At 39.6% G+C, this 60,948-nt stretch overlaps 1 protein-coding gene across 1 annotated transcript; it reads left to right on the top strand.

Moving 5' to 3' along the window:
• Nucleotides 1-4,528: 4,528 nt before the first annotated feature.
• Nucleotides 4,529-55,538, top strand: KCNK10 (potassium two pore domain channel subfamily K member 10). The gene is made up of 8 exons (XM_054275683.1): nucleotides 4,529-4,615; nucleotides 5,473-5,530; nucleotides 29,144-29,484; nucleotides 34,889-35,006; nucleotides 37,958-38,118; nucleotides 50,026-50,212; nucleotides 52,266-52,408; nucleotides 54,309-55,538. Exons 2-8 carry the CDS (start codon nucleotides 5,479-5,481, stop codon nucleotides 54,939-54,941), a joined length of 1,635 nt encoding a protein of 544 aa, XP_054131658.1. The 5' UTR covers nucleotides 4,529-4,615; nucleotides 5,473-5,478; the 3' UTR covers nucleotides 54,942-55,538.
• The last annotated feature ends 5,410 nt before the right edge of the window (nucleotides 55,539-60,948 follow it).

Here is a 60,948-nt window from a genome sequence, read left to right as displayed (position 1 = left end):
AGGTGACGGTGCCGCTGCCCTGGCGCTGCATTGCCGTGGCAGGCGGGACTCTCACAGAGGGGTGGGCGCTCATGCCCAGCGGGGCTCACAGCCCGTGTCCCCTCCCCGGCCAGCCCCGGGGCCCTGGGACCCGTGGGTACCACACGGCCGGGTGGCACAGGGTGTCCCTGTCCAGGGTCCTGAAAGCAGCCTCGGTGGCTCCTGCCACCGGCCTCCGCCCTTCCTTTCGTGGCTCTGCTGCTGGTGTTGATGGCAAATAGACGGAGGTATCTTCGAAAGCTAACTCCCAAATTTCCTGTTTAATATGGGGGAAAGTTATCATCTGGCTAAGATAGAGTTTCATGTATCTATCAAGTAAGAAATCTTTGAAAAGTGACATGAGGGAAGAGTACTGCTTAAAATGAACTTGGTGGCTTGTTTTTATTAATCAGGCTTGCTATTTTTGTCAGATATCAGCCTTTGATCTTACGAGAATTCTTCAGGGACATCATGGAAAAACTGAGAGCCAGATTGTAACTCTCTTATGAGTATGATGCAGGAGTAATTGAACTGGAGTCAAATTAAACTAATGTGAAACAGATGTAAGTGGGCTCAGAGAGACTCAGTATTCTGCAGCTTTAGTTAATATTTTCTTACAAGGCAAAAAAAAAAAAAATCCACACTATACTAATAAACTAATAATGTGCATGTAATTTTTCAAATAGAACAAAAAAGTGAGGGAACTACTACACTATAGTCCCTGCTGGCCACAGAAAGGGATTGATATAAAAGGTGTCTGAGAGCAGGAGTCTGGCTAATGAGGAATGGCTACCAGAAAAGAGCCAAGAATGGTGAAGATGATTACAAACTGTGAACCAGATACCCCCTGTCCTCTTCTGGCACTTAGGTGACTGATGTGTTAGGATGTGAGAAGCAGGATCATGGTGTATTCTGTTTAGTGTCACTGGCCAAAGGAACTGCAGACAGGCTGTGGTACCATCCCAGCATAGTTTAATGCTGATGTGAAGTTTCCTCAGGCAGAGCCACTATTTTAATTGAAACCATTTCTGCCGATCAGTACATTTTCTGTTCTGATCATTAATCCATGAAATAAGGAAAACATGACACTTCATGTTGTAACTTAAAAAGTGATAAGAAACTCCATGCAATAAAAGACAACGTTTCCTTCCCTTGCATAGTTCTGATTCTTAGTTAACTCTCTGATTCCTAAAGACACTAAACCTTCTGAAAACTACTTGAACAAGAAGTTTTCAGGTTATCCTAAAGAGGAGGCTTTAAATGTTCTCCTTGACAGAAAGCTTCCTGGAGAATAAAGAAATTATAAAAGGATTCTACATTGGATCACGTCCAAATTAATACTACTGCAGGATGGGTCCATAGAATATAAAGAACAGGATGCAATTCACTTGAGTTGCTCTCTTGGTCTCAGTGTAAATAACAGCACTCCTGTGCCAATAAACTGAAAGAAGAATAATCTTCACCGTATTTCAAACAACTATATAGATAACCATAAACCGAATAGTTATATACACAAATGAGTACAATGTTAAGTCTAGAAAAAGACTGTCTAGGCTTCCATCTAGCCCTGCCTCATTTCTTCAGAGCATTTAAGAAATGGAACGAACAAGTTATACATGATTTCTGTCTACTATCAAGGATCAAGTTATTTTCCCATTCCTGCTCACTAGATTTAAGTAGGTATAAGAGGTATTTATTCATCTGTTTTTCTGTGGCTTTCTTTGAATTACACCATTTTCACTTCTAAATCACTCACCACATTAATGAACAGTAAAAGGGCACTTAGCATTTTATTCTTTTTTCAATGAGATGGCTTGTAATAGAAGGCCTTTTATCTTTTGTGTTGTGATTGTCACAGGCCCTGTCCTGTAAGGTGCTGATTTTCAACTAACTTCAGCTCTGAGGATTTTGAGTCTGAACAATAAACCCTGAATAAGAAGTAAGAATTTAGGAAGACTAGTCAAATCCTGAAAATTCTTGTCCAGGTACTAAAATAGGTTTATTTTTCTTGGTGATCTTTCATTTAAACTTTAAATACTACTGAATCCACTTAGCTTATAAAAGTTGACAGAGTAACAGCTTGAAACACTATAGCTTCAAGGCACGAGTTCTCCCTGTCATAAGAATATGACATCACTGAGGGGTGAAAGGCCTTTTATTTCCATAAGATAATAGTTACATTTCTATGCAGCAGCTGTGCTGTCAGTGAAAGATGCCAAATTTATCTCTGGAGTAACCCCATTGATTTTAAATGAGTTACTTTGGGAATAAATTGGCCCACTCAATAAAATTGCAGGTTTGAGGCATTGAAATAATTGAGCAAGTTTTCCACAATCATAACATGATTAAAAAAAAGTGCAAAACAATTACATGATGTCATGCATTTAGGTACCCGATAGACCACAACTGATTTGCCACAAGGTTTCTCAATCATAAAGCTAGAGCAAGTATGTAGAGCTTACAGATATTTTTTGGAAGTATGGGATAAAGAAGATACAAGAAACATAAATATGGTATTGTGTCATTGTTGTGTCATTATTATCTATTTAGTTTTACAGTAACTCAAACAATTGTGAGATGTCTCCATCATGTCATTTTCATGACAATTCCTCTTCTTTAGCCAGTAACAATCAGGATGCGTTTCTGGTAATACACCTGAAGAATTCACCTCCAGACTATAGACTTCTTGCATGTCTTAGCAGGAATTTAATGCTGTCAGCTTATCAGTGGACTGTTTCAGTTTGGCTGTCTTAGGTGAGTTCTCAGTGTACAGGTGTCTGTCTGCAGAATACACTTCATCAGTTAACTGCTGATAGTTATGGTGGAGGGACAGGGTAGTGCTTGGGTTTACACAGCTGAGTGATATTTGTCTTTATGTTAGGTTTTCCCTGGTAATATACAAAGAAGATGCCAGTAAGCCGGAAACTTCTGCATGCTAAGGAAAAGTTATTTACACACATACATATATTATACATGAGTGTGTATAAATACATGCATTGTTCTTTATTGATACATATTTGATAACTTGTCTTGTTGGGGGTTCAGAAAGCTTCTGAAACCTTTTAGGTTACTGTAACCATAATTCAAGTGATTACACAGCACAATTAGCAAAGCCTACCCTCCCTTTTGCTCCCACCCAGTTTGCAGAAGTAACGTCAACAGAAATCCCGAAGTGTGTTCAGAATGCATTGTGGTTTGCTTGCAAAGGAAATACCTTCTGCTACTGATGTCATCATTGCAATCATCTCAAATTCAATCTGACTGAGCAGGCTCATTATCATTCTCACCATGTCCTCCCTTAGAGCAGCCTCTCCCTCCTCCTCCTGTACAGCACAAAACAAGAGCCACAGGGGTGCTCAGATTAGGGGAAGGAGAGACTCCTAGCACCTCCCCCAAGAAAACTTGCTGCATTACTTCCATCTAGTTTCTTCAAACTACGTGCTGCTTTACAGGACCTTGCACCCCAACCCTAAATGAAAGCATGGATTCCCCAGTACTGATTTCCTTTATCCTGTTTGGTGTTGAACAAAGACTAGGAGAAAGCATGGATTTAGTTTCACAATGTGGATGTGAAAAGAGTGTGCCAGTCTTCACAGTAAGAGTTTCCTAAGGAGAGTCACACATTTTGGACTGCTTTGGGTTTGGTTTTTATTTTTCTTTGTCAGGGCAGATTTCTCCTTTTTGGTCTTACAAGGTTAGCTCAGAGCTAACCTCGAGCAACAGATAGAAAAGAAAAACAGAAAAAGGGCAGTTGAGAAAAAAATTACAGGGAAAAAAGCAGAGCACAAATTGTCACAGGCATCAGGTTTAGATCCCAACCACATTTCTTGAAAATTCAGAAGGTCTATGGACCTCTGGACTGATTCTGGTAGGGGTCTCTGAGCATGATGTATCAGAATCTGTGGATCTGTCCACTAAACCATCTCCTGCAGGTGATCCCCTTCACACAAAGAGTTGATTTCCACTGTGAAAGAAAATAGGCAGGACAGGGTTAACTTCACACAGTTTTCCTTCAGGCCCCCAGAGGGGCTGGGGTTTTGTTTTCCTGGCTAAGGGAGGGGAGCTAGGGCATGTATTGTAACTGCAAGTGGAGACCTTTCTGGTGTTACTAGCCTGTTTTGGGTTTGAGGGAAAGCCTGGAGAATGAGGAAGAGGAGGGAGAATGCAGATCTGGAAAGAAGCAAGTGCCTGGTAATTGCACAAGGGTCCTCCGTTTCCCCGAAGGCCCCTGACAGCTTAGGGCAGCTTCGAGGAACATCCAGCCTCCTGCCCCCTCCTGCAGCCTGGCCACATCTCCAAGCCCCGCTGTGCCAGGCACTGCCTAGACGCCAAGTGTCTGTCCCTGTCCACAGTGCGGGTCGGGGACAGAAAGAGTGCAGGGGTCCCTTGGCTTTCGGGGTACCGTGTCCTGGTCCCCAGAGGCTTCGGGCGATCCCCTGCCCTTCCCCTCCCCCTGCGCTGCAGAGCCTCTGGATGCTGCCGTACTCCTGCCATGTGCTGCCGCCGCCGCTACTGCTGCTCGTAGCTTATCCGAGCGTGTCTCCGGCTGCAAACTCCGCCAAACAGGGCTGCATTCCCCTCCCGGGAAGGATTCCTCGTGAGTACCAGCCGGAGCCTGCCCCCTCCCTAGGCACCCGCACTGCCTCTTACAAAGGGACTCGCGGGCTCTCCCCACCCCCTTTTTATGCCAGCGCAGAGAGGGGCTCCGTGAATTCCCTCCAAAGCTGTAGGGTGGCTCCCTCCTCCTCCTTCTCTTCTTCCTGCTCCGGCTCTCCTGGGCGAGCCACGCTGCTGCTGCATTGAGCCGGGGTGGTCCCGGCCTCGCCCCTGCCTCGCCCCAGCCGCGCTGCTGCGGCTCCCGCCCTATGGCTGACTTTTGCTACCCCTCTAGAGCCCGGGGCTGAACCGAGGTGCGCTCATTTTTGGGGGATGGCGGGGGCCAGGGAGCTTGAGCACGTGTGGGAGGTGTCTCTGGGGGCGTGCGGGGCTGGACGATTCCCCCATCCTTGCAAGCCTGCGTTGTCTCCAGCCCGGGTCCCCCTCGGGTGGGCGCAGCAGAGGGGCCGCGCTGCAGCGGGGACCCCGCCACCCTGACATCTGCAGGTGGACGGGGCGAAACAGCTGCGGGAGCCTCCCTAGGAGCCAGCAGCGCCCTGGACCCGCTGCCTACCTCAGTCTGCTCCGTTCCTGCTCCTCGAGATTCTCTCCTGTCCTCAGTCCATCCCTTATACCCCTCTCTGTGCTGGGGCGCTTGCAAACCCCTCCACTCCACTCCCCTGCCCGCCCCTCCCCACCTTCTTCGATTTATTTGTGTATTTCTTTCCTTGGCAACCACCAGTTTCCCTCTGTCAAACAGCGCAGGCTCCCTATAATTTGAAATTAATTTGTTTGACTGCAGCATCAGACAGGAAGGTTGGGAATTTATTTAATTCTTTTTACTCCGTTTGCAAAAAGGAAGCGATGAAATTTCCAATTGAGACTCCAAGAAAACAGGTGAACTGGGATCCTCAAGGTTGGTGATTCTCTATTACTATCATTACTCCTGTAATAACAATTATTATTATTCCTTGTGTCTATTGACTCGTAGCAGACTATGTGATTCCAAATGGGAGGAGGCATTGGATGTTTGTCTGCTTTCCATGAGCTCTGCTCAGTCTTTCTTGCTCAGTTCTATAGCAGTGCATTAGAAAATGCTGCTGAGATGTCGGGTTGGGTGGCTGCGTGGCTAAAACCTCTTCTAGATATAAGTTTTACAGTTTTATATTTGATATCTCTCTTGCCTCCCTTTCTCCCTTTTTCTTGAGTATTTTCAAGGCAAACTTGGCTGGCATGGCAGTGATCTCTGGCTCACAGCATTGTTTGTTTTATCAGTGGCTCCTTTGTTGTTTCTAGTGATCATTGTCTCTGCTAAATGGGTGGTACAGGAGTGGACACAGATGTGAGTGCTTGTTCAGGGCTCCTCGATGGCATGTGTTAGTTGGCAGGAGCAGAATGCTGCAGCAATATCACCTTTAGTGTGGACAGAGCTTTAGTCTGAATGGTATAAAATGACACATTAATAAGGGAGCCCAAAGGGACCTTTATACTCTTTACTGTGTCCTATTAACAACTGATCAGCCCAAGTGGACAGTTTGATTAACTACATTGGTACATTTGGACTCAGTCTTAGGAAATGTGTTTGTGTGATGGTGGAAAGAGATTTACGCCAGTGCAGTGGTTTTCAATAAGATGATCCAAGTAGTATTTAAAAATAAACCATAGTCAAATACTCTCCTTGCCTGACATGGGGAGGAGGTTCATCTGCATCCCACAGAAGTGACTGAAAAGACTCTTTTGGTAATTTGTACACTGGTGTGTCATATTTCTGTGCATTGGTACAGGAGCATAACAACTTGAAGCCATTGCTCAGGTTTGCAGCAGAACTGCTGGCAGCCAGTTGCTGTACAGCAATGCTTGCAGGAATTATGAAGTGATAACATGGGCTTTGAGTACTACTCTTTATTCCAGAGGTTTGGTTTTAGTGGCCAATTTGCCTGTCATCCTCCATGCCATCACATTTACAAAATGAAACATTAGAAACAGTTTCTCATGTTATAGAATGAATACAGCAGAACAATCTGCTGTACACACAATTCAGGTTTACTTTAAGCCTTAGTATTTCTTTAATTAGGTGAAGGCTGAAATCTACACATCAGCCTCCTCCGCCCTCATCTTTCTAATGAACACATGGGTAGTAGTGCTAACAGAGATTTTATTATTTAAATAACAATATATTCCTTATGCTAGCGTCTAAATTCTTTGTGGTGAAAACTTGGTCTACCCAGGTGCTTTTCTAAATGTGTGTTTGCTGCAGCTTAATTTAAATCCATTTTATGAATTGCAAAATGTCTTTTAATGAAAATATCTTTTTTCTTCTTTTCTCTGACAAGGCACATAGGAGGATGTATGATGGCATTCTGTGTACAGCTCTTTGCTTGGCACTCAGCTTTAAAGCATATGGATCCAACAGGTGGTTGGCCACAATTTACTGATGTGATAAAATCAGAGTACTGTAGCAGTTGAAAGACCCAAAACCCAGCAGGTTTCCTCTCCACCTGCTAAAAACTTCAGAATCCTACCAGTTATTTCCCCTCAGTGTATTGACTTTGTTAGGTAGAAAGAAAGGATGCTGATGTATTGCTAAGAAGGAAGCAAAAACAGTTCTCCAAGAGACTCAGAAAATAGATAAGATTTGGTGTAATAGAAAAAAGGCAATTTGGCAAGGAAAAGCTGTCAAAGTCCCAATCCTTTAACCAACAGAGGAACAGTGCAGTGACATTGTACTCACATAGTCCCACTGAAGAATTACGAGTGTAGAAGACAAAGTAGATCAGAATTCTGTTATTTTTGAAACAAAAATATATTTACGTAGATATAAATGTTACCAATGATCTATGTGAAATAACTAAAAGCTCTAAAATGAATTTGATTTACAATCACACTTATAGTCTGTTCTCTTCACATACAAGAACGATGTTATGGTTTGCATCCTGTGTGGTATCTCTGGAATTAAGAGCTGAAGTAGCTTTCCTCAGACACAACAATCAATGTGTAGAAAGTTGGGGGTGAAGGGATGCAAAGAGCCCTAAGTATTAGAGCACAGCTCATGTACTAATATCAGGCTCATTTCAGAGCTTATTTTATAACTGTGCCCTGTTCTGTTTGTCAGCCAGAGAACATGCAGTTTCCATACTTTTGTCTGGTAGGAATTGTGATAACTTGTGCTAACAGTATTTGGAATAGATCAACTGATGCTGCTGGCAAGCAAGATAGCAAGGACATAAGTGAGGGCTATGGCATCTCAAAGACTGTTTAGACCTGATTATTGCAGGCAATATTTTCTAGAAACTATACACATTTCTAAAGGTTGGGACTCTTTTTTTGGAGATGTGGCTGGCTTGGAATTGATGATATTGCTGGTTTGAACCCAGGTCAGAATGATAGTAATTGAAATGAATTAATGCTCAATGCCATAATGCTGACTAAACTATAAATATTTACATAGATAAATAGATTAGGTTTTGCTGGTGAATCTCTTCTGGCATAGAACTAGTATTCTCAGTTTGCATCAGCAAAGATCAATATACCATAGAAAGACTTTGTTGGCCACAAAGTCAATAAAGACTTGGAGAGTGGAGAGAAGGTGTTTAAAAGAATATAATTGACATAAAGGATGGTCTGATAGACAGGTGATGGGACACTGATCTCAGCCATTAAACTGGTCCAAGCAGGGCTTGGAGATGAAACTGTGACTTTATCATATTGTGTATTATCTTCATGTGTCTTGGGCATAAAGTATATCTCTGTGTTGCATGTAAATGCTGAGTGTGTTTTATATATAAATCAAATATTTCATAAATCTGGAAGTGTTAAGTCTGGATTCCTACAGTGAAGTCCTCATACTAAATCAGACAATCAAACTATATGAACCCCTTAACAAACAGATCAAACTAAATCACAAAAATCATTGGGACTTGGCCTTAACAATCCAATGTGAGATCTGCCCTAGAATTTGATATATATTGATTAAAACCCATGTAATTCATATTCAGTGAACGAATAGGTTAAGAAATTACTAAAAAAAACCCCAAGCAGGTACTTCAAGAATGTTTTAGGGAGCACTGGACATGTTGAATAGGAATAAATGTTATCACAGTACCTGGTCTTACATTTTAAAAAACAACCTTGCTATTTTGTGTTACTGGTGGAATCAGCATGTATGTACTCAATCAGAAAACATTTGGTCTGCCAATATCTTATTGTCACTTCTCACATTTGGTGCAAATCTCATCTATACTTTCCAGAATATAAGATTGGATTTTTAGCAGCATATGAAGACTTCAATTCTCATAATTGTTGTTCATATCTCTCCTTTCTTGCAATCCTCCTGCTGTTTGTTGCACCCACCTGTTTTCTGTGCTTGAATTAGCTCACGTCTTTGCACATGTATTTTTATATAGTACCTAAAACAAAGTGTGTCCCTCATCCTGTCTGAGACAGCTGGATGTTACAGAAATATTAATTTTTTTCCCCTGAAAATTATCTGCTTAAATTTGGTGTTTCTTTGTAGGAAAAAATATAGATGAGACAGCTTCAAATATGCTTAGAAATTATCCCCAAGTGTGACTGTCTTTTAGGGTGAGGATGAGATGTCTTTTTCAAGGGAAGGATGTCTTGTGATGCTCATAGCAGGGAGCAAATGGAATTCAGTCTTGTTTGTTCCTTTGTGCCTGCGCTTTCTGATGTCATTGTAGTGATATGGATTGTCAGAGCTTTTTGGATATCCAGCTCAATGTTTACCTCAACACTAAAGTTTTGGAACTCTGAAGTTTGCATTCAAGTTCCTGCATCCTTTCACAAATGCACTGTTTGCAGTTTGAAACTCTACAATCATGTGTTTATTACCATCCTTACATTTAGCATGGGAGTTAATGGTCTGTGGGAAATACAAACTGTGGTTGAGAGTCTGGAGTTCCTCTTCAAATTTTGCTACTGACTTACTGTTTAACCTTCAGGAAGCCACTTACCCTTTCTTGTGGTCCCTTTTTCCTAGACTGGAAAACAGGAATATTAATACATCCCTAATGCACAAGGGTGTTGTGAAATATAATTAACTTGTTTAGAGCAATCTAAAATCTGCTATTGAAAGAAGAGCTTATGCATTGCAATTAAATGCTAAAACAATTAGGAGGGAGCAAAACAGCCTGTCATCATACACAGATCACATCAATTAAGAAATAAGGTTGTCTCTGAACTTTACAACTAGAGGAAACTAGCATAATTTATGCCCCATTAGAAGCACCAAAATACCTTTGATATTCCCCAGCTGCTGCTTCAGAGAAGCTCAAATCTTCCATAGGTCCTTTGTCACTGATCTTGGGATTTCTCAGATCTCAGACACCTCAAGTAGCAAAGGACACCTATGTGTGGGACAATGAGCTGAGTCTCAAATGCCTTCATGCAGGTATCAGGATTGGACCATCCCTTGATGACTGTTTGAAAAATCTTCAATATCCATACTCAGTACAAATTAAAATGATGCTGCTGGTGAAGTGTTACAAATTGCTGCAGTACCTGCTCTTTCTGTTCTTTTGTTTGAAGAGACCAATGAAGAAGGTAAACTTGATTAGAAAGGCAGAGATGAGTAGAATAAAGGTGCTTGTTTCTGTCCTCTGTTTTCAAGGAGAGATGTAAAAAGGAGTAGAATGCAACTGTGAGTTAGACAATATCTTTCTGCACTAGCAAGTTGGTTGTTACTAGCTCAGTAGATGAAGGCTGTTCTGGGAAGATGTAATGTATGAAGAATTAGGTCTGATCCCTGCCAATGACCCATGGTCAGAGGGTACTGACCCTGTGCTAATTGTGCCACAAAGTCATATTGCCTACTTACCCACCCATCTGATAGACTGGGACTGCTGTGCCTGGTAAGTATGGATTGTAGAACGCTGCAGGGAGTTTATTTAAATGAGATATCTGAAGGAGGATATAAACTGTACAAACAGGAGGACACCTGCAAGTGCAAGGTGTAGGCACAATAGTGCCAAATACAGTCAGGTGGAAAATTTGAAGAGTCTGGAAAACAAATAGAAGAGAATAAAAAACCGAGAGCTTTACTGAAGGCTATGTGGAACCTGCAGAGAAGACGGATGAGTAGTATGGATGCCAGTGTGGTAAAATATAGAAAGATGCAATTGAATTAGGAGGAGAGGAAGAAAGACAGCAGACAGCTATTAGTTTTCTCATTGTTGTCATTAGCATGCCCTGGTAATGGTAAAACAAAGGATTCAGAAAAGTAAAATTAGTAGTAAAAAAGTGGCAGGGCAAAAGACTTGACTGTAGCTTTCTCAGAGTAGTGAAGGAAGACTGAACTCTAGTCAAGGTAAGAAATATGGAGGGTAGGGTATCATTGAGATGTCATCTGTAGTGTGAGGAAAAGGGAATGAAAAAATCAAAGGCAATAGGAAGCTGTAAGTCTAAGATAGGAAGAGCAATAGAATTGTCATCACTGGGAAAGGTTAGAACAGGATTTTGATTTCAGTGAAGAATACCAATGCTCTTTTTTGCTGTGTATGTACAAGAGTAATCTGTTAATGGCTTTTGGACAGAAAAGTCCCTTGGGCAACTCTTGAAAAAACTGATGCTACCTGAAGTGATGGAGTTTGCTCTTGGGATGAAGATATATGATACCAGTTGTAATTGGGCAGGTTTTGGTTCAGCTTTTGGCATTTATGTGGGTTTATGTAGCCAGTGTGTGGACTATATAAGCTTCAGACAGAAGAGTGCATGTAGATGACGATACAGTTTAATTCTTACCCTCTTTATTTAATCAGAGCTGGGACTTTACCACTCACTTCAGTGTGAGCAAAATGCAATTTTTCATTTTTAAAGAACTGTGTTGTTGCTGCAGGCTACTAAGTTAAGAGTAAGGGAGTGCCTGGAATTACTGGGAAAACAGAGGCCCTAGATTTCGTGCTCTAAATAGGGTAAGCACCTGGAGTGCAGAAATGGGAAGGGAAAAATGAGGAGGTCGATATGAGAAAGCGATAAGCAATGCACTAGTATTCAAGGTAGATTATTAAAGACCTCAGTGTGATGCAAGGGCCTAACCTTTATTTTATAATAATCTCAGTGTAATAGCAAAGGCCAAAGCAGAGAATATGAATGCTGAACAGTTATCTGTTTTTTATGTAGAGGTTTTATGTAAAAGAAGTGACATTCAGCAAAAGACTAAATAATACCTTTTAAAATACCTTTTTCATAGGAATATCTCTGGTCTTTGTTTTCTGTAGGAGTTAAAAACATCCTGCGACCTGGCCTTTGTCAAACAGAGGCTGCTTATATCCCAGTTCCTGAGACATTGGTTATACTTCTGTAATTTGTCTATAATGTAATGGGAAACCTGCTCTAAGATGAACCATTTATGACTTTCATAAATGATGTGCCATGCAGTTCTCACTGGTTACCCCAATGAGATAAAATAACAGGTGAGAACAGCATATATCCTACACCCTTGTACTTCACTGTGGTAGTACCAATCCTTTTTAGTCCATGGACCACTATTATTCTCCAAGCATACTTTCTGGACTGCTTTTCCCACAATCAAACATCAACTCAGAGTATTCAAACAAAAATATACTTCAAAATTGAGCTATGTATCTGTTACCACGTTAATGAGTCACAGAATTTAGGGACTGTTTCCTTAGTTTGGGAATGCTGAAACCAAGAATTCAGATTTCATCTTTTTCTTTAATTGCTAATCAATCCATGTGCTATTACAAATCTTACTATTGGCAAAATGTCTCAAGTATATGTCTTAATATGTGTTATCCAGTTGTCCTAAAATATGATGAGCATAGGAGAACATTGGTGCAATTTTGAGGTTGGGGTAGAAATTTCAGTGTGGGTATATCATGGTGTTGGAAGTTGAAATAAAAGCTAGTAGGGTGATAAAATATGTTATCAAAATCTATGTGAGAGAATAAAAAGGTGGAAGAGAATGCACAAGCCTGGCTTAATTTTATTTTTATGCTTTTAAAATGGAAAGGAAACATCCTGCTGGAAACTGGGCAAGAAGTATGAGATGTAGCATATATGAAAGGGATTGAAATATGCTGCATTTAGGATCTGGAGTCCTGAAAAGGAGTAGTAATCTGTTACAAAATCTGGGTGTGGTTCAATTTCTTTTTTGAAATCTAGACGTACTTATTTCCAGCATTTTGTGTGAGTTTGCTATTTGAAATTTTAGAAGGTGTTTGAAAAGATACAAAGACCTAACAGAGAGAGACAAAATAAGTTGCTTCAGGAAATATGGATTAAAAAAGAGTGGGTACAAAGTGTGACAGGGTCAAATCTGCTGACAGAAGTGCAGAAAATGCTGAATGAACAGAGTGTACCTGTGGTAAGGCTGAAAATGCAGTGAAAAGAAAATAAATGTGTAGACATAAAGATGAGTTTGTCTGCCTTCAACTAGAATTCACTGTTTTCAAGCGCATGTTATTTCTGACTTTTAGAAGTAAGCATATATCATAGTTCATATTTTAAAAATCCCTGAAATATCTTTGTGTTCTCTATTGGTGTCACAGGCATGTATCAAGCTCTTATGTGACTCAAACTAAATCACATTACAAATAATCTCATGGACATATTACAAAATATTTTTAGCTCATGAATTAAGTATCTGTCTTAGATGATGATCTGTTTATTTCACTAGTCTTTCATTGGAGAAACATGCTTAATGTTTCTTCCTTTTGTTCCTCTATTTTGTCCCCAAATGGATGCATTTAATAGAACTTTAAATTGCCTCATTCTTTTTCTGGTAATCTGTGTATTATGCGAGACTGTGTGATACTTTTTTTGCTGAAGACAATAGACTGTTTTTCTAGCAGAGGATGACAAAAAACAACACCCTAAAAAATCTTTTTGGAAAGCAATACAAGTTATTATGGTATCACTGTCCTACAGGATCATCACAGTGCCTTAAGCACCAGGCTTTGAGTACCTAGGTTTGTTAGAGCCATATGTTCATATCTCAGCAGGACTGACTCATCTTTTCTTCCCTGGGAAGAAAAAACAACATGCCACTGACTTTACTGGATGAGGATTTTGGATTTTGGCAACTTCAACTTGTGCCACTGAGTTTTTGAAGATTCAGTGATATGTTGTTGAAGGGTGTTTGAATGATTTCCTACTTGATACTGCAATATAATAATATTAGTGTGATTTGAAACCAGAAAATACATACTGACAGCTTGTCCAGGGCTTTTAACCTCTCAAATTTCAGCTTTTCATCTTAGAGAAACAAAAGACAGTCACTAACTACTGTGTGTGAAAGACCTCATTGATTGAAAGAATTATGAAAGATGGTACTGCAGAAGCTCCCAGCTGAAATGCAGGAAGCAGCAGGAACATATCAAAGATGTTCTTCTAGGTTAACCCAGATCTATCACTGATTACTTAAACGTTAACATTGCTAAGTTTGGATTGCACAGGAAAGCATTGAGCAGAGAGGCCTTGAGTAGCAGCAATCATGACATCTGCAGAAACCACCTCAGAGTCACCTCTTCATGATCCTACAGCCTGATTTGTCTTCATAGGAAATAAGTCTGTTTATGGGGTTACAATGATGAGCTGACATGTAACTTTGTGACCTGAATTTTTCATTGCTACCAGACATTTTTTTGTTGATTCAGTTTTCTAGAAATAGGCATCTGCTCATATTTAAGGGGCTTTAAGGTAGCTGACATATTTGTATAGGCCTGGTATAGGTGATAATAGACATAAGGGTAGATAATAGACTTCTGCCCTTCTGGAGCACAGCTTAAGGCCAGTTAGGTTATCCCATAACCTTACACTTGCTTGTGGTATAGGCAACTGAATTACACCATTTGAGTGTGACTTAGTTGGAGACTAAAACAGCCATATATAAGTAGATATCTGAAATTCTAGGGTGTTCTAAGTTTCTAAGGACCTTCTATGGTTTAGGGAGCTATAGGCGAATATGGTTATTGGAGCCAGGAGAATTTTCAGTTAATGTCTGGTTTAGCGTCAGCAGATTCTCTCTGGGCTGCACTGATCGATTTGACCACATCTGTATTGACAGATTAATGGCATGTAATCCAAGTTACAGACAAGCAAAGAAATGAGACAGGGGTTGTTTCTGTTGACTAATACACTGAAAGTGTAAAAGAAAAATGTGTGTATTATAAAGAATTTAGAATAAAAGGATATAAAAATGCCTATAAAAGGATAGAAAAATGCCTATGCTGAATAAATATGTTTCAAACAGCAACTTTTTATTCCTTGTGAAAAATGTTTTCTGCACAGATTAATATTGTTCCACCTGTTTTGTATGTATTCTTCATCCTGTTCCAGAATAGGTTTTTAAAGTATTGGGAAGCTTTCATTCACTTTAACTAAGAGTATTAATGTATGTAAGAACTTAAGACCACAAAATAGATTGAATCCTCAGATTATGCAAATAGTATAGCTTCAGTGAACTAAGATTTCAGACCATTTCCACATGGAAAGATTCACTTTTATTGGTGTTGCACAGAAAATTTGAGAAATTATCACTTAATTGAAATGCTAATGAGGTTTGCTTGAATTGGAAGTATTTTTCTGTAGTTCCTATGCAGTAGTCAGACTGGGGGACATGTCACTAGCCTGATGTCCAGTCCTCTTCTCATGACTGAGATGATCAATAAATTCCTTCACTCCACTGTAAGGCTGTACCTCTGGCAGACAGCCAGTGTTAATCATATTTCAATGTATATAGCTTAGATAGCTTCCTTCTAGGAAGGCCAGCACGAATCTTTGCTTATTGTCTTTGCCACTTGATTGTTTTACCCCTAAGTTTCTTTTAATAAGAAAATCCCTCCCTTTGTACACAGGCCTTCTTATGCTAAATTCCAAGACTTAGGTTTCCTTGACTGTTTGGTCTGGCCATGAGACCATTGGCTGAATTTCTTTTCTGACTCTGTGAGACAGAATATTTGGAAGATTCCAGCAAAATCCCTGACCCTAGATCATCCTGTGAGTACTTTGAAGAGGAACACACTGAAAACCTGTGGTGGGAGATTCAGACTCTTCCTAAATGTTGCTGGAATCCTGGGACACTTGCTATTGAGGAAAACTAAACAACTTGTTTCATACAAAGCACATAATGGTGTAATGAGAAATTTTGGTTTAGTCTGTAAAAAGGAGATTATGGATAAATAGCAGCATCATATTCAATCTGTCTGTTGTTCACTGAAGAGTGAAATCTGCAGAGAGCCAGAGAGCAGCTGTTTATTCTTTGGTGCTTGTTCCATACTGACAAAAAAATCAGTTTTTCTATATGTTACCTAGTGAGGAAAAACAATGGTATATTAATTTCTTTTAACACGAACTCTTTTTCATAAAGTCATCTCTACACCTCAAGATCTTGAGCCAAAAGCACTTGCTTCCTGTTTGGCAGAGCAGAGACCTGCATGAACTAGAACTCTCAATTTTAGCAGGAGCAAGAATTACCAATCTATTGCTAGGGAAACAAGTTTTAGCATGATCTATTGGTTTTAGTCTTATTTCAAGAAGAGAAAGGTGAGAATTTTTCAGGGGTTTCTCTGTATTCAGTTTCTCTATAAATAGCCTCATAAAGCTGATAATAGCTCCGCTGCCAATGAGTGTGTTGGAACAAACACAGTCACCAATCTTGAAGCAGGATGGTTCCATGTTTGGGACTTGCCCTGTCAATCACTTCTAATCTCCCCTCAGCACTTCCTATTCCTCACTGTAATGCTCTTGTGCTCAATTTTTCATTCTCCTGAAGTTCATTGATGAGCCCTGTCACACATGGACATGGGCTCAGGTGTCAGGGGCTGTGGGAAGGGTAGTGCTGAGAAGAGGAACTGAACAGGGAGGTAGGGGTGTGCTACCTCCCACGCTGCCAGCACGGTCGGAAAGAAGTGAGGGACAAGAGCAGATGGATGGATTTGGAGGAGGGCAGGGTAGAAGAGAGGTCAGGAGAGAGAGAAGGCAAAAGCAAGGGAAACAAAATCCAAACAGCCCTCCAGCAGTGAGTGTACAATCCAGCACAAGACAAACCTCTATCAAGTATTCGTCTGGACTTGGCAGCTCTGTAAGTAGTGCTACAAATGGTGTCAGCAGCAGTGCATCTTCCTGCAAATGCCAGTGCTAGCTAGGAACCCCCCTGAGGACTGCTGTCCTGAAGCCAAATGAGAAAAAACTCTGATGCTTTCAGCTATTCCTGGAGTTCATGTCCTGCCTTAGCACATCCATTCTTTTGACCAGTGAGCTGTCACGTATGCATTAGAATAGCGCAGTGCCTGGGAGAGGGAGGAGGGAGGGGAAAGTATCCCATGACCATGACTTTTGCAGATTTTTTTTTAATGTCAGCGGATAAGTCCTGGCAGATACCTGCTCAAGCCAGCCTAGGGCTTCCTGTTGTTTCCCTGACATGTGCATAGCCTCAGTAGCAGGAGCTCTAAGGCTGTGTTTGCAGAGACTAACTCTTGGGCACTCTGTTTTCAGTTCACGAGCATGCTCAGACTGCAGTTCTGACAGAGGAGAGGCTGGTTCAGAATCTGGAAGTTCTTGTAAATAATCATCTAGAGCAGCTTACATGTGGTCATCATATAACCAACAAAAGAAAGAATCTGGTTTATGGCTGTCCATTAATTTTGTAACAGAGAGAACGGCATTCTGTAATGCATAGTGGAAAAGAGGACATCCCCTAAAAGAACTTAAAAATTTGCTAATACATTGATGCAAAATCATTGTACCTTCTTGATGCACATATGAAAAACAACTTGTTTAATCAGCTTTTGAAATAACTCTTGAATTTAATTAATTTGCTAAGTTCTCAGTGGCAGTGTTTACGTGAGGCACACAGTGTTGTTTCTTCTCAGTGTCACAGGGGTTTATCTATTATTTGTGAAATGCTATGAGATTTGGCACAACTGATACAAAAAGGAATGTTGAGGTGTGATTGACTATCTTACATTGAAGGAGAGGAAAAGGATTTCAAGAGCATTTTCCTGCTAGGAGTTGAGAGTAGATTGTCAAGATGAATGCTATTTATTTATTTATTTATTTATTTATTTTTAATATACCTTTAACATTTCAGTAGTTGGGGTTTTTTTTAACAGATGCTGGATGTTGAATACGAAAATATTAGCCTGTTTTTCTGTTACCCTTCATTGGTAGCTTTTCTTCTTGGATTCACAGGGATATGCAGGACATGAATAACACTGACAGTTTCTGGCAGGTGATTTTATGCCCTGTTCTTAGATACTTCCAATAAAGCTCATATCAATATATTGATGGCTGTTCCCATGCTTAGCTCTCCTTGTAGCTAGACTTTTCGTAATATATATTTCCCTACTTCCTTGGTACAGATTAATCAGTTATTTCCTGCGCTGTTCTTAAGAGATCTAGGAAAGAATTTATCACTCTCTTTAGTTACTCAGTGTCTTATTTTTCTTATTTTTGTGAGATTACACTTCACCTTTTTGCATATAATCTAAACAGCATTTTCATTTATGTTAAGCAAATACTTTGGAAGCTGCAATGGAAATTGATGTGGGATGTTGAAAAGATGACTGTGTTGACTATTAATAAGGACATATACAAAAACTAATTTAGGACCAAACTTATTGGCATAGTGAGATTTTCTGGTGTTTATATGATTAAGGGCACTTAGATCTTAGCCCTTCAGACTTCTTATTTTCGTAGACCACCACTGTGAGTTTTTCCTTTCCCTGTTTTGAAAGCCCCTGTGAGATGCTTGAACTGCCATTCTTCTGTGCTTTAAAACATTCTCAATTAGAAATGGCACTGTCTTTCAGAAATAGAATAACCATGAAAATGGTATTTAGACCCTCCTCTCTCACTACACTTTCTTGACTAAAATTAAACTTGCTGATACATACATTTTTCTATCTCTTTCGGGACAGTAGGTTCAGAATTGCTAAATTATAGAATAGCAGAGTTTTACAACAGCCTCACAAAGCAGAGGGACATGGCATAGCTCAGGGGAATGATAATTGCATAGGCTTTTTAATCTTTTGCATACTTGTTAAACTGATTACAACTAGATTAATAAGTAATCCAACCTGTCAGGTTTACCCAGCACTCAATTTCAAGCCATTTAACATCTACAAGAAGACTGAGGTTTTTTTACACTTTTTTAGGATTTTCAGAGGCATTGTATTGGTACCTCATTGGTTACTATGCATGGACTTCCTGCCAACATGAAAAATTTAATCAATTTGACATTTAGCTTTATGTGAAAATGTATGCTACTGGCATCCATTTTTCTTAAATGTGTGTAGAAAGTGAGTGAAATAAAATGCTTATGTTTGAGAAGGGAAAACTAGAACGAAAGGTAATAAAAAGTGAAAAAATCAAATCCACTCAACAAGACAAATGAATGTTTTTGTTCCAGATTGACCCAGCTCCAGTAGAGAAGGACAAAAATGCCTTATTGTTGTAAGGATGTTTGCTCTCTCTGTAGCTAACTCCTGTTCATCATTGTTCTTTAAATCCTGATCTATACATTGATGTTCTTAGTGCTTGGACTGATGACTTTTTCACAAAATCCATATGCAAGTAACTGGTGGGACTCAGAGGAAAAACATTGCTGAACAATACAGTCTGAGATGTGTCCTCATCCTCATTGCACTTGTGCAAACTCTCTGTGGTGGGTTGACCTTGGCTGGCTACCAGGTGCCCACCCAGCCCCTCTCACTCCTCCTCCTCAGAGATAAAGCCAGGGAGACCAGTTAGAGATTGCCATCACAGGCAAACGAGACTTGAATTGGGGAAAGTTTATTTGATTTAAAGCTAATTAAAATAGATCTGGGTGGTAAGAAATAAGGACAAAGGTTAAAATAACCTTTCCCTGCTTTACTTTTTCCTAGCAACTTTATTGCTTCATTCCTGACTCTTCTTCATGCTCCCCACCTCACATGGTGCAGGGGGGATAGGGCGTGGGGTTTTTTGTGGGTCCATCCCCTCTAGACTGCACCTTTCTCCTTATGCTTTTTCCTTGCTCCTGCATGAGTCCACACTGTGGGGCTGCAGTCCTTTAGGACAGACCTCCTCCAGCATGGTCTCTCCACAGGTAGCAGCACTTCAGGAATTATCAACCTGCCCTGGACTGGGATTCTCCACATACTGCAGTGTGGATATCTGCTCTGGTGTGATCCTCTCCATGAGCTCCAGGGAAATACCAAATCCATCATGATCTCTTCCAAATCTCACAGGCTGCAGGAAAATATCTCCTACAGCTCCTGGAGTGCCTCTTTCTCTTTCGCTGACCTTGGTGTTTTTAGGATTCTTTCTCACACTTTTTTCCTCATGCTCCAAAGTCCGCACAATATTTTCCTTTTCTAAAGTATGCTTTCACAGAAGTGCTACCAGCTTCCCTGATGGGCTCAGCTATGTTCTGGTGTGGGTCTGTGGGAATCAGTAGGAACTGTGTGTGTCCAGAAAGGGCCAACCCCAGGCCTTCCACAGAGACCACCACTGTAGCCACCCTGCTCCCATCACCTTGCCACCTGAGCCAGGTGTTTGTTTCTGTCAGGCACTTGCTGCACAAGGTAAATGGGAGCAGTATGTTCTGGTAGTTGGACAGTGGAAACTGGAGAAAATACCCTCCAGATTTGTTCTTTGGAAAAAAATGGTTTCAGATAGGAGTGATACTGTCCTTCAGTGGAAGGTAAAATTCATTCTCATTACTTACTGCATAGCTAAGTTCTTGTCTGACACTAAAGAAGCTCTTTGGGAAGAGACAAGAGGCTTAGGTTCTCCTTAGTTCTGATGATTTACAGTGCCACCAGCACTACCAGTATGTGAAGACTCTCATCATATCATTTAGAAGATAGCTCTTTCTAAAGAGATATCTTAACTCAGACATACTGATTTCTTAATTTCTACCATGTTCCAATTTAGGCTACTTAATTTTTTTTTTTTTGTCTAAACGATAGTTTTCTAATGAAAAAGAATGAAAAACATTATAAAACAGTGCCTTTTTGTTTTCTCATAACAGCTGTGCTCCAGATTAATTAAATAGCTGGGGTATTCCAAGAGCTATTAATTTGTATATTTCATTTATAACTCACCCAGCAGCATTACGTAGATTCTTTTGTAAGCTTACCGAGAATCATTATTTTGAGCACTAGATGGGAATATATGACAAATGGTACAGAAATTACAGAATCCTTTTGGTATGACATACTTCCCAAAGCTGCTGCCAGGGATGGCAAAACAATGGCCAGATACAATTCCCTCTGATACATAGTGCTGACATTTCTCTCCCCACCATCAGAGAAAAATCAGTATTTTTTTACTATTATGAACTTTTACTTTATTTCACTAACATGCCCTATAATAGGAAGAAAACAGTGCCTTTATTCCTTATGCAGAATTGTAACCTAACTTACTCCCCCTTTTTCACCACCCCACTCAGGGAAAGGGGCAATTGGGAGGAATCAATGCTACTTTTCTTCTAACAGCACATCCAATCTATTTTGTTTAATGTGCATTGCCCTTTCTGCCTTTACCTGTCTCTCATACTCCATGTAATGCCTTGCTGCTGATGACTGCATTTGCAGCAGACAGCTGAGATGTTGCTGAAGTCAGCAGCACTAATGCTGCATTAGAGAATCCTCTTCAGGGAAAACAGTGTTAGATTTAACCCAGGGGGCTGTTGCTGCAGTGAAAAGCTCTATGCTCTGAGCCACTCTCTGTTTTCCTAACAAACAGTATGTCAAGCCTTGCTTTCATGAACAGTAAATGCAATAGTTATGCTTCTCACTTGAGTGGCAGTTCTCAGCAAAAGGCTGTAGCAGCAGTAGGGTGAAATTCCCCTTGTGTGGCAAGCTTGCCATGACTTCCACTGCTCAATTTGTGTGCCTTGGGGATAGGCAGAAGGACCAGGGCCAAGCTGGTGTAAAACATGTCAGCACTGATAACAGTTTTCTTGATCCATGACTGTATGAATCCCATGGTCCCCAGACAGCAATTCTTTTTATTCTTATTCCTCAATCCAGAAAAACTGCCACAGGGATACCAGTGTTCTGTCCCATATGTGTAATCGTAGCCTGCAGGGAGGATTTTTCTCCCATTTCTTGATCACAGCTGTAATGTCACCTGTTAATTAGCCCATATCATGCAAAGATGCTGCGCAAACACAAAGGCAAACATGATAATTTTCTACTGGGATTTTGTTCTAAAAGCCAGACTTTCTAAACCAGCATTAGATTTTTGAATGCCCAGTTATAAAAATTCAACATTCATTGTGCTGGTTAAATGGATGCTCCCTACAAAACCTGTTAGAAAACACAACAGAAGATGAATGGGGGATGAGGGGGAGTGGAATAACAAGCAAATCAGGTAGTGGAAATTATTTGCCATATCCTTAAAATGCAAAATTTTGATGGTTTAACAATTTTTTGGTAACACATGGATAGAAACTTCAGTGTTTCAATACTTTCACCTGCTTCTTGTTAGACCATCCAATTCCCTTCATTCACTGATCTGCATGCATTTTCTGTAAGTGACATATTCTTGAGAAGTTCTTATAGGTGATAGCTTAATACACTGATTGCCTCCACTATTTCTCTAACATACTTCTTATATGTTGGATTTCTGGGCTGTTTAGATGGTCTGGGAAAAAGCCCAAAGATGGCCTTGGGCCCCCGGGTTCGAAAGGACGAGAGGAAGCTTCAGATTTGTTCTTGGTCTTGGTGTTTATTAATTGCTTATCTAAAAGATTTTCCCTTGGCCTGGCAGAGTTCTGCTCAGCAGTCAGCCATGGGCACACACTGAAAGCCCCCGGGGCGGTCACCTATCTTTATACCCGGAGTTACGTATACAATATTTATCATTTTTCTCCAATACCCTCTACCCTTATTAACCAGTGTTCCCCTAGTAAGGTCCAATCCCGGAGTGCCAACATCACCACAGAAGATGGAGGCCTAGAGGAAGAAGAAGAAGGAGAAGGGCACGCCCCAGTACCTCCATCTTGCCTCTCTAGACCCCCCTGTACAGGGATCTTAAACCCTGTATCTCACACTCCAATTAACTTGTCCCTTCACCATTCACCCCAGTGAAATCCTCCCGTCCTCATACTGATGTCATCTCCCATGTGGGATCAAAGTCCAGCCACCAGACATTTCTGGCAACATTCCAGGACTCCCGAGCCCCCCCAGGGGTAGTCTGGTTCACCCTGCACCCCAGTTCCGAGAGACTGAGATCCCACATTTATACTTGCTATGACTTCCAAGCACAGCCCTGCTATCCTAACTCCAGCAGCCTTTATCTGAAAGAACTTTTATCTGAGGAGTTTGTGGGAAAGATTTGAGATTGGAAGCAAATGCTAGATGCCCACATCCCCCAGGAATTTCTGTTTGGAGATGAGCAAGAGCCTTGGAGTGAAAGATTAATATTTTATCCACTGGTGGGCTGCTCATTTCCCTGCCTTCTATATTGTTCAGTCAGGAAGTCTTTTAATCTTAAATTCAGTGTGTGGCTACTTCAGAAAAGGAACTGGGGGAGGAAAAAACTCTGTCCAGTTTAATTGAAATAAATGACTTTAAAACAATTATGGTCAGTGAGGTCCCTTCATCCCCCAGTCCTTTATGATCCATTCTAAAGAAGGTGGATCCACTTACTCTTGGTGGTCAGTTCAGGGAAGCTGTAGTGGAGTTTGTTAACACCTCACAGACATTTCTGAGCTTTGGTGCATGAGTGCTCTGTCCTGCAACTTCATACACTTGACAAAAAAAATTGTATTTCTGTATTAATTCAGGAAGGAATGCTGGCTTATTAAGTAGTGCTACAGGAAGGATGTAGAAGTGCTAATAACCCAATGTAGAATCTTGTAAAAGCTGTATAGAAGACTATTCGCTCCCGAATTTTCTCAGTGAAACTGGACTACATGATGAGATTATTTTATAATTCTAACTAAATTTCTAGTTTAAGGTAAACATAGAAAAGCTTCATGGGAGATTTTGGGTGTTTGACTATGAACATGTCTGAAGAATGCATAATTTTCTTTCTTTAAAGAAACCTCCAGTTGTATTATGAGGATTTTGGGAAAAAATATTGGTATGTACCTTTAGACATGAATGAAAAAACCTTTTTACTTGAGCTGAAAGTATTTTGTTTCCTTCCTTCAATGGCACCACTAAAATGGGAGAGGAAATACTGAGTTTCATTTTTGATCAACTCATGTTTCAAGCTTCATCCTGGGCCTGAGTTTATGAATGTGCAAATGCATATGGCCTCTATGTAATTCTGTGCTGAATCCTATGAAAGCAGCATTTTTATTAGATGTGTCTATTAGTGTCTCATTAAAATGCACATACATTGCTGTGTGCCTGTATAACACAGGAATGTGGAAGAAAATGAGGTACTAAATAAGACGCTGTTAAACCTGACTTACATTTTTTCACAATAGAAATTGTGACACCAATAATAAAGATAAGGGCATGTTTATTTAAAAAAAAATAAAATATTTGGTTTGAACTATTTAAGAAGCTCACCTCCAAAACCAGATTCCTTCGTGTCTCCTATCTTCTTAGCATATTGAGTAAGATGGTTGCCAGGACAAAGGTCACTGTGGCAAAGCCACATTTTGATATTTTCACAGTCAAAAGTCAGTGAAGACTGAGGCAAAAAAGTTGTTGAGTACCCCAGCTTTCTCTTCATCTGTTGTTACCAGTTTGCCAATATTGTTTATCAGGGAGCTTGTTTGGTTTTCCTTTTCTGGTTAACATACCAGTAGAAGCCCTTCTTGTTATTATTGGTGTCCTTTGTGAGGTTGAGTTTCAGCTTTGCCTTAGCCTTCCTTACCCCATCCCTTCATCTCTGTACTTTTACCAGGTTATGTGTCCTTGTCTCCACTGTCTGTGCATTCATCTCTTTACCTTTATTTGACCAGCAGTTCCCTACTCTGTCTCAGCTACACCAGTCTCTTGCCTTCCTTCTCCAATGTCTTGCTCCTGGCGATTGCCAGGCTGCCTTCCTAGAGGAATTATTGCTTTCAGATATTTCCCTGGTGTTTCCAGGCTTCTTTTAGGACTCCCTGGCTCATGTCCCTCAGACTGCTGGTATGGTCCAGGATGGCTGGCACAGTTCAGAGTCACTGCAAGAGCCCTCCCTAGCACCCTGTCCCTCCATCTGTCTATTTTTATATCCTCTCACATTTGCCAGGGACAAACCTCATATTGCCCCTCTACCCACTCACATCTAGTTCAAAGCCTTGCCAGTGAGCCCCACTATTTCCTGAGCAAAGACTCTCTTCCACCACTGAGAAGGGTGAATCCTGTCTGATGCCAGCATTCCTGGGACTGTGTAGAACCATTCCATTGCCAAAACCCCCAAAATTCTGATGATGACACCAGCCGTGGAGCCCCAGACTCAGTTTACCCATTTCTTCCCAGGTTGCCGCCTTCAACTGTAACTAGAGTGCAGACCATAACCCCCACCCCAGATTGCCTCACCAAACGTCTGAAGGCCCTGAAGTCCTGTTTGATCACACTTGGACCATGTAGGGGTGCATTTCCTCGGCCCCTTCGGTGGCAGAGCGGGACGGGCAGCGGTCTGAGGGCCGTGCCAGGCTGGAGGTGCGCCGGTGATGGCCGAGCCCCAGGCCCCAGGGCCCGCGCGCCCTGCCGTGGGCTAGGCCCGGTCAGCACCCTGGGCCCTTCCCAGGAGGGAATTGCCTGAAACTTTAACCAGTAAAAATGTACTCATCTTGATGAGGAGTGAGAGTGTTGCTTCCTCAATTGCCATCAATTTTAGCAGAAATTTGAGGCATTTAAGCTCCTGACACGTGAGACCTAGCAATGATGTACGCCAATAGAAGAACAGGTAATGTGATGATCTCAGATGTGAACAACTGCATAGATCCTAACATTGCAATTTCACTTATAACATTAATATTTTCAGTTGTTTAATTTTGAAGGTTATAAAAAAAATCAAGAGTATACCTTTCTTTGCTCCTTGGCATCCTTTTAGTGGGATAAGGCCTATTTTGAAACACTGGAGTGCTCCTTTGAGGGTTCTTGTACCTATGAGATTATCTGTCAGCTAATATAGTGCATGCATATGAATGGATATCTATCATGGCTTTCACTGGGGCTGATTAAGTCTTCTTTGATATGATTTAACAAACATATGGATGAGGCTCTGTTTGGGGAAACGCCTGTTCTGATAGCAGCTTGTTTTGAAAAAACATGAACAAATGAAGTAGGGATTGTTCTGCATTTATTGTAAACATGTCCTCTTCTCTTTTGCTCTATGATTGTCCTAAACTGTGGTGTAAACCATCTTTACAAATGCAAGAGTTTATGTAGCCCTTTATTTTTTTAAGCTTTAAGGTATAAACCTCTGCACATTATTGAATTGCCAGTGTAGTTCATCCTTTCACTTTAGTAAAAGTACCTGTTAAACTTCTGGAATTTTATGTAGCCCTTATTTTCAGAAATGGACTCTCCCAGGGAGCTTGTAGAAAAGTAAGCACTACTTTATCTTTTTGCAGTTGATGACACCATGATTTAAAGGTAAATGGCAGCACTTTTTTGACAGTTCAGGTTAAAAGAGACAGTGTTCCGAATAGAAATTAGGATTTATGACTTCTTACCATGTGCTGAACTAACTAACTTAGTTTGTAAAGAGTGCGATATGATTTAACAAACATATGTGAACTAACTAACTTAGTGCTGAACTAACCCCACTGTCTTGTAAAGAGCGGGATAGCTCCTAGGCGGAGTATCTACAGTGTTCTTCCAATATCTAACTCCTGCTTAAAATCTGAGCAGTATTGACTGCAGCTGTGCCTTGTGCATTGGCTTTGTAAGACCATTTCTGTTGCACATCAGTTGCTTAACTAGCTGCTTTAGCACAGTCTTCCTGTGAATTCATTTACATAACATAAAATACTTTAGGATCAACAGTTCTACATTCACTTAGGATAGCTATTACTAATAGAAGAAAATGAAAAACTGAAACAGTTCTCTTCTTTTTAGAGATAAGCAGGCTGAGCACAGTAATCCACTAAGCTCTTTAAGTGACAAAATATTTATAAGAACGTTTTGTGTTCTCTACTGTGAACTTCCCATCTTGTTCTTAAATTAGTACAACACATTCTCCTTAGAAGACGGAATCAAACAGGCCATGATTTTACTGTAAGGCTGTTACTAACACTTTGCCAGAAAAATTATTTGAATAAGAAAAAATATTTTTACTAGCAGACAGGAAAAAGAAACTCACAAACTCTGTTTTAATGGTACCAGCTCTTTGCTTCCATCTTCTTGACTTACTTGTGTCATATCAAAGGCAGGCAATGCTTTCCACTGAGAGACTCTCCCAGTTCTACACTGGACTATTCTAGTTGTGGTAAGGTGGATGCCTGTTAAAAAAAATCGTAGCATTGTCACATGAACTCTGCTCTCTTCTTGCCATGTGAGCCGTGGATCCTGACGCTGAGTAATCTGAAGTGTGAAAAATCAGTCCTCAGCCTTGCAGATTTTGTGTTGGTTTACAATATACATGGTAGTTATGGGCTCTAACTAATTAAAATGGTATGAATTTTATGGAATCTATGGAAGCTATGCTACACTGAGTTACATCAGCTGAGCCACTTCTGTGAGTACTCAAATTTAGGTCAGTAAGGTGATGCTGTGACTCAGGTTTAGGATACTTGTCTATGGAGAAAGGGTAGTTCTAACTGCTTCATGCAACCTCAATATTTTATGTTTCTTCTGCATACTTTTCTGGTGTTTCCTGTTGAAATTCAAGGTATTTATTACAATAATACTTTCAGGAGACTTAGAGAATAAATATACTGACATTCTGCAAAAAATGTGACTTTTTTCTAATACTGTCGCTCTTCTTTCTATTGTCTCATAAAGTTCTTAATAGTCACATGAAATACATTTGGAGGTAAGAGAAAATATCCTTTTAAGTTTGATATTACTCCATCCTGGTTAATAAGTGTTGGGTACCATAAAGACCTTTCGATGGTCAAACTGAACAGCTATGCCGCAAGGTGTTGCAAAACAAACAAAAAAAGGAATCAACCACAAAGGCTTTTGCCCTGATCCTGGATCCCTTATAATCTATTTGGTGTCTGGAACCTCTAAATCATATATTAAATGAAATATTAACTGTAAGTATAAAGCAACTATAGATTTCTGTAGCTTATTGATTATCAAGTAAGCTGGAAGCTCTATCCTCCATGCAATGCTTCAGAGTTGTATTGCTTGCAGGAAAATATGACTGTAGTAAATGCCCAAGTCCTGAAATTATTCAGGATCATAAAATGGTTTCTGTTGGGAAAGAGTTGTGGCTCACCTCAGAATCAAGGTATAATCATGTTGTATGTTTAAATTTTAGAGAATGCAGTTACAATGACACTCTGATGGGATGTTGTAAATCTCTCTGCTTTAATTTCTAAGTGAAACAGCACAGACACATTGTGAATAAGTTCAGAGAATGAACCTAAAGTAGCTGTATTTTAACTGTAGTCTGATTTAGGTCTGATATGCAAAAAATTAATCTAGTTTCAAATAAAATAACGGGCCAGTGGCAGCTGCACCATGGTAAGATTACACAGGAATTTGGTTTAAAATGAATCCAGCATCTTCAAATCCTACATGTAGTACCCTTATATCAGTGGATGCTGAGGAACCTGGCCTCATCTTGCTGTTGGTAACACTAGCAACACAGAGTGGGGAAGTGTGATGATGGCACACCTGAAGTATTTGGAAGTGACTGAGCTTTGATTTACCTGCCTTGGTAGCTTGACGCAGTGGTTGGGCTGTTAAGTCCAGCTGGAGGTCAGGACTGGTTAGCTCTGATGTATTGTAGAGGTCACCTGGGCTTTGCAGTGTCTCAGTCCCAAGGTGAGAGGTCCACAGTTGCGCTTGGTGTGTAACTTTGACCTCAGACATCTCGCATACTCTGTCTGACACATGATTTATACTAAACTTTGTGAAGCTTCCAGGCTTTAAGGACATTTTCATGAGTGATGCTTTTGTGAATCCACATAAATGGTATGGGCCACTTTATGTTAGAGCCAGATAGAACTGTGGTTTGCCAAGCATTTTTCATTTCTGTCAATTCCAGGTGATGATCAGTGTTCATTAGCAGTTCAATTTCTTAGTGCTATGAATACTCTTAGAATTATGATTTAAGTTTATAAATCACTGCCAGGGTCCTTCACCAAACACCACCATGTGTAATTTATATGCTAGCTGGTCAGAATTTCCATGTTCATTTTGCATAAATGGTTTTCTGCATATTTCTGAACTTTTTGCACTTGTAACTGGCCTGTCTAGTTCTAGAGGTAATGGGTAAAGTTCTAGAGGTAATGGGCAAAGCAAACCCTTGAGGTGTCCATTGAGTGTGAACAGACAAAGAAGATATGGAACTTTCCAAATGAGAAGAATCATATCTATGTGAAGAACATGATTTATGTAAAAGTCTAGAAAATATTATTTAATATTTTTTAAATGTAAATCAAGGTCATACCTTAAGAGATTTGATTTTGAATAAGGTTTTTTGCTTTTTGTTTCAGCGGCTGTTCCCCCACCTGTTCCCCCAGCAGTGAGGGCTCGTGAGCCTGAGACCAAAACTATCAGGCATTACCCACCTTCAAAAATTGCCGTTTCCACCCAAACCTCTGTTGTTGCTGCCATGGAAGACACTTCTCAAAGCCGGCACGCAGTCATGGATTGGAGAGCAGTGGTGGCCATCTTTATTGTGGTGGTAGTTTACCTGGTGGTGGGAGGACTCGTCTTCCGTGCCCTGGAGCAGCCCTTTGAGAACAGGCAGAAGACCAGCATCGCGTCAGAAAAGGCTGTGTTTCTTCGGGAGCACCTTTGTGTCTCCGAGCCAGAGCTGGAGAAACTCATTCAGGTAGGCCATGTGAAGAAGATGGTACTTCTTGGAAGTTAGGAGAAACAGCTCAGTGGTTTATTGACCAGCTGAGTTGGTGGGGAGCAAAATTGTTCACAGAGACCTTGGAATGGGCAGTGTGAAGCAGGCTCTTTCCCAGTCATTTTAAGGTCTGAGAAGCAGAAACTATGTGTCCAAAATGTTGTAAATATATATAACCATAGATTCATAGAATAAGCTTGGGTTGGAAGGAGCCCATCAGGATCATGGAGTCAAAGTCCTGACCCTATGCAGGAGACTTGAGAGCATTATCCAAATGCTTCTTGGACTCTGTCAGGCTTGGGGCTGTGACCACTGCTCTGGATATCTTGATCCAGTGCCCAACCACTGTCTGCGTTAAAAGTTTTCTCCTGATATCTCTCCTGACTCAGATTTAGGTCATTTCCTTGAGTCCTGTCACTGCTCATGAGAATGAAGAAACTGGTACTTGTATTCACTAGAATTATGAAAGGTGTGTGCAAAGAAAAGCAGAACCTAATATCTGGAAAAAAATTTGAGAGAGGTGATAGATTTGCAAGACTTATGCCCTCATCTCTACAAATTTTCAAGTAGTCTTAAGTTCTTAATTCTTTCTTCAGAATTAAACACAGCAACCAGGAGGGCACATAGAACATGACAGGTGGGATTTTTGAAATAAATATTCAGCCAAGAATTCTGAACTTACAGGTTTACTGTTGTAATTTTTAAATAAATTAAGGAGGATGAAGTATACAAATCAAAAAATAACTGTCATTTAAAAGCTTTGGAATTTTTAGTCTGATGTAGTATGAAAAGTTTTAGAATCAATTTTGAAGGAAATAAGTATTGAATATGCAAGGATAAGTGGAAAATATATTAACATGCAAGAAAGGTCTGTCAAGGATAGATTTATCTATCCTTAATTGATTAAAACTCTAGACAAGGAAAGTAAAATGGATCTTACAAGACTTCAGTAGAGTTTCTTTTGGGATTCCATGTAGAAGCCTATCAGTTAGTCTGGATTTATGTAGTCCTGGAGAAAACAAAGATTAGATAAGAAATGTAACATACTTAAGGAATATATTCAAATTTCAGCCTCAGTATAGGTACACAGGTAGATCACTTCTAGGTTGACTGGTTCTTAAAGTCCTTTGTGGCATAGGTAGAAATATTGAAGGAATGGACTTTGAAAGTTGTTACTTTTGATTAAACCAGAAAAAAAATTGCTGCCCTTGGTCCTTAGAAAATGCTGTTGTGGAAAAGTGAATAAATGTCAATTTATAATGAGGGTACCTAATCACTGTATAAGGGGTGGTGAGAATAAGTAGAGAGGTAGGGAGTAAATTAAAAAGTTATTAAAGAATTAGTTATTAAAAGCTGTTTGCTAATGAGAAGCATCCTAATAATCCTAATTGAGAAATATCAGAGCATGAAAGGCAATTGAAGCAACTCTTTGTATGCTTGATAGGAATCTGCTTGGAAAAAGAATTGTAGAGGGAGATAATAATTATTGGATTAGAATGATCTGTGAAGAGGAATTAATACAGCTAGGCAAAAAAAGGACAAGAATTTTCTTTTCCTACCAAATTCCTATCCTTGATAACAAATAGAGTAGATACATCTTTGACTGTCTTATCACTTGAGAGGGATATTACCCTTATCCTTGAAAAATATTTTTCTTCTTTCTACTTGGGATCTTACTGGAAAAATTACAGAAACATGAACAAATGAAGCAGATAAAAACCTATCTTCATGGAGAAATCAGAAACAGTCTGTTTTGCTCTTCTCTCTCCTCACCAGCTGCACTGGCTTCCAGCTATCTAGTTGCTTATGTATGTGGAATTGATGAAGTGTACTTCAGACTGAGATGCAATTTGGTTTCACTCTCTTTGGGAATACAGGACTCAATTGTCCCAGTATCACCACAAATGCTGGGCTTCTGCTCTGGGATTTGCCTTCAGTCCCATGCAGATCGTGTCACCACACCATGTCTTTTTTCTTCCAGAAGGACTTTACTGTGTTGATACCAAAGGGGCTGAGAGTAAAACACACATCTCTGCAAGGATGGAGAGAAAACCAGAAAACTGTCATCAAAAATACATGTTTTTAAAAACAAATAATATCGAGTAGTTTTATTTACTTCAGTAGTTTTGTCATTCTCTTCACTCCTACCTGTCTGTTTGCTTTAGTATTACTTGAACATCCAGAAAGACAATTTCTGCCCTTTGAGGTATTTCAAATTATTGCCTTCCCTGAAATGGGTGGCATTTGAAAAGAAAAAGTACAATAGGTTGGTAGTCATTCAGTAAAGAAGATTGGATGTTCAATTTATAAACCACACTGAAAAAATACTCTGTACTTGTATACTGTGCTTGTAGCTCCTCTGGAGAAGGAAAAAGAGATAGGGAAAGGAGCAAGTGTGAAACAGCTTTGGGTACTCTGATGACCTCTCACTGTCAACAATATTTCAACTATAGAAGTAGCTGAAACTACTAGTTTAAAATATCTTAAATATGTGAGGTTTGTTAGCAAAGTGTTTAGCACTCTGGAAATCAGCTTTTTTCCTACTCTGAGATAACCTGAGGATGCCTCTCTTCAGGTCATTGCTACAAAAGCAATCTGAAGTTTCAGATGGGAAACTTGTAAAATTTTGTTGTCTGTGTGAACGGGGAGAGTCTTGCCAGTAATAGTATCATTGTTTAAATTTTGTGTCAGTTTCCATCTAGCAGGATAGTTCTGTGTAGGAGGACTTGTGGTGGTAGTAGTAAGGCATCCTTTTCTCATGCATGAGCTGAAACTGGTTGTTTAAATTCTGTTAACTGCAGGCTGCCGGCTGCTTTGTTTTGCTGCTCTCTTTTTGTCCTCCATCGCTGTATGCAAAATACAATGTATTAAAAGACAGCATTGGAATAGTTGGATATTTATAAATGAATGATGTCAGTGAAGATTTAAAGAAAAAATGAATTTTTTCTGGATGAGAGGGGAGTATGAGAATCTCAAAGCTATCTAAGGCAACAGCATACTCCTTCACTTCAGGGTTCGTGCTTGGCCCTGAAAGACTTGCTAAACTGTGCAAACTCAAGTGTGATTTAAGTGTAATTAGCTTGCTGACATTCACACACTCACGGGGAGGGCGGACAGCATTCTTTGGCAGAAGAAACCAGGGTAGCTGACAGTGTGTCATGGCCTATTTAAACGGGCAACCTGTCTGTTGTGCTGATTTATGCTGTTCTGCATAAACCGACAAATGATCTCTGCTTTCACACCACCTGCAATATGCCAGCAACTGGTACAGAAGCCCTTTCAAAGGGTTTGGTCTGAAACACATCCATTCTCTATATCCCTGATTCTTGAGGTATGGACATGGGCTGAGGAACCCTGGCTTTCTGCCCACATGAAATGAAACTGGTCCCGCCTGGAGCTTGCTTGTGCTACAGTTTCACAATCAACTTAGCCTGGCATGTAGTAGCTCTACTTCTAAAAAAGGCTGTCCCATACTGATGTCTTTAGATGTAGCTGTCCCTGTTCTTGCCCATACACCTCTTCTCCCACTCCTTTCCCTTTTGTGAGGCAATGTGATGAATACCTAAAAGCTGGGAAGCAGATTAGCTAAAACTTGCCCAGGCTAAAAAAACAGTGGAGTAACATTTATGACCATGAAGTGAGTTGGAAATACAGGCAAAAAATGAGTGAGAAAAATGGAAGTGGAAGTATGAATGTGGTAAATAAAGCATTGGTGGAAAGAGATTAATGAGGAGGAAAGTTTATCCTGAAGGCTAGGGAGAGATGATGTTAAATGGACGTTTAAAAGTCAGTGCTAAATCCATAAGAGAATGTGAGGTTTTAGAGAAGATTAAGAGATAACTTGTAGACATGACCAGGTAAGAAGTGGGGCAATGGCAAAATAGAATGACTAAACTTGCTTTGCACATGGACAGTATAGGAAAAGGTGAAATAGAAAACCACCATGACAATTCATAAATCATATGGAAAAGAGAACTAATTAAAGAAATGCAATAAGAAAAGTCAAATCTGTGTTGATAGGTGGAAACTCCATTTTGAACATGCCAAAGAAACAGAGGATGCAAGAAGTAGAACTTTGCTTCACTTGTTGAGCCCCCCAATAAGTTCACTGAAACTACCGAGGCTAAAGATTGGTGGCAATATTTAGGAGGAGGAGCAAATAACAGAAAGAGAAGTAGAAGGTCTGGCAGTAGGGTGAGCAGCTGATAACAGCAACATGAAGTGAGGCTGGACCAGAATGGGAGAAAAGCAAAGAGTTGGAAATTTTAGGAGGAAGAAAAAAAGAATCTTGGTTCCTCTGCAGTGGTTTTATGGAAATTAGACTTGGGAACATTTGGAAGGGAGAAAGGGAGACATTGCTGCTGCTGTTCAAGAGTGAGGTCTGAATTTCTCTATGATGAAGAAGACCTTGTATGAGATCTAAAAGCAACTTGAAAATACCTGCTGAAGGGCATCTCAAAAGTCATCTTAGAGCAATTCAGGTGAGTATACTGGATGCTGATGAGAGATTTATTTCTGTACTTCGTAGGCTGATGTGTTCAGCTCTGTCTTCCTTTGGACTGTGAGGCTGCAATGAACAGTGAATGTGTATGTCCCCATGATACAATATGGTGCATTTTTAGAAATTCCCAACAAACATTCAGGAGGCTGATATGTCTGCTTGGTTTGATTCAGTATTATGTGGGACACGGGACAGTGACCAGGAAGCAGTGTAGCTACCTCAGCTTCTATCCAGAGTATACTTCATTCAAGCACTGTCTGGGAGCCTGTCTATCATGTTGTATTTGTGGACATGAGATCATGTGTAGTGAGGCAACTGGGAAGCTTGAGCTGATCACAAAGTTTATTTATGATGTTTCCATAGATATCTTATTTGTTAATTTCAAACAGGGTATATATAGGCCATATTTATTTCTTTTGTCAGCATAAAATATAAATTACTTAATCAATTACTGATTGCCTTGGAATTTAAATTCTTGGCTGACTAGTTTCAGTTGATTTCACAAACACTATTTGTATTTACCACCTTTCTAGCTGCTTCTAACATAACTGTCCCCAGTGAGGAATTTTTCCTTTGGTAGTAGTGGCTACAAGAACAATATTTATGGAAGAATTTATGATGTTGGTCCTTTACTTCCCAATTGCTTTGTATCTTTTGTCATTTATTTATGCATTTTATCTTTCTTCTACCTTAATGGGTATTCAGTTCAGCCGTGTGTTCAACTTATGTGTACAGAAGAGGCTACTATACTATGAGCAAATATTAAAAACTTAAATTGAGGCTGTTTCCATGGTCCTAGAAGTTTCCCTTTGGAGCCTATACCAACTAGCATAGGATACAGTAAGGCATGCATGATGCTGATTCTTTGTGTTTTCTTTGCAGCATGCTGTTGAGGCTGAGGACTCAGGAGTCAATCCCGTTGGAAATTTCTCTCACAAGAGCAGTCACTGGGACCTTGGAGGTGCCTTTTTCTTTGCTGGAACAGTCATCACTACTATAGGCATGTTTATTGTTTATTTTTTAAAAAGACACAGTCACACTGAGACATAGATAATGAAATAAATTTGAGGAAGGTAGGTAACAAGGAAATAAAGTAGCTGAAGTGTATTTCTCTGTTAGCAGAAGACATGACTCCAGGATGTGTCAAGGGCACTGAGTCTTTGGGTAGGTGTCAGAAGCTGTCTACATAATTAGGGTAAAGTAGCAATGCTGAGCTGAAAACAGGTAAAACTCATGCAGGCTTTATAACTGTTCTTGATATAGATTGAAGCAATCTACAAGCAATTGCTTGAGACCAAGCAATTCTTCTAATATCCTCCTCCTTTCCATAACTGGAAATATATTCTCATAACTACTACATCCTTTTAAAAATTCTTACTTGCTTTCATACTAACAATTGAAAGGAATTACACAAATGATACATTGTATTAAAAAACCCCTTTTTTCTTTCTAGAACTAATGGCCTTGATTATGGACACATTTCTCTGTATTAAATGAAGAGTACACTAAACTGCTCCATTCACTTTTCTTGAACCCTTATTTTAACAAGATAATTATTCAGGCCCTTATCATCTCTCCCCCCATGCATTGTGTCCAATATATTTAGTATTAGATCTCTGAATGTTGGTCTTAGATATGCTAAGGGTTCTAATCTCTCTTCTGTAAGCCAGTTCCTCTCTTGAAGAATGTTCAACAGGCTTGGATTTCAGAAGATGGTCTGAAGAAAAAAGAAAATAAACCAACAGCATGGTTGATATAGTTAATCTGCAGACAATTATACAGTAGTTTTATAATTTTAAGCTTGATTTCCGTGCTGTCATAACAATCAGATCAAGAGATCTAATTATTTGGAAATCACTGGCAAATTGTTGATTTTTCTTTGCATTTTCTATGAGTATTACTCTGCTTTTAATACTGTATAAATTGCTTCTCCACATTACAGCTGTGGTGCACACACTGGTGACTGTATAGACAAATAACTTGATAATCACATAACCCTTAAATAAAGTATGAGAATCTGACTAAATTCTGTAGGCTTTTAAAACAGGTAATACAATAACAACAAAAAGAGTCCTGTGGCAGTTGAAGACTTGCTGTGGTGATCATCTCTAACAGTAGAGATGTCTTTGGCTCTACCTTTGCTGTCAGAGTGAGGGGGAAAGAGTGATTGTATAGAGTGTTTCTCTATATTAAGCTACATTACCACGTATTTTTAATGGTAGCATAAAACCAGAGGGTGGCAAGAAAGAAAAGATTTCTAATTCATATGTAAGAACCACCCCCCCTTTAATATTTGTTTGCTCAATAGACCCAAATGACAAGCTTTTAAATTACTCATTAAATAAATGCCACTATGTAGGCATAGTTCATGCAGGCATATTCATTGACATCTGCTATTTAAATAATTTTGAAAAGACCTTGTATTTTTGCCCATATTTATTGAAATTCTCCATGAATGAGATTTTTATAAATCTCATTTTGCATAAAATCAGTGTATTGTGTCAGGGCATGAAAATGGTTTTAGTTTATGCTCCAGAGGCCTGTTGGGCCTCCTCTTAGGCAGAAACTCAGATTACCTGGTCAACCTCAGTCCAGTGGCCCATGGAGCCTGGACTTTCTTGGAATTTTAGGAGACATCTGGGATGATAGATGCAGCCTGAAAAGGACAGTAGGTTATGGGACATGAATTTTTGTGTGTCAGCATAGTTCTTTCAGCATCCCATGACAGAGAGGTATATCTGGTGCCAGTGATGCCAATCCAGCAGGAATAGGACCTGACACTTTCATAGATTTCCTCCTCTCTGGATGCCTTATTGATGCCTTAAGATTTAGCTTTCATATTTTCCAGATTCTTTACTGCATTAGTATGTAACTCTGAACTTCATATAAAGTGCTAGCAAGTTCCCTTCACAATTCAGTTAGGCAAAACAATCCTTTTCCAGCCTGAGAACCAAGGACACCCTTGCAGCTTCAGGCCCAAAAAATATAAACAACAGTGAATTGAGGAGAGCAATTTGGAAAGATGGGACTTCATAACCTGAAGCTGTAATTGGACAATTAACCCCAGTGTTAAATGGACCAAAACTTAAAAAAATGTGAAAACTCCTGACTCAGGGTCCATCTTGGGTGTAGCCATGGCCAGGCTCTTGTACTGCCCAAGGTGTATCCTTTGAAGGCCTTTTAATAAATACTTTATTCCTTTAACATGGTCTAGCCTCTGTTCTAGGTAGCCTTTCAAGGCATCATTATTGCATCAGTGGTTTGTGATTATATGGCAATTTTTAAGTAATTATGTATAGTGAAAATCAAAATCTCTATGACATTTCAATTAAAATAGCCGATCTTAAAAATGGTGCAAATATGACTGTCACAATTCTTGGGTTTTTTTCTCTTTAATATTTTAACAGAAATACCATGTCTACTGGAGTCATTATGCTTTATTGAGAAGAGTTCAAGGGCAGATTTGTGTGGTGTGGATACAGTTTGGAGGCTGCAGTGTAATTAGTCAGTGTGATGAGGGGCTGAGGAAAGTATGAGCTAACCACTGAAAATGAGCCTTGTCCACTGAAAATGAGCCTTGTCAGGTGAATCACACTCCTGTCAGGCACCCAGTGGCACAGGCCAAGAGGAGCAACAGCATGCAGGCACCAGGCCAACATGGAGGGATTTTTGTGCTGTGGCATCAGCTAGGTCAATTAAGCAAACAGCAATTTTAGAAAGACAGAATGTACAGAAAATATGGGTACCTGAGGCTTCAAGAAAAATGGAATAACAGAGGGTGGCTTACCCTCTGTTGGAAATGACATCATGCCATTGAAAGTCTATAAATAGGAATTATAGATGGAACAAAGGTATGCTTGCAGGAAGACCAGTTTTTTTAAAATGGATTAGTTTGTTTTCTCAAAAGCCATGTATAAGTTCTGAGAGTCTGACAATTGTTTTTCTCCTCAGGGTATGGGAAGATTGCCCCAAGAACTGTTGGTGGCAAGGTTTTCTGCATCTTGTATGCCCTATTTGGGATTCCACTGTTTGGCTTCTTGCTGGCTGGGATTGGAGACCAGCTTGGAACCATCTTTGGGAAGAGTATTGCAAAGGTGGAAACGGTTTTCAGAGTAAGTTCACTGATAGTTTTTTGCTTGTGCTGTATAGCCTGCTCTTAATTTTGTTGCTATTACCTGCAGCATTTTTTACATGTTGGACACCATGAAACATGTTGAGATGATAGTTAAAATCTGTAAGGATCTCTGTAGTCAGTGGAGAGAAACAGATTTCTCTAGATGATGATGCAGGGGTTATAGGTCAAACTCTGAATCTTGTTATTGAGGGTGTTGCTGGAGAATGTATCTCCTAAGTTAGTTTCCTTACAGGGAATTGTTGTAAAACACTCTTCAAAACACTGCAAGAGCTTTAGATATATACATCTATTCACTGAAAATGGAAAGAAGGTAATTGTTCCCTCAAGGAACAGGGATGTGGTCCTGATTGTGTTACTGATACAGCCAAAAAGAAAAGCAGGAAAGCAGGGTTGCTGTTGTGAATGTAAACCTGGGAAGAGAGATGGTTGAGTGATGTGCCTTCGCTGCAAAGCAACAGATGTGTTGGTGCAGATCTGCAGCTCCACCACAAAAACTGCTGTAATGCCACTGGCTGAAATCATGATCATTCTCTGCCCGGCCTACCAGGAAGACATCCTACCCTAAATTTTTGTGTAGACTTCCTCATGTATAATTTCCCTTTATTTTGCCAGTACCCTCTGGTTTTTGAGTCTGAATTGCTGTAAGCAGTTCTTTTGCAAGCTGTGCCACAGATCTGGCAAATGCTGTTTTGCTAACCTGCTAATAGTTCACTTCAGGGGTTCTCTCTTTGAGGCAGAACTTCTAGAGGTGACCTGTGTGATACTTCCCTTGGAAGTGGCATAATTGAAGGTAAGTCTTTCCAGGGATGGAGTGGATGAGAAGCTGCCCAAGCTGGTTAGTTTAATAGACATCTATTTCTAAAACATTCCCACAGATGAGAGCAAATTGGTTGTAACTGTTTTTGGGAGGAAGTAATTAAGTATTAGACTGAAGAATGAGCACTTTCCATTTTGATTAAATGACTTTTAGGTGTCCCAGACCAGACATAAATAGTGTATCAGAATAAATGCAGAAAAGAGACTAGTGATTATCGGTGAGTAAGCATGTACATGCCTGTCTGGAGAGCTCTTCAAAAGGCTTATATTTTCATTTAATGAAAAGAATCCTTTTGAAAAGTGTCTCAGTTCAGTTTGGTGAAAACACAACTAAGATCCCTAATTTTTTTTTTGTCTACCTTTTAATTACATCTGCTTCACTTCAGTGGAATATCTGAACATTCCAGCCTGCTTCTGCCCAAGAAAAATTACGATCTTGAAGTCATGATATGGATTGAGAGTCAGGAAATCTTTGATTAATTGTCAGCTGAGTGTTGTATTTCTGAGTGACATGGACAAGACATTAAACTGTTGGTTTGATAGTTTATGATTAAAATAACCAGAGAATCACAGAATAACTGGGGCTGGAAGGGATGCCTTGAGATCATCTACTCCAGCCTCCCTGCTAAAGCAGAATCCATACTCAAAGTATTTTAAGATTCACAGATGAGTGCTGATAGTAATGATTCATCCAGAATATAGCCATTTGGCACATAATGTGAGTTCCTTTGGTATTCAAAGTATTCCTTAATTTTCTTGAGTCAATGCAGTTGCTTGTTGCTTATAGCCATCCAAAGTATTTGTTTTCCTCCTTGGTATTTTGTCAGCTTCAAAGGAATTTGGAGATTGTGGTCTTCTTGTTTAGCCAAGATGTGTGTTTATTCCTTTTATTTTGATTGTCATAAATCCATTACATTCCTTTACATCTATTATTTTGTGATTTGGTGAACAGGGCTATACATAGTTTCCTTCATTAATCTTACTAATGAGTTTCAGCTATTTCAAATATTTCTGATAGAGTTTAGAATTTACATGCATCTTAGTAAATAGTCTTAATAGCAGTGGTTTCATTTCAGGTGATTATTTAACATTTGGCATATGTAGAATATAATAATCATTATAATTTCAGTAATTGTTTACTTTGTTATCAAATTATATTTACATTGTTAGGCTTCATAAATGTTTGTACCTAATCAGATGAAACCTCAAGTAGAGTAAGAGTTCTTGATTTAATGCTGAGCACTGAGCAAATTTTAACTCAATGTGTAACTCTTGTTTCTAATTTTATAATGTCTCCTTAATGAACTGAAATTCAGCATGTTTGTGGGTGTAAAACCACCTGTTACCACCTGTAAAGAGAGGACATAAGAATTAGGAGAGTACTTATTCAAGAAACTAAAAGGAGCAAATATAGGCTTAAAAGACACTGAAAAACATAATCACATGTTGGGTAGTGTGCCTGACAAATCTTCTGGGAGTAGCTGAGAAGTCACTGAGTGCATCAGTGCTCTAGAGAGCAATATCTATCTGCATTATTTGTCCTCACAGGCAATTTGGGACAGTCCAGTTTCTTGTGGAAAGAATGGGAAGAAACTTAGCATGTGTGTAATGCATCAAATTTCCATGTTCATCTGCCTTAGCACTCTGCTTCTGTATGTGTCCGGTTGCCTCTGTTTATGCCCTTCACTCTTAGGAATGTTGCAGGGCTGGTGTCAGGGCAGTGAGAGTTCTGGAAATCCTTGCAACTATGTCATTGCCTGAACAGGCTGAAGGGACTTGAGGGCAGCTTGATCTTGCATTGTGGCTAGGATCATTTTTGAAACTAGGTAGGATGCAGTATGCACACACTGGCATGTGGGAAGGACAGGAAGAATTTTCTGTTGTCACTGCAGTCCTTTCACCAGAAGCATTTCCTTAACAGGTTTCTTGCTCCATCCAACAGTGTATCTGTGAGAATGGTGCCCATGCCACACTAGGGACGGCTTGCCTATGGCATTCCTCAGCATATCTGCAAAGATGAAAGGAGGATTCCTCCCAGAGGACTTGTGCTAGTGCATTTCTGCTGCCTCTGACATGACCTGTGCAGAGCTGCACCAACCTTACCTTAATTAACACCACAAATTAGACCTTGGGAATACCATATTTAGCTACTGCAATAATCAGCATTCTGTGGGAATTTTAAGAACAATCTGAACTACATAAAGTGAGAAAGAGATCTGCTCTTATCAAGTACACACTACCCCAACAGTATTGACAGAATATTTCAGCAGAGGAGCTGGGCACATGCCACCACTCATCTTCTAATCCAAAATGTTACCATTATTTCAGTGTGTAACTAGCCAGGAAAACAACTACTCATTTATGAGTAGGTAGGGCTGGAGGTACTTCATTGCAAAATAATGCTTTGTAAAAAATAGGGTTTTTCATGTACCATTTTAGGAAACGGAGGCACTGGCAGGATGATGCTATCCCAAACACCATGCATTGAATAGTTAATGCCATCTGTCCTACTGGAATGGTTATATTTGGTGCAAGTAAATAAGCATCAACCAGGTCAGAGATGTAAACCAAAGCTTCCCCCACAAAAGCCCTGTCTTCTCAGTTCCTGGTTATTTCTGTATGTTCCATATTCAATAATCCAGGGCAGAACCTGGGTCCCAGTCTGTTTTCACATGCATGCAAATGTGATTCCCCAGAAAATGAATATGTACAAGGCCAGACACAACAGAAATGAAATATGCATTTCAAGGTGACATAATGCCATAAAAGTTGTATTTTTATCTTTCACAGGTTGTTCATAAGATCCCTCATGTAAGTATGTTTCTATAATAAACAGTAGAACAAAGCCCCATTCTCTTGGCATGCTCTGTACACAAAGTGTCTGCAAGCATCTAAAGATAGAAAGCACTCCATAGGCAGAGCACACTGTCACAGAACACAGCAGCTGCCATTATCATGAGTTAAATATAGGCCAATTCAGATTGTCTTTTTTCAAACCTTGAACGAGTGTTTAGACTCTCACCAGAAGTAGACAGGTTTAGCATAACCCGAATGATCTTCACTTGTAGTTTAGTACAGATGCAGGAATTCAGCAGGGGCACAATGAGTTTCTGAGAGCACTCCAGGATTTTCTGGCTTCTGAGGTGAGGCCGCTGTGAGCAGTTCCTGGGCTTGGTTGATGTTTCACTCCTCTGGTTTCCAGCAGGACACAGAGGACAGGTCTGGCAGCACAGTTGGTAGAGTGTGAATTGCAGCGCTGGGATGTGAGCAAGCAGCCAGAGACGTGAGTGGTGGCAAGGCTGCACCACTGCAAACACACTGCTTTGTGCAGAAAGGCAATGCCTCTGCAAGCACCTTGTGCTGCACTGAACCAGGGACTTGTCAGAACACACACTTCTGCTGCTTCACTTCAGGTTTTCAGCTCAGAGAACAGGTTTTGCTCTAGTTTTCAGAGACGTGCTATGAAAGTGATCTACACTTAATATTTTTCTGAAAGATAACAGTACACATCACCTAATCTTGGTATTGTCCTAGGAAAAGTACCTCTTAATTGGCAAATAGGGATGGGGCTGGTGTAGTCACATTGAACTGGTGGAAAGATTTCTTTTAGCACCTGTCAAAGCTCTACCTTTCCTAAACTTTATTGTTTGTCTTTCTGAATACATCTGATCAACTCGAGCTAGTATTTCACTTAAAGATTCAAGTCCTTTTTAGAGATTTTGGCTTCTCTGATCTCTTACTGCAAAAGTGACAGGATTTCCTTCCCTGAAAGTGGATGGAAAACACAATCTGGGGAAAAACTTAGTATAAGATATTAACTGTGTAGAGGAGGAACACTTAAAAATGCATTTTTTTCATAGCCTCTCCTCTGTTCGTGGATTTGCTCTGTTCAAGACAATCTCTTTTATTTTGTTTAATTACATCACGTTACTAGCCAGCATCACTGTGTTATTACATCAGCTGCTAAAAAATCACGGAGCATATTAATACTTTTTCTTTTATTTTTTTAATATAGTGTTATTCACTGCTATTTTCTGTAAAGAAAAAGGCAAAATTAAAAAATATATAATTTATATATAAATTTTTATATAATATATATAAAATTAGATTTTTTTATTCACATAAGTTCCACAGAGTAACTGTCTGATGCAGTGATCTATCTGCCATCTGCTGGCATCCTGTCTCTGAACAGAGCTGTCAGGACGGGGTGTGAAATTCAACCTACTGTGGCACATTCACATTATTATTCCAAAATTCTACAAGGTTTATGAGCTGAAAGTTCAGGGTTCAGACCTCAGCCTAACAATTTGCTAAGTCATTTCCACCAAAAAAAAGGCAAAGAAATATAAAAAATCAGTGATTAGAAGGGCAATTTACGAACTCAGAACAAATGCATGTAAACAATCAGCTCATGATCTGTTCTTTTGCCTGTCACACCTTAAAGGTCCATCTAAGAGTCACATTTCCCTGAGCAGGGTTAAAATAGGGGTGCTTGAAGGCTTGATGGTGAGGGTTGTGACTTCATTACAGGAGGTGACTCCTTGTCAACCAGAGCCAAATTTGTCTCTGAATTCTGTTTTAGGTTAAACCACTGTCTTCCATATGTTGGGTTTATTCTTTGGATCACTTTCCCCTTCCATTATATCTGAGCTGCAGAAAAGTATTTTTTCTGCACAGACCTAAGATAGTAAGCTAGTACTAAAAAATCAATTAGAACACTATGAATCCCAGATTTTGATATTTTAGGCCCTCTAATTTGGTATTTAATTTACTTAGTGATGCTTACAGCTATTCCATTTGAAGGGATGGAACTTCAGTGTAGCAGACATTTTGCTAATTTTGTTCTTATCCTCTGTTCATTGATGGTGACTATGTTATACCAGGAATGGCAAGATCAGATCCATTCAAGTACAGGGAAGCTATGTGGAACAATCTTTATTAACCAGTTTTGCACTCTTTGGGTGGGGGAATATAGGTACAACTCAGACATGAGTTGAAGGAGGGAAGAGAGGAGCAACACATTACAAATTTGGCCTCTGTAAAATTGCTGAAGTCAATGCCATCAACTGTTGTCCTTTGTCTGCTCCAGTGTTTGAGAGAACCCTATGTATACATGGATTCCTCTTATTCAATTTGGTTTTTTGCTTCTTTTTTTTTCCCTTGGGCTGAATACAGCTCAGCCATAACAAAGGTTTAGGATAATAATTTTTATTTTTGCAATAAGCAACATGCATAAATTAGTGGGTCCATATCAGAAATCCCTCTATGTGCTTTCTAGTGAGAGAAAGAAGATTGGAAAAGGGTGTATAAAGTCTAGAAAATGTCTGAGCCAGTGTTTCTATATTTTCATGACACAGTATTCACATTATAACTGCAGCAAGATCCCTGCAGAGATTTACAAAAATTACATTAGAGAAAGCTACTGCTCTGTGAGAAGCTTGTTGCATATTCCATCTGGGTCTAGACAAACAACCTACAGAAATGTGGTTTTATGGGGAAAACTGATGTTAAAAATAACATAAATCCTTCTTTACTCTGACCTGTGTCTTGTATGAGTTCAGGTTTGTTTCTCCCAAGCCTAATAATAAATGTGACTGCTCACAGCTTTCAATATCTGTCTCTCCTCTGGTACTGACTACAGTTAAAAAACAGAGGATGGATTCTGTGCCTTCTTGTGCAGCCATAGACAGCATTCTTTATAAAACATGAGAACTAAAATAACACTCAGGCACCAAGAGGTTAGAATGTAGGGTAAGCCCATATCTGGTAGAATGGTTCAACCTCCTTTTCATAACCCATGGAGGTGTCTGAAATGTCATTTATATTTTAATATATATTATAATTCTACTGCTTGTTTTCAAGGAGTGTTGTCATCTTCACTGATGTGGTGAGTAGGTCCTGGCTGGCAGCAAGCACCCACACAGCCGTTGGCTCACTCGCCTACAATGATGGAGGGAACATGGGAAGAACAATGGAATGTTCTCTAAATAACTTCATGGGTCAAAATAAAGACAGCAAAGTCACTTACCATGGACTCTCACAGCAAAACAACCTTGACTGTTGGACTTTAAATTAATTTACTGACAATTAGCATAAAAAAATTACTGAGTTGAGTGTTTGGAAACAAAATCCCCACAAACATTCAAAATGCCTTTCTTCCCTGTTTTCAAGCTCAGCTTCACTCCAGACACCTCTCCTCCACCCATGTTGTTACTGTGGGTTACCTTCAGTCCCTCTGGAGCAGCAGCACAGGGGTTAGGGTCAGAATACAGTGGTTTGTCTGCTGTTCTGAACTCTTTTCCTCTGTTCCTTTGCTGGTCCTCCATGGGCTGCAGACCCTGCAGTACCAGTGTTGTCATGGAGAAGCTCCCACTCACCTGCCCTTGTTATTCCCTTGTTCTCTCCTCTTTTCCTTGTCTTCTCCCTGTCCAGCCTTCCTGCCCTTTCTTAAACACACTTTCCCAGAGGTGCCACCATGTCAACTCAGTGGCTCAGCAGCTCCTTGAGGTGGGTCTGTTGGAGCTGACAGGAACCAGCAGTGTCAGAGAACAGAGAAGAACAAAATATTGTTATATTATTCTTAGGTGCTATGTCCAAGTCATTGATATTTAAAATACATTTCATTTCAGTCTCATTTTGAACATGAAGGAGCTCGGACAAGTTACAATGAAATCCACAGTGACTGTTAGAGGCAGCAAAGAGGTTGATGTGACCAAATCACTGATGACCAAGCAGTGCTGTGCCAGTCTTTCCATATAGCCTGTTGAGAAGGGCATCACACCTCACTGTGTGTGCCAGGCTCTGGACCAGGACTGGCTTGCATTTGGCTGAGCTGAAAGACAAGCAGTGTGAACTGTGACTGCCTGCACCATCCACAATAGCTTTGCAAATATATTTTGACTAAGGACATATCAAATGTTTGTGAGCTGATATATGTGATAGTCTGGTACAAAGACTGTCATTCCTAGTGTTAAAATATTTTGGTCTAGAGAAAGTGATTTAGAAGACAAGCTGTTTAATTAGTACATGGGCAGAGACAATCTGTTCTGAGAATAGTTGGCAGCATGGGGAAGGGCAAAAAGTTAAGAGTAAGTGAAGGGAACAAAAGAAATACTAAAGAAAAGTGTTTTGTTCGAAATATGTTTTCTCTGCTCCAAAATACAGAGCCTTTTGGAGAGATGAGGACAGCATTTTCCATGCAGGTATATTACATTATCTCTAAAAATCTGCCACTGGTCATCTAGCAAAAAAGGTAGCCAGCTTGCCTGGAGCCTTGGGGAGATTTGTCAGGAATTCAGAAAAGGAAAAGTTTGGAAGACAGAAAAACCATCTGAGCTCACTGTGAAGCAGCAAGTGTTCCAGTGCTATTTTTGGTTTAATAGTACTGTATACTGGAGGAGCTTTCTATGAAATGACAGGTGACACTACAGAATCTTGGAATAAGCTTATATGAAATATGCTGTTCATGGAAATATGTATATGTTCTCCATATTTAGCATTTAGTTTAGTCTGATAAATGACTGTAGCTTCTTTTGATCTCCAACTTAATGCCTCCTGCTCCTTTTTCATAGGAATATATATCAACTGTGTGGTCTCAGTTTGCAAACCTAAAAACTGTTTGGTGCTTTTATTGTCAACCCTCAGGTCAGAAAAATTGTACCTCAGTTAATTCACCTGAAGAAAGCAGAAAATATAAAATAATCCACTACCCTGGCTTTGATCTATTGGGCCAGAGAGAGAAAAAAGAAAGTAAAAAACTCCAGGTTTATTTTAACTCCTGAAATTATTAGGTAAGACCAAAAGTACTGAACCCCCTGTATATATAATACAAAATATTATTGGAAAAAGTGAAGCTGCAGTTATTGATGGAAAAGATGGATAAGAACTAAATTCCACTGATAAGGGTGTGTTCATTACTCTGTCTGTCCTTACCCCTCTTGGCACTAGAGCAGATTGACAGGAGGTTGTTTGAATTCATGTAAGCAAGTAATGTATGTAAAGTAATTCATGTAAGCATCAGTAATGTTTGGCCAGTTTAGCACTTAGCCACCTCAAGAATAAAATCAGCACTGTCAGTGGAAAATGGGAATGACCCTGATGGGTGCACAGAAAACTCAGTTCTTAGATACTTAGATTACTTCTTTGATGTTTTCCAGATTAGTTCTAGGTGGATTTAAATTGGTCTCATCAGACGGCACTAATTTATTTATATTTGAGGAATGTCTTACAAATCATCTGCTTCATCACTGTGGAAGGAACTTGTGGGTAAACAAACTTGAAAACAAAGAGTGGAAAACATCTCTTTTAAAGGTTTTAATTTTACTTAAACAACTGTAAGATAAGCTACCTTTCCTGGAGGAAGAGGTTTGTTGTTTTTCTTTTCGACACCTATAAAAAAATTCTCTATTCATGTCACAAAATGGGTTCAGATGATTTCTTAGCCTGGCAGAAGTTGCTCAGCTATTTGACAATGTTTTGCTCCAAGCTGAAAATACTGTATAAAAGAGAAATTTGTGTGAACTTATTCAGACTTTTCAACCCTTAGTGTTATATAATGTGATTATTTATTTATTTATTTATTTATTGTAATAATTACTTGGTGTAACACTGCAGTGCATTAAATTTTTGTAGTATGTCATAATTACAATGTACATATTTCATTAGTCAGTACAATTATGCCTAAGCAGTTTTATTCATCTGTAGCTGTTAGACTCTACTGTGAATTTCCTCTGAACGCATGCCTAACTGTAAAAAGACCCTCCTTTTCATGTCAGTCCTGCATTTCATGTGTTATTGTTCATTAAGTAATTCTTTTTCTGAGTCCTGCTTTTGTGCTCTTTTCAGCAGCTCTAAAAATGCTGTGCCTGATTCACCATTGCTTTCTACCCTCATTTGTACCCTCAGATGCTCTGCTTTTGTGTCAGTGACAAAGGTGCACAACAACCATGAGTCAGGCCTTTTACAGATCCTTTCATTAACATTGTTACCATTTTTACTTAAAAGAATCAAAAACCTTTGGCTGAGTTTATCACTCACAGACAAGGGGATGTCCTGAACATTTGTTACTCATTTGAGGGCCATTCTTTTCGTTCCTGCCTCTCTCATGAGACAATTCTGACACATATTGAAATGCATTTTAATTTTTGCTGTGTGGGGACTGGAGGAAGAATTATTATACACTACTTTGATGTCAGGTAGCTCCAAATTACTTTTTGTTCAAGGATGTCCAAGAGACACTTGTCTCCTAATTTCCACAAGGCAAGGTTTCTGACATTTCATTTCTACATTTCAGGAAACTGAAGCATTTAGTAGAAGTAAACAAGTCACCTTGGTCAAACTAGAAATTAAACCTCAATTTGGTTAAATCCTTATTCTCAGTGAAAAAAGGCAGGGGTGCCAATGTAGGACACTATGTAACACCCATGCAATCTGTTCTTTTCCTTTCACTACTCATCGAATAAATCTGAAATCCTGCCATTGTGAGGGTGTGTCCATACCTCTTAAAGAAGATAGATTGTCCTTTGGTATTTTAGCAAAATACTCAAAATGGCTCTTTGGAAAAAGAGGCAATAAGGATTGAATTCAGATTTTTTTTTTTTTTTTTTTTTTTTTTTTTTTGTTGTTGTTGTTGCTTTTCCCCTTGGCACTTGGCAGTTTCTTCCATGTCTTATATTTGGCATTATATTACTAATCTTATTGAACTATTTATATTCATCCAGACACAGAAAATAAACACACACCCAAATGAAATATTAAGCATAGGGATCATCTTAAACAGTTTCAGAACTAAAAGTATGAAATATATTTATGCTACCTGGTTCTGAATGCATCCCAGATCAGAGGAGTACTTAACGAGGGTCTGACACTGCATCTCTAAAAGAAATGCTCCCATTTTAGGGTAGCACAGTATTGCTCACAATCTGGTTAGATATTAACCAGTTCAGGCAATATCCCTTCTGTATATTACAAAGATAACTTCTGAGATCTTATTTCCTGTCTAGGCAGTGCCTTAATCTGAAATGAAATCTCATTCCTGGGTTAAGGGAGATGCTTTAAATGAAAAACTAATTTGGAAATATGACTTACAGTGACCTCCACATTGCTTTTTCAGAATAAATAGAGAATTTACACTACCATTGAAATGAATCTACAGTAAGGTTTCTAGTAATTTACAGGTTTCTCATGAAACTTTATTGGGTGCTGAGTTTATTCACAGCAGAGAAAATTGGAACTAAATCTGCCAGAATCAATTGTGTTAATCCAGGATTGCATCAATATTAATAGAAACAAAATCTAAATATATATTAAATAAATTTAGAGTTTATATGATTTATGAGTGTAAAATATTACAATTACACTTGCTATATTTGAATTCAGTTTATAGAAGCCGGTAACACATACTCTTTGTTCAAGAGCTTTCCAGTGTGGATTTACATAGGTAATTTTATCTCAGGCTGTTTGGTATTTGACATAAATCCTTTTTTTCTGGAGTAAACCAATAATATAGTTTTCTATTTTTGAAAAGGAGATTTAACCTTCATATTTGTGAATGAAAGCTGGAAAACCTGAGTCTAGAAAACCCAAAGAATGAATTATTTCTACATAAAATTGCACTTTTTCAATGAGGGAAAAGGGGTTTATTCTTATTTTAACCTTGGTCCTGTTTGTTGAATGCTTGGTGCTGGTGAGGCAATGTGGGTGTACATATACTTGTATGGAGGTGTGAATGTGCACTTTTTCTTAGGCATTGAACCTGATATGGAGCATATTGATGCCTTTCTGAAGCTCAGGAATGTTTTTCCAGGTGGTGTTTGTGGTAGATTAGTCACTTCTTAGTGCATAGAAAATGGGAATCATGATAAACTGGGGCCAGACATGGGGATTTACTGTTACCTGGACAGGACTCTCACTAACAGGGAGAGAGGGTTGTATTCCACCCAACAAGCTCACAAAAGGCAGAAAGAGACATATCAGGTGACACCAGCATAATCAGTGTGTCATTCACAAAGAATGCAGTTCCAGAAATCCACTCAAACAATTTTTTTTTCCTGTTATTTCCTTTTTCTAGAATAAAGAAGTGAGTCAAACAAAGATCCGGGTGATCTCCACCATTGCATTTGTCCTGGCAGGCTGCATTGTCTTTGTGACCATTCCTGCAGTTATCTTCAAACACATCGAGGGATGGACAGCCTTGGAGTCCATTTACTTTGTAGTTGTCACGCTGACCACTATTGGCTTCGGTGACTTTGTAGCAGGTGAGCAGCTTTGAGCCAAGATGCTCTGCACAAGGGCCTTGGCTCTTAGAATTTGCTTTCTGGTATAGAGAGGAGGCCCTTCACAATGTGTTATGTTCCAGTGAAACCATGCCAGGTGTTTCTGTTGGGATTACTGTGCAGTACAACCAGGCTGATTTAAGGTCCAGGTGCCTTGCCATATGTAGATTGTGAGCCTTCAGCAGTGTAGATAACAGGAGCCTGGAAAGTCCTGATTACCCTTTATCATGCAATGAATTATGCAAAAGTAAAATTGCTTTCCCATTGAATTAAAGATTTGTATTAGTCCATTAGTGCTCAGTCTGAGGCTGACTGCAGGAGCAAGCAGCCCATATGATGAATGGAAGAAGCTTTTACAAAGGACAGCTGAGCCATAGGTCTGTAGAATTCTCTGGTCAGATGCAGTAGTGGGCTGCTACCACAGGAGCTGCAGCATTTCAAAACCTGCATTCTATTTCCTAACCTTGGCAGAAATGTTGACATTGCAGTTGATCTGTTAAGGAAAACTCTTGTAGGAGAGACAGACTAATGGGGTGTGTATCTCAGTACTTGGGGGAGACTCTCCAAGATTAATACAGTACAAGCAGGAACTATAAATGTCTACCCATATACAATTTCCAAAGAGGGAATTGAGATAGCTGGATGGAGAGATGAGAGAGACATTTTTTTTCACATAGCTGCTTTGCTAACAAAAAGGTGGTTAAAATAAGTGAATTTTTTCCCATCAGTGCATGACCTCTACTCCTCATTCCTGTCAGTGGTCCCAATTAAAGGTATTAAGTTGTCTGTGTTACAAACTGTCAGATTGTGCTTCTTAGTCCCTATAAACAGAATGAGTTAAAAACATCAAATACAGCTACAAAATTTTCTTTGTTGAAGGACAGTAGACAAGTCTTTTTTGTAGAGAATACTCTAATCTTCCTTTTTTTATAACATACTGGCATAGAATACATGGATTATTGAGGAAAAAAAGTCACTGAACAAAGAAAGACCCAGATATAAAAAAGAAAGTTTTAGGACCATTCAGTTACAGAAGTGATTTTATGAGATTTGTCCATTTTAACCACTTAGATGTGGAAAGGAATTAACTGATATTCTTTGAGGTATCACAGTGTGAAATAAAAATAATTTAAAATATTTTTCTTAATAATACAACATTTCAGTATTGTTTAATAATGTGATAGTAAAAAAAAGCTGTGAATATTAAATTGTTCTATATGCACATGATTAGGAGAACATAATCCACAGCTGGGTGGCTACTAACAAGCATGATTTTCCAAAAATCATATGGAAGACCCTGAATAAGAAAACTTCAGAGGCATTTTCATTATAAGAGTTTAAGGCAGGTGATCACCAGGAGATTTGGGGTTTATTGCTGGTTTTGAGAGAGATTTTCTGCCCCTTTTATTTTCTGTCACTTTAATCTCTCAGTATCTCTGTTCCTTCAATAGCAAATCAGAAATACTCTACCTTAATGGTTAAAGCAGTGTCAATGGAGCTATGCTGGCTTATTCCCCTAGAACAAATCCCAGCTCTTGGGAATCTGGGAGGTTTTTGTACTACAGTTGGAAATAAAATTGTGCATGGAGCCTGAAAAAACACAGTGTCTGATAGGCTGAAAAAAGTGGTCTCATGCTTTCTCAGTCACCTGATTACTCTGCAAGATAGATCCAGACAATCTGTTTCCTAGTGAGCTTCCTCAGGGACATGTATGATCAGAAGAGGCTTCTTGTACCATAGCAACAGCAGTCCCTACCTCCCATTGTTTCAGACTCTTAAAGACTGGAAAGAAAGAGTGTGATTCATGCAGTCTATGGAGAGAGATTAACATCAAACCAATGTTTGGGTCCCTGCCAAGTCTCAAATGTCTGACCTTCCATGGGGGTGTTCTGACAGGCTTTTTGTCTTATTATCAGAATTACAGTGCTGTTGACAAGAGTTAGGAAATACTATTAGGCATTTTTCAGAATTGCAGATATTTTGTAATGATTTTGTCACCTCATGATTTGTAAGCATAATTATATGCTTATTTCAGGAGGAGATGCTAACATCGCATACATGGAGTGGTACAAACCCTTAGTGTGGTTCTGGATCCTTGTTGGCCTTGCCTACTTTGCTGCTGTTCTGAGTATGATTGGAGACTGGTTAAGAGTCCTGTCCAAGAAGACACAAGAAGAGGTATGATCAGTAATTTCTCAGCAGTTTTTCATTTTGCATAAGAGATTTAAGAGCCTGATTCCTGCTTGTCTAAATAAGGATGCTGCTCTTCATGACCAGTGCTAAATATGCCCCGTGGTTTACTGTCTGCCTTTGGTATACAGTTAGCTCTGATCTTTAGCTCCTTCACAAAGGAAGAGAAAAAAGCTGAGGAAGCAACCAAGGCTGTTACACCTCTATCAGTACTCAAAAATACACAGAACACATCAGTAGGATTGCAATTATGGAATGAGAGGCCAGCCTTTACTCTGAAACTAGCTATGAAATTGTACTAAAAATTTCAGTGTCCTCACCTTAAAAATTAGGAGATTTTCCTGTGTTTTCCTATGCCAGGGAATGTGGTTCTGAATAGAAGTTTAGATTCAGGTCCCTTACTGTGTACTCTGTTTTTAAAAGTTGAAGAAACTGAGTAGTCAGCATCAAGGAGAGCATGACTAAATTCACTCAGAACATGCCCTCCCTGATTCAAAGAGGATGCTGCTCTATTTCCTGTTTTTCTATTTTTCTCTTTCTATTTTCCCCACTCAAATAAGTGCGGAAAATAAAAAGGCAATTGCCATGCCTCTAGAGCTGAAGCCTGTGGTGGAGGATGTTAGTAATATAATATCAAATTTTAAGGCAACCCTGCTTTTCTAGGAAAGTTTACCTGGCAGGGTTAACCAAATAGCAAAATTTGGCAGGGGGGTAGTGCTGTTTCTAATTTTTGAAGGCATCTGCACCACCCAAGGCCTGGTGCATCCCCCATGCATCTCCATTAATAAAGGGGACTGCAGAGAGCATGGCTGTTCCATTGATCAGCAGGCAGCTACAGGGAGGAGTCTGGTCTCCCACACAGATGCCTTCTGTCACAGTGCTAAATGGACACCTGCACATCTGGCCTGCAGAAAAAAAGATAACTCCTTGTGGGTTATGGGATGCAAAAAGTTGAGTTCAGGCTGCAGCAGCACAAACAACTCATTGACTGTGTGGGCTCCTGCAGACACTGTACTCCTAAATCTGTTCTTTAGCTGAACTTTGAGAAAGCCCCGTTTTAATTGAAATATTGCTTGGTCATTTATCTTGATTTTTCTCATTTTGGAAAGCATATTTATTGAGTACAGCCATTTCTTGGTGCTTTATTATTAGCCATTATTCCATCCTCCAGTGCAACGGTGTAAAACAGAGAAAGACAGCCGGACATTCATATGGTTCTAGTGCCCATACAGAATGTGTGTTGAAAACTCCTCCAGATGGTTTGACAGTGTGGTATTTGGACAGTTGAGCAATGGAAATCTCCATAAAAGACAGCTACATTTGTCCCTGAAAATGAACCCTAGACTGGGGGAGTCAGAGGGCCACTTGAAATTAGCTAATGGATATTAAAGATTAACTGCTCTGTGACTCTGTGGCTCTAAACAGAACCTTGAGAGGGACTAAATATCTGCATCCATGAACAATACAGGAAAACACATTTCTGTACTGCTGCACTGGTTGTTGTGTTGTTCTGAAGTGTATTGGTTTAACTGTATGTGATTAACTTTGCCCACTCTTGACCATCTGTTGCTGACATTATGAGTCAGGAATTTTGTTCTTGATCAAGGATAGTGTGAACATGTCCCACCATGTAACACTTCTATAAAATGTGTGGGGTGGCAAAGTGACAGAGGCAGATGAGTTCTATGTCACAAAAGCCATCAGTTGGTGTGTTTAGAGTTTACCCAGTGTAAGCCCTTTACTACTGAAGTTTGGGACCAGATGGATGCAGTGGAGACATGACCTCTTCCCAGTTTCACACCACAGAATAAAGTGCTTGTGTTACTGTTCTACAGGAAAGATTTTTCTTTAAAAAAAAATTTAATTTCTCTTTCCTCATGTTGTGAAGGTTGGAGAAATAAAAGCCCATGCAGCAGAGTGGAAAGCAAATGTGACGGCCGAGTTCAGAGAGACGCGGCGGCGGCTCAGCGTGGAGATCCACGACAAGCTGCAGCGGGCAGCCACCATCCGGAGCATGGAGCGCCGGCGCCTGGGCCTGGAGCAGCGGGCCCACTCCTTGGACATGCTCTCTCCAGAGAAGCGCTCCGTCTTTGCTACCCTGGAGACAGGACGCTTCAAGGCCTCCTCTCAGGAAAGCATCAACAACAGGCCCAACAACCTGCGCCTGAAAGGGTCAGAGAAGCTCAACAAACACGGGCAGGGGGCATCTGAGGACAACATCATCAACAAATTTGGATCGTCCGCTAAGATGACCAAAAGGAAAAACAAAGACATCAAAAAGACTATGCCTGAGGATATGCATAAAATTTATGAGACCTTCAGAAACTATTCTGATAGAATACTGGATGAAGAAAAAAAGGAAGAGGAGACAGAGAAGATGCGTAATTCCAAGAATAGTTCTAGCACTGCAGTTCTGACCAACTCTATCCTGCAGCACTCAGACCTGGAAAATGGAGTGATTTCCAATGAAGCCAAAGAAAGGATGCAGAAAAACAAAGTGTTACTTCAAGAGAGAAGTTAAATGTAAAAGATGTTTGACTTGAATTAACAATGTTGGTGTTTTTATATCCATATATATTGAGACACGTGCCTTATACAGACTCCTTATTCAGTCTGAATTATATATCATCCAAGATTATTTCACTGTGCCATAAAGACTCAAGCTTGCTCTGCCAAAACAAATCAGGAACACAGCACTGCAGAATGGCAACAGAAAGCTACGCACATGGAAATTTCAGCCTGTATAAGATTACCAGGGCAAGACACAAAGGAAGGGCTTGGACCATGGCAGTATCACCAGAGGGCTCCTATCATGGTGTGATATTAGACAAAGGGCAGCTATGCAAGAAGGGCCTATGAAAGGGATGAAAAACACTGTATCTTTGTAATGGAGTATGCATCCATAAAGCCTTTCCCTGGTGATTAAAAAAGGAGAAATGATTGGAGTGAATTAGACACTTTCAGTAAGGCTTAGTTTACGTTTTGGCACGTGATCCAAGCTAGATTTTGGTTTTTTTTCCTATACTGGAGTCAGATGCATTACCTTTCTAAATGCCAAAAGAATGTCCATGGACACAGCTAGCAGCTGAGTGCTGGTTGGAAAATCAACATAGACATAAGTAAGGATTGGATTGCTCTTTTCAGTAAAAAAAAAAAAAAAAAGAAAAAAAAGAAAAAAAAAGAAAAAACAAAACAAAAAAAACCTCTGTGGGTATTTATCTTAAGCAATGAAAAAAAAACATAAAAAAGAAAATAAACAAATGGATTTTTTTTTTCTCATGTGGGAAAATTCAATGTAAAGTCACAGCAAGAAAGTGCATATGAAGAAAATACAACATTTCATGTTATGTTGTTTAAAAGAAGAGAAACATCAATTTAATGATATTTGGCTAAAAGTATAAAACAGTGGGCCAAGTTTTTCTTTTTAAGAATTTCATATTCACACTTTCCACCACTGAAAGAGCCCCTTCTATTTTAACGCTGTAAGACTATAAGGACAGAAGGGAAGCTGTAGCTTTTGCATGTCAGCAAACTGCTGTTCTCTAGCTGAATCTGAATTTTTAAAAATAGACATAAAAGCATATATGTGATTCAAATGAGGGCCAGAGCTACCATAGAATCTCAGGGCTCTCTGTTCCCTTTTGCTGGGTTTGGTTTAGACATAAGCTGCTGTCATAGTCTCAGAAAAAAAAAGAAAAAGCAAAAAAGAAATTTAGGAAAAAAATATTGTGGTAATCTTTTAAGTGCTTATAGCTTTAAGTGCCATTAATGCTGTCATATTTTTTTAACTTCTTAAACAAGTATTTTGAATTATTTGGTTCATTTCTTTCAAGTACAATCTTTGTTGGAAACTTGCCATCCCTTTTATTGATAAGAACTAAATATGAGCTCTCTGCATTTCTAGACTAAAGTGGAATGTAACTAAACTGTGGGCATTTTTAAAAATCCTTTGTGCGGTCTGGGCATATGAATATGAAACATAGAATTGTGTTTTCAAAGAAAATGCTGCAAAATAATTAATGGGAATTGCAAACATACTAAATTTTTATAGTGTCAGCCTGTGGGCTACTGGGTGGGCCATTGCAGATAAAAGATCATGCATGCTGGAAATGAGATACACATGATTGTACCAGCAATGTTTTCCCCGAGTTTTCACAAAATCCTAAATATTCTTGCCATTCAAACTGTAGGCTTATAGGTAAGGTAAGCATGGATGTTGATTGCAGAGACTCATGCAAGCTAGTCAAACATGCAGGCATCCACAGGTCATGCAGACATAGACTTTTGGAATTGCATGCTGATGTCTACACACACAAAACTGCATGTATGATTCTCTGATACTTTCTGAGATTTTATGCACAATAAGACAACTCAAAACCAAACTGGCCACCAGAATTCAAGATTGCCATGGCTATGAATGGAAGCATGGCACTGTGTATGCAAATTTTGAGTATACATATTTGCATATCTAATAAATATGCTGAAATTGCAGGAGAGAACCAAATTCCACTAGTGCAGAGGAATAAAGAAGTTTTTAGTTTGTTCTGTCTGCTGGTTACTTCTCTTGAAATATCATATTTATAATTTCATTATCTGTCAGAAAATCAAGGAAGAAAAAGCAATGTTTGAAAAATTTCAAGTCATTTGGGATTGCTCTAACTCAGTATGATCCAAGAGAAATTGAATTCTGCTTACTTCACCAGTGAATCTCTTAAGGTGCAGGGCTGCACTCTGGCTTCACCTTACCAGAGACAGGGCAGTAATCTCAGACCCTGGAGAAGGTTCCACTCAACTCAAGAGCTGCCATGGCTTCTGGAGACGTTTGTGCCAGACAGCCCTGTGCTGGGTTTCACAAACATGGGGGCTGGTGACCATCTCAGGATCCCATGCTCCTCAAGCCCCAGGCAGACACCAGCAAGGTGCAGGTCTCCTCAAGCTCTGGAGCTCTTTAACCCACCTGTTACTGCTGGTTTTGGGCAGGCTTTGAGTTCCACATATGAGCAAAGTTATGAAGTCTTATTCATGAGCATCACTAATTCTGTAGTGTCAGGATAGCATATCTGGATATAGCAAGGCTGTTCAGATCTGGTGTTTTATTGGTAGGAGATTAGGAGTGAAAGCTACAGTTTAGATTTGTGTTTGAATTTCAGAAAAGGTTCAGAAGTGCTAAGATGCATAATTCGGGTCTGAGAATTGCAGTAATTCCTTGTTACATCATCCTGTGCTTTGCATCTCTGAAGGATCTGACACCAAAAACATCTCATCTGACTCTGAAAGCATGCAATCCATTCAGTTTTGCAAATAATTCTCCTTGGTTACCAAATGCCAAGATCAGTATCATGCATGCAGTGTTATCTGTTCTTCAGATGAGTTCTCACAAGAAATGCTTGCCTGCAATAGAAGAGTTCTGCACATTCACACAGACATCTGTAAGGATATGGGAGATGCACTTTCTATATAGGAAATATAAAGTTTAGCCATTGCCATGGCATTTCTTCTGATTGAGGTCAGGAAGAGTAAAGTCTGACTTGTAGGAATTGTCTGTGTGAACAGGGAATTGGACAACAGGAAAATCACAGAAAACAAATCAACATGGAAAAGTGAGGAGGCAAAATTTGTTGGGCAAACTCAGAACTGTTTGCTCTGATGCCAGAGAAGGACAATGACATCTTGGTATAGTTTTAATCTTAACTTTCTGAGTTGTCAATCTGTCCCCTGTCCATATTCTACGTGATGTGTGTGTGTATCATTCTAGTTTCTGTTTGGCCATGCCATGCAGCAGCCCCTGGCTGACATTTTATCAGCTGTTTCTTCAGCATCCCCTGGTTTTGGATATAATAGTTCAGGGACAAAAGGTGATGCTCAATAAACTCTCAGTGAGATACTGAGCAGAGCATTTGATGACCTTTTATATGAAAACAAAATGTTCTCTTTCATTCCTCTCCATTTCTTTGTCTGTGAAACTTGCTGAGAAAGTTGCCAGGCTATGACAGGAGTAAATATTTTCTGCTAGATGGTTGTCTATTAAATACCTCAATATACATAATTTTTATTATAATGTGGGTAGTGCAAACGGTGTATTTCATAGGAGGCCAGACAGAAACATCTGGACACCTAAGATGACATTTTAATGAGCTAAATTGCTTTTACCCTTTTAAAGGGCATCCCTTGGTTTTAATTGTCTGCAACAGCTTGAGAGAGAATCAGTTTAAACATCAAGTGTTTTTATGGCTAAAATTCTCATCTTCTGGCATTTAGTAACACCTATAAAAAAACTTGTAATGTTATTTCTAGTGAGGCTATTCCACCATTATAGAAATTTTTTAGCAAAAGTAGTCTGACCCACATCCAAAACTTCTTTCTCTAAATTAGTTTATCAGCTTATTTCCCAGCAGCCTGAAAATAAGGCTGGGTTGCTGCAGGGTCAGTTACTGACTTTAACTCTCTGATCCTGCCCTGAGCATAACATGACTTGGCATGGGAATTGGGACCTGAAAGAGCAAGGAAACATGGATTTTCTGTAGCTGTAGCCCTCACACACAGAGGATGAATCAGCTGCTGTATCCCTGTAGCTTTCAGCTCTACAGTCCCACTTTCCACCTCTTTGTGCAGGAGAATTCTGCTACACCACTTTGGGGATCCTTCTGAACCATTAACCATCATAAGCATTGCTGAACTTGTGCAGCTACTGGTTTTCAAAAGATTTGTAATTTCATTACCACTTAATAGGGAACATTATTTCTAATAAATCCTAGAAATAATAGTAAATAAAATACAATAATCCCCCCCCACTAGTGATTTATATTCATGGAATATGATTTGGATTGTGGCCATGAAATTATAAATCACCCGAGCTTCTGCTGCCTGGCTTTAGGATGTTGCTAGTACCAGTCTGCTTCCTCCAAAGCCATTAATGGACTATGCCAGAGACTTTCTACAAAAATCTCTAACCCATAATAAATGAAATTATGTCTGAGTTCAGGTTATTAAAACCTTGTCCTTAAAAGCCCTTCATTGAAGTATTTGTATTTATGCTGTACATGGGCTGTTTGTTTGCCAGCTTTGGTTTTCTCAGGGGTTTATTTGTGTTGTCAGGTTGCATGATGTCTGCTACTCTCACTTATCCCGTCGTCCACTAGAAATAAATTACAGGTAAAGACCAAGCATCATGTTATGTTGTGTACTAACCTAGAGCAGGAAGTCTCCTACTAAACAGATATGAATTTGAAAGGTGACTGTTTCAGTCCTTCCTGTACATTTACTTGTTCTGAGCTATGTTTTGTCTAATCTAGGCCAAAATCTGCCCCTGTATGTCTCTGCAGTAAAGTGAAGCTGCCTTGTTTTTTTTAAGCTTTTTATAGCAAAGGCCTGCTGTTATAATTAATCTCTACTGTGCAACTTGTACTTACTGGAATGGCATTATATCAATACTAAACACAAATAAGCTGCACTTCAGAAGCAGTTCCCTAGGCATTTAAATATCAATGAAAACACAAGGCAAATTGACACAAATCTGTGGAACTCAAAAAAAGGCTTGTAGATTAATGTATGAAACTGGTTGGCTAAAATGTATCACCAAAAAAAAGTAGATCTGAAAATTCCTTTGGGTTGCTGAAATTTTCCCAAGATCTCCATCTCCTTTGCTATCAGTAACAGTTACTGTCCTTAATACCATTGCTAAACTGGACTGTGTTTTTTCATTCTGCCACTGTAGTTCATAACATTGTTAGTCTCTGTTGACTTGTGCTGTTGAAATCATGGAGGAAGCAGTTGCAAAAGCTAATTTGGAATTGTCCTGGTGTAGCCAGTGCATAATCTGTGGGCTGGATCATGCTGGGATGGGAAGGTCACCCTAAAGGCAAGCCTTATCCACGCCACTGGTGAGTTCTTAGGAACCAGCTGAAGAGTGGCCCCATGCTAGCACCCCTCTCGTGGCTCACATAACTGGCTCTTGCGCACAGGTTTACTGGTGAAGCCTCCTCGCTCCATGCAGGTGGATGCAAACCTCTTGTGCTCCCTCCTCTCTGTGTGCAGGTCATATCTGAGCTAAGTCTTATCAGCAGGAAATGACAGGGCTGTTGCTTTGGGGGAAAGTGGACATTTCTACAGCATTTAGCCTTTTGAGGCAAAGAGGATCTGCTTTCCCTCGCTGATCTTCAGAGCAAAGCAAAGGCAGGTGATACTTGGCATGTGAGAATACTTTTGTCTCCCAAATACATTCTATCCCCAAAGTTCTTTTTATTGTGAGAGCTGGATGCTCTCAAGAGGAAAGCTTATGGTGTGTGCTGTGAGATGTAAGCTGAACATACCAGTTTTCAGCCTGGTACTATTTTTCAAACCACCCTTCAAATCATTTAGCAGTTTCTCAGATCCTGGATTCATATAGGAACTTTAATTAGAAAAAAAGCAGATTTTGTGTCTAGATCACATCTTCCCAACAATTTAAATTTATTCAGGGCAGTGTGTCAATGTAGTTTTAGAGTGATTCTTTTCCAAGTTCTAATAGAACTTGATCTAGATCTTGGACA

This window comes from Melozone crissalis, unplaced genomic scaffold, assembly GCF_028551555.1.
Source record: "Melozone crissalis strain CALT ecotype California unplaced genomic scaffold, PUWL_Pcris_2 ptg000018l_1, whole genome shotgun sequence".
Classification (NCBI taxonomy): Eukaryota; Metazoa; Chordata; class Aves; order Passeriformes; family Passerellidae; genus Melozone; species Melozone crissalis.
The sequence above is the reverse complement of the archived record's forward strand: the minus strand, read 5'-3'. Positions and strand labels throughout refer to the sequence as shown.

Bases quoted from the DNA above. Each gene is read 5' to 3' on its own strand.
- KCNK10 (XM_054275683.1), top strand. From the start codon at position 5,479: ATGAAATTTCCAATTGAGACTCCAAGAAAACAGGTGAACTGGGATCCT. The intron at 5,531-29,143 runs GTTGGTGATTCT...TTTTTGTTTCAG, and splicing joins GGTGAACTGGGATCCTCAAG to CGGCTGTTCCCCCACCTGTT. The intron at 38,119-50,025 runs GTAAGTTCACTG...TCCTTTTTCTAG, and splicing joins AGGTGGAAACGGTTTTCAGA to AATAAAGAAGTGAGTCAAAC.